This window comes from Grampus griseus (genome assembly GCF_964374135.1).
Source record: "Grampus griseus genome assembly, chromosome: 3".
Lineage (NCBI taxonomy): Eukaryota > Metazoa > Chordata > Mammalia > Artiodactyla > Delphinidae > Grampus > Grampus griseus.
The window spans coordinates 77,222,770-77,294,858 of NC_139019.1; the positions used below are offsets into that span (position 1 = coordinate 77,222,770).

Sequence of the window (72,089 nt, forward strand, 5' to 3'; positions counted from 1 at the left end):
GTGCTTCTGATTGGTCTGTTTATATTTTCTATTTCTTCCTGGTTCAGTCTCTGAACATTGTGCTTTTCTAAGAATTTGTCCATTTCTTCCTGGTTGTCCATTTTATTGACATAGAGTTGCTTTAGTAGTCTCTCATGATCCTTTGTATTTCTGCAGTGTCAGTTGTTACTTCTCCTTTTTCATTTCTAATTCTATTGATTTCAGTCTTCTCCCTTTTTTTCTTGATGAGTCTGGCTAATGGTTTATCAATTTTGTTTATCTTCTTAAAGAACCAACTTTTAGTTTTATTCATCTTTGCTATTGTTTCCTTCATTTCTTTTTCCTTTATTTCTGATCTGATCTTTATGATTTCTTTCCTTCTGCTAACATTGGGCATTTTTTTTTTGTTTTTGTTTTTCTTTCTCTAATTGCTTTAGGTGTAAGGTTAGGTTGTTTATTTGAGATGTTTCCTGTTTCTTGAGGTAGGATTTTATTGCTATAAACTTCCCTCTTAGAACTGCTTTTGCTGCATCCCATAGGTTTTGGGTCATCGTGTTTTCATTGTCATTTGGTAATAGGTACTTTTTGATTTCCTCTTGATTTCTTCAGTGATCTCTTGGTTTTTTAGCAGTGTATTGTTTAGCCTCCATGTGTTTGTATTTTTTACAGATATTTTCCTGTAATTGATACCTAGTCTCATAGCATTGTGGTCAGAAAAGATACTTGATATGATTTCAGTTTTCTTAAATTTACCAAGGCTTGATTTGTGAGCCAAGATATGATCTATCCTGGAGAATGTTCTATGTGCACTTCAGAAGAAAGTGTATTCTGTTGTTTTTGGATGGAATGTCCTATAAATATCAATTAAGTCCATCCTGTTTAATGTATCATTTAAAGCTTGTGTTTCCTTATTTAGTTTCATTTTGGATGATTTGTCCATTGGTGAAAGTGGGGTGTTAAAGTTCCCTACTATGATTGTGTTACTGTCGACTTCCCCTTTTATGGCTGTTAGCCTTTTCCTTATGTATTGAGGTCCTCTTATGTTGGATGCATAAGTATTTGCAATTGTTATATCTTCTTCTTCTATTGGTCCCTTATTCATTATGTAGTGTCCTTCTTTGTCTCTTATAATAGTCTTTATTTAAAAGTCTATTTTGTCTGGTATGAGAATTGCTACTCCAGCTTTCTTTTGGTTTCCATTTGCATGGAATATCTTTTTCCATTACCTTACTTTCAGTCTGTATGTGTCCCCAGGTCTGAAGTGGGTCGCTTGTAGACTGCATATATACGGATCTTGTTTTTGTATCCATTCAGCCAGTCTGTGTCTTTTGGTTGGAGCATTTAATCCATTTCCATTTAAGGTAGTTATCCATATCTATGTTCCTATTACCATTTTCTTAATTGTTTTGGGTTTGTTATTGTAGGTCTTTTCCTTCTCTTGTGTTTCCTGCCTAGAGAAGTTCCTTTAGAGTTTGTTTTAAAGTTGGTTTGGTGGTGCTGAATTCTCTTAGGTTTTGCCTGTCTGTAAACTTTTAATTTCTCTTTTGAATGTGAATGAGATCCTTGCTGTGTAGACGAATCTTGGTTGCAGGTTTTTTCCTTCATCACTTTAAATATGTCTTTCCAGTTCCTTCTGGCTTGCAGAGTTTCTGCTGCAAGATCAACTGTTCACCTTATGGGGATTCCCTTGTATGTTATTTTTTGGTTTTCCCTTGTTGCTTAAAAATTTTTTTTTGTATTTAATTTTTGATAGTTTGATTAGTATGTGTCTTGACGTGTTTCTCCTTGGATTTATCCTGTATTGGACTCTCTGCGCTTCCTGGACTTGACTGACACTTTAGTTCCCATATTAGGGACGTTTTCAACTATAATCTCTTCAAATATTTTCTCAGTCCCTTTCTTCTTCTCTTCTTCTTTTGTGTCCCATATAATTCGAATGTTGGTGTGTTTAATGTTGTCCCAGAGGTCTCTGAGACTGTCCTCAATTCTTTTCATTCTTTTTTTCTTTATTCTGGTCTTCAGTAATTATTTCCACTATTTTATCTTCTGGGTCACTTATCCGTTTTTCTGCCTTAGTTATTCTACTATTGATTCCTTTTAGAAAATTTTTAGTTTTATATATTGCATTGTTTATCATTGTTTGTTTGCTTTTTAGTTCTTCTAGGTCCTTGTTAAACATTTCTTGTATTATCTCCATTCTAAATCCAAGATTTTGGATCATTTTTACTGTCATTACTGTGAAGTCTTTTTCAGGTATACTGCCTGTTTCCTCTTCATTTGTTTGTTGGGTTTTTACCTTGCTTCTTCATGTGCTGTGTGTTTCTCTGTCCTCTCATTTTGCTTAACTTACTCTGTTTGGCACACTTTTCTCAGGCTGCATGTTCATATTTCCTCTTGTTTTGGGTGTCTGCCCCTAGTGGCTAAGGTTTGTTCAGTGGGCTGTGTAGGCTTCCTGGTGGAAGGGACTGGTGCCTGTGTTCTGGTGGATGAGGCTGGATCTTGTGTTTCTGGTGGGCAGCACCCCGTCAGCTTGTATGTTTTGGGGTGTCCCCTTCTTTTGATTTTAGGCAGCCTCTCTGCTAACGGATGGGGCTGTGTTCCTGTCTTGCTAGTTGTTTGGCATAGGGTGTCCAGCACTCTAGCTTGCTGGTCGTTGAGTGGAGCTGGGTCTTAGCGTTGGGATGGAGATCTCTGGGAGAGCTTTTGCCATTTGATATCATGTGGATCCAGGAGGTCTTTGGTGGACCAATGTCCTGAACTCAGCTCTCCCACCTCAGAGGCTCAGGCCTGACACCCAGCCGGAGCACCAAGACCCCATCAGCCACACGGATTTTGGGAGGTCTGAGGTGTTTTGCCAGTGTTTAGTATGTGTTCTGTAGGAGTTGTTCCACATGTAGATGTATTTCTGATGTATTTGTGGGGAGGAAGGTGATCTCCACTTCTAACCCCTCCACCATCTTGAAGGTCTCTACAACAGTCCATTTCTCTGTGTTTTGTACCCTGGAGTTTCCTCCTTCTGTACTTCAGGAACTTTCTGGTTCGGTCAGTTGACTGATCATAAGGTGCCCAAGGGAGGACTTTACAAAGCCCCTGTTCTTAAAAGCCTGGCTGGAGTCTCCAAGGTGTCCTGTGTTTTCCTTGACATTTGAAGCCACCAATTTCAGAAACAGGGCACATTTCTCAGTATAATTGCTTTACAGTGGTGTGTTAGTTTCTGCTTTATAACAAATTGAATCAGCTATGTATATACCTATATCCCCATATCTTAAGGAAGGAATTTTTAAATTAATCTCTGAAGGGCAAATAGAAAAGAATTAACTAGAAAATAAATTGAGAAAGAGCATTTCTGGCAGAATAGTGCATAGTCATGACTAACTCGGGGCATTGCAGTAAAAGAAAGAAGGCCAGTGTGCTACACCTAGAAAGCAAGTAAGGCAGTAAGTTGCATGAAGCTATAGAAACAGGTTAGGGCCAGATTTTTCAGAGCTTCAGAACCAGGTTAAGCATTTCGGTCTTATCCTAAATCCAGTAGGATTTAAAGAAGAGAGTGATGTGGTAAGATATACAATTCAGAAAAATCACAGTATGAAAGGACAAGAGGGAGAACTCTGTTGAAAGAAGATGGCAGTGTGGACCAGGATAGTGGGTAGGAGATGGAGAAAAGTGGGTAGATTTGAAAGATACCTGTGGTATAGACTTCATAGACTTGTTAACTTAGATCAGGGAGATGAGCAGGAGGCCAGTCCAGATTTTATGGGACCTGAAGCTTATGAAACTGCGGAGTTCCTCCAGAAATTGATTTCCTGTATAAAGGAAGGTCCAAAGATGGCTGGCAGAGGCCCGGAGACATTGCATGCAGAACACAATGAGGTCTGGACGAGGAAGAGGAGGGGCTTCCTTTCCTGCATCTCTCTTTATTGAGGGGCAACACTTTCCCCAGAATCCTTCACAGCATTTTTCTCAAGTGTAGGAGGTTGGATAGAAAAATAGACGATCCCTTCCAATTCTGAGACTCTCTGATTGTGGTGGGCAGAAAACAATTTAGGCAAGTGCATTATCATCTGTGAGCCAAGAAGGCAATGCACACCCATGCTCTAGTAACAAAATACAGTTATTGTCCAACAAGATACTGTTGAAATAATAATTTATGCTTGGACAACAGAGGTAAACTGAGCTGTACTCAACAAATTGGGAAAATGGCCACTCTATCTATTATGGACATGAGTGACTGAGTAGGTTCCCTCTTTTTTCTCACATCTCACTTGTCTCCCCTCATGAAGATGAGTTCCAGCTCTCCCCAGGGATCACTGTGGGTGGGCTCTGACTCATCTCCTCATTGATAACAGTTGGCACACGTTTTCTGTCAGCTGACGGGTGCTATAGCACTTTGTACTGAGGCAAGGAGAAGGCATGAGCTGTACAGTCTCAGAAAGAATCAAGCATGTGGTGATTGTAAGCCTTACCTCTGATAGAACCCAGAATCACGCTAGGAAAGTATTAACTGGAGGTAGTTTTCTGGCAGATCATATCTCACCAAGTGAGCTGAGAGAACACTGGTCCTGGAAGACGGTCCAGGAAAAAAGGATTCTGTCTGGAGAAGTACATCTGCCTCTTGAAGAGTTAGAATGCACAGCATTGTATTGAGAGGACTTCTGAGAACTCCTACAATAAAGGAATACAAAACACTCAGTTTTTCATTCACTGTTTCACAACTGTACATGACCAGGGAATCCCTTTTTAACACACACACACACACACACACACACACACACACACACACACCACTGATTAATATGCTAAAGAATACACTTTCAGGGAAAAAAGATACATCAGCATCAAGGCAGGAAGGGCAAATAAAATGGCCCAACATAGTAGAAAACTCCTAGAGATCATGCCCAGACTAATAACATCCATTTTCAATATGTTTTGGCAGCCCTTGGGCTGGACTACACATAAATTCATGTGGAGTTGATTCTTGATCCAAAGAATGCGTGAGTTATTGGATTGGACTGTTGCTCTCTTAAGAGAAGAGCTTTGGTTCCTTTCAAGATAGGTCATAGAGTGATTACTGATAAAGACAACTGCCTCTCCCAGTTTTAAATTTATTGAGATTTGAAAATTTGAAGTAAAGAAGCAGTATAAAATCTATCTAGTTGTTTCTGGAAGCATAAGATTGTCTATTGAGGCATCAGTTTGAAAGTTCGAAGTACAACCGAAAAGTCAAACAGGATGGCATAGTGAAAAGACGGGGTCAGATAGACCAGTTTTAAAATTTTGGCTTAGCTGTGTGACCTTGGGTCAGTGACTTAACCTCTCTGAATCTCAGTTTCAATAACTGTGAAAACATTTCCCTTGTAGCATAATGCAAGCATTAGAAATAGTACATCTATTCTCATGAATTATTATCTCATCATTGTGAAAATATAGAACCTATGTGCTTATCATGTAGTAAATGTTCACTTAAAGCTATTTCTATTAATTCTAATAGAAAAGAACTAAGACACATACTATTCATTTGATTCCCATACTATAAATATTTTCTCAAATCTATATCACCTTTTTGTCTTGCTAATATAAGGCATAGCCTGGGATGTGGAATTACTGCCAGGTTAAAATCTCAATTCTACTACTTGTTATCTATGTGACCTTGAACAAACCACAGTACCTCTCTCTGCTTCAATTCTCTAATCTACAAAATAAGGACACTCATATTATCTATCTCCTATTTCGTTTACAATTTTTGTGAGAATTCAACTAAACAATGCACCGTGCTGCAGATACAGTTAAGGACTCATTGTTTTCAATTGTTGTTAGTATCAACAATTCTCAATGCTTTAAAAAATGTTTGCATTTGAAAACTCTGACTCATTGCACACAGAAAAAGTGATTGGACATAAGACAAAATGTAGCAAATTGTTTCTTTATTTCTTCATCTCCTTTCTCTTCACATGTTACCTGTGGCTTTCCTTGGCCTTGGGTAACTGCTGTCGGAGTCTTAACTGTCACTTTGACACTGACTTCTCATTGCAGTCCAATCTTCATTGGCTACTTTCCAATCTTGCCTTAGGAGAAGAAGGTTCCCATTGCAATGACAATTTCCAAGGCAACATCACCTTGGCCAGTAATAATTTACAGTATTTCCATCTTTTTTTTTAACATCTTTATTTGAGTATAATTGCTTTACAATGGTGTGTTAGTTTCTGCTTTATAACAAAGTGAATCAGTTATATATATGTTCCCATATCTCTTCCCTCTTGCGTCTCCCTCCCTCCCACCCTCCTTATCCCACCCCTCTAGGTGGTCACAAAGCACCGAGCCGATCTCCCTGTGCTATGCAGCTGCTTCCCACTAGCTATCTATTTTACGTTTGCTAGTGTATATATGTCCATGCCACTCTATCACTTTGTCACAGCTTACCCTTCCCCCTCCCCATATCCTCAAGTCCATTCTCTAGTAGGTCTGTGTCTTTATTCCCATCTTATCCCTAGGTTCTTCATGACATTTTTTATTTCTTAGATTCAATATATATGTGTTAGCATACGGCATTTGTCTTTCTCTTTCTGACTTACTTCACTCTGTATGACAGACTCTAGGTCTATTCACCTCACTCCAAATAACTCAATTTCGTTTCTTTTTTTTTTTTTTTCCTTTTTTTTTTTTGCAGTACGCGGGCCTCTCACTGTTGTGGCCTCTCCCGTTGCGGAGCACAGGCTCCGGACGGGCAACCTCAGTGGCCATGGCTCACGGGCCCAGCCGCTCCGTGGCATGTGGGATCTTCCCGGACCAGGGCATGAACCCGTGTCCCCTGCATTGGCAGGCGGACTCTCAACCACTGCACCACCAGGGAAGCCCTCGTTTCTTTTTATGGCTGAGTAATATTCCATTGTATATATGTGCCACATCTTCTTTATCCATTCATCCTATGATGGACACTTAGGTTGCTTCCATCTCCTGGCTATTGTAAATAGAGCTGCAGTGAACATTTTGGTACATGACTCTTTTTGAATTATGATTTTCTCAGGGTATATGCCCAGTAGTGGAATTGTGGGTCATATGGTAGTTCTATTTGTAGTTTTTTAAGGAACCTCCATACTGTTCTCCAAAGTGGCTCTACGAATTCACATTCCCACCAGCAGTGCAAGAGTGTTCCCTTTTCTCCACACCCTGTCCAGAATTTATTGTTTCTAGATTTTTTGATGATGGCCATTCTGACTGGTGTGAGATGATATCTCATTGTAGTTTTGATTTGCATTTCTATAATGATTAATGATGTTGAGCATTATTTCATGTGTTTGTTGGCAATCTGTATATCTTCTTCAGAGAAATGTCTATTTAGATCTTCTGCCCATTTTTGCATTGGGTTGTTTGTTTTTTTGTTATTGAGCTACATGAGCGGCTTGTAAATTTTAGATATTAATCCTTTGTCCATTGCTTCATTTGCAAATATTTTCTCCCATTCTGAGGGTTGTCTTTTGGTCTTGTTTATGGTTTCCTTTGCTGTGCAAAAGCTTTGAAGTTTCATTAGGTCCCATTTGTTTATTTTTGTTTTTATTTTCATTTCTCTAGGGGGTGGGTCAAAAAGGATCCTGCGGTGATTTATGTCAAAGAGTGTTCTGCCTATGTTTTGCTCTAAGAGTTTGATAGTGTCTGGCCTTACATTTAGGTCTTTAATCCATTTTGAGCTTATTTTTGTGTATGGTGTTAGGGAGTGATCGAATCTCATACTTTTACATGTGCCTGTCCAGTTTTCCCAGCACCACTTATTGAAGAGACTGTCCTTTCTCCACTGTACATTCCTGCCTCCTTTATCAAAGATAAGGTGACCATATGTGTGTGGGTTTATCTCTGGGCTTTCTATCCTGTTCCATTGATCTATCTTTCTGTTTTTGTGCCAGTACCATCCTGTCTTGATTACTGTAGCTTTGTAGTATAGTCTGAAGTCAGGGAGCCTGATTCCTCCAGCTCCGTTTTTCGTTCTCAAGATTGCTTTGGCTATTCGGGGTCTTGTGTGTTTCCATACAAATTGTGAAATTCTTTGTTCTAGTTCTGTGACAAATGCCAGTGGTAGTTTGATAGGGATTGCATTGAATCTGTAGATTGCTTTGGGTTGTAGAGTCATTTTCACAATGTTAATTCTTCCAGTCCAAGAATATGGTATATCTCTTCATCTATTTGTATCATCTTTAATTTCTTTCATCAGTGTCTTATAATTTTCTACATACAGGTCTTTTGTCTCCTTAGGTAGGTTTATTCATAGATATTTTATTCTTTTTGTTGCAATTGTAAATGGGAGTGTTTTCTTAATTTCACTTTCAGATTTTTCATCATTAATGTATAGGAATGACAGAGATGTCTGTGCATTGATTTTTTATCCTGCTACTTTTCCAAATTCATTGATTAGCTCTAGTAGTTTTCTGGTAGCATCTTTAGGATTCTCTATGTATAGTATCATGTCATCTGCAAACAGTGACAGCTTTACTTCTTCTTTTCTGATTTGGATTCCTTTTATTTCCGTTTCTTCTCTGATTGCTGTGGCTAAAACTTCCAAAACTATGTTGAACAAGAGTGGTGAGAGTGGGCAACCTTGTCTTGTTCCTGATCTTAGTGGAAATGCTTTCAGTTTTTCACCATTGAGGATTATGTTGGCTGTGGGTTTGTCATATATGGCTTTTATTATGTTGAGGGAAGTTCCCTCTATGCCTACTTTCTGGAGGGTTTTTATCATAAATGGGTGTTGAATTTTGTCAAAAGCTTTCTCTGCATCTATTGAGATGATCATATGGTTTTTCTCCTTCAATTTGTTAATCTGGTGTATCACGTTGATTGATTTACGTATATTGAAGAATCCTTGAATTCCTGGGATAAACCCCACTTGATCATGGTGAATGATCCTTTTAATGTACTGTTGGAATCTGTTTGCTAGTATTTTGTTGAGGTTTTTGCATCTATGTTTATCAGTGATATTGGATTATAGTTTTCTTTCTTTGTGATATCCTTGTCTGGTTTTGGTATCAGGGTGATGGTGGCCCCGTAGAATGAGTTTGCAAGTGTTCCACCCTCTGCTATATTTTGGAAGAGTTTGAGAAGGATAGGTGTTAGCTCTTCTCTAAATGTTTGATAGAATTCGCCTGTGATACCATCTGGTCCTGGGCTTTTGCTAGTTTGAAGATTTTTAATCACAGTTTCAATTTCAGTGCTTGTGATTGGTCTGTGCATATTTTCTATTTCTTCCTGATTCAGTCTTGGCAGGTTGTGCATTTCTAAGAATTTGTCCATTTCTCCATTTCTTCTAGGTTGTCCATTTTATTGGCATAGAGTTGCTTGTAGGAATCTCTCATGATCTTTTGTATTTCTGCAGTGTCAGTTGTTACTTCTCCTTTTTCATTTCTACTTCTATTGATTTGAGTCTTCTCCCTTTTTTTCTTGATGAGTTTGGTTAATGGTTTATCAATTTTGTTTATCTTCCAAAGAACGAACTTTTAGTTTTATTGATCTTTGCTGTGGTTTCCTTTATTTCTTTTTCATTTATTTCTGATCTGATTTTTAGGATTTCTTGCTTCTGCTAACTTTGGGGGTTTTTTGTTCTTCTTTCTCTAATTGCTTTAGGTGAAAGCTTAGGTTTCTTAAGGTAGGATTTTATTGCTATAAACTTACCTCTTAGAACTGTTTTTGCTGCATTCCATAGGTTTTGGGTCATCGTGTCTGCACTGTCATTTGTTTCTAGGTACTTTTTGATTTCCTCTTTGATTTCTCCAGTGATCACTTTGTTATTAAGTAGTGTATTGTTCAGCCTCCATGTGTTTGTATTTTTTACAGATCTTTTCCATTAATTGATATCTAATCTCATAGCGTTGTGGTTGGAAAAGATACTTGTTACAATTTCAATTTTCTCTAATTTTACCAAGGCTTGATTTTTGAGCCAGGATATGATCTATCCTGGAGAATGTTCCATGAGCACTTGAGAAAAATGTGTATTCTGTTGTTGTTGGATGGAATGTCCTATAAATATCAATAAAGTCCATCTTGTTTAATATATCATTTAAAGCTTGTGTTTCCTTATTTATTTTCATTTTAGATGATCTGTCCATTGGTAAAATTGGGGTGTTAAAGTCCCCTAATATGAATGTGTTACTGTCGATTTCCCCTTTTATGGCTGTTAGTATTTGCCTTATGTATTGAGGTGCTCCTATGTTGGGTGCATAGAAATTTACAATTGTTATATCTTCTTCTTGGATCGATCCCTTGATCATTATGTAGTGTCCTTGTCTCTTGTAATACTCTTTATTTTAGTCTATGCTGTCTTATATGAGAATTGCTACTCCAGCTTTCTTTTGGTTTCCATTTGCATGGAATATCTTTTCCATCCCCTCACTTTCCGTCTGTATGTGTCCCTAGGTCTGAAGTGGGTCTCTTGTAGACAGCATATATATGGGCCTTGTTTTTGTATCCATTCAGCCAGTCTGTGCCTTTTTGTGGGAGCATTGAATCCATTTACATTTAAGGTAATTATCGATTTGTATGTTACTATTCCCATTTTCTTAATTGTTTTGTGTTCATTATTGTAGGTCTTTTCCTTCTCTTGTGTTTCTTGCCTAGAGAAGTTCCTTTAGCATTTGTTGTAACGCTGGTTTTGTGGTGCTGAACTCTCTCAGCTTTTCCTTGTCTGTAAAGGTTTTAATTTCTCCATCAAATCTGAATGAGATGCTTGCTGGGTAGAGTAATCTTGGTTTTAGTTGTTTCTCCTTCATCACTTTAAATATGTCATGCCAATCCCTTCTGGTTTGCAGAGTTTCTGCTGAAGGATCAGCTGCTAACCTTATGGGGATTCCCTTGTGTGTTATTTGTTGTCTTTCCCTTGCTGCTTTTAATATGTTTTCTTTGTTTTTAATTTTTTTTGTTTGTTTGTTTTTTGTTTTGCGGTATGCGGGCCTCTCACTGTTGTGGCCTCTCCTGTTGCAGAGCACAGGCTCCAGACGCGCAGGCTCAGTGGCCATGGCTCACGGGCCCAGCCGCTCCACGGCATGTGGGATCTTCCCAGACCGGGGCACGAACCCGTGTCCCCTGCATCGGCAGGCGGACTCTCAACCACTGCGCCACCAGGGAAGCCCTGTTTTTAATTTTTGACAGTTTGATTAAAATGTGTCTTGGCATGTTTCTCCTTGGATTTATCCTGTATGGGACTCTCTGTGCTTCCTGGACTTGATTAACTATTTCCTTTCCCATATTAGGGAAGTTTTTAACTATAATCTCTTCAAATAGTTTCTCAGTCTCTTTCTTTTTCTCTTCCCCTTCTGGGACCCCTATAATTCGAATGTCGGTGTGTTTAATGTTGTCCCAGAGGTCTCTGAGACTGTCCTCAGTTCTTTTCATTCTTTTGTCTTTATTCTGCTCTGCAGTAGTTACTTCCACTGTTTTATCTTCCAGGTCACTTACCCGTTCTTCTGCCTCAGTTATTCTGCTATTGATCCCTTCTAGAGTATTTTTAATTTCATTTATTGTGTTGTTCATCATTGCTTGTTTCCTCTTTAGTTCTTCTAGGTCCTTGTTAAATGTTTCTTGCATTTTGTCTATTCTATTTCCAAGATATTGGATCATATTTACTATCATTATTCTGAATTCTTTTTCAGGTAGACTGCCTATTTCCTCTTCATTTGTTAGGTCTGTTAGGTTTTTAATCTTGCTCCTTCATCTGCTGTGTGTTTTTCTGTCTTCTCATTTTGCTTATCTTACTGTGTTTGGGGTCTCATTTTTTCAGGCTGCAGGTTCGTAGTTCCCATTGTTTTTGGTGTCTGTCCCCAGTGGCTAAAGTTGGTTCAGTAGGTTGTGTAGGCTTCCTGGTGGAGGGGACCAGTGCCTGTGTTCTGGTGGATGAGGCTGGATCTTGTGTTTCTGGTGGGCAGGTCCACATCTGGTGGTGTGTTTTGGCATGTCTGTGGACTTATTATGATTTTAGGCAACCTCTCTGCTAATGGGTAGTGTTGTGTTTCTGTCTTGCTAGTTGTTTGGCATAAGGTGTCCAGCACTGTAGCTTACTGGTCGTTGAGTGGAGCTGGGTGTTCGTGTTGAGATGTAGGTCTCTGGGATATTTTTGCCGTTTGATATTTCATAGAGCTGGGAGGTCTCTTGTGGACCAGTGTCCTGAAGTTGGCTCTCCCACGTCAGAGGCACAGCACTGACTCCTGGCTGCAGTACCAAGAGCCTTTCATCCACACGGCTCAGAATAAAAGGGAGAAAAAGTAGAAAGAAAAAAGAAAGAGGATAAAATAAAATAAAGTAAGATAAAATAAAATAAAGTTATTAAAATAATTTTTAAGAAAAAAAATTTTTTTAAGTAAAAAAAAAATCGGACGGACAGAACCCTAGGACAAATGGTGAAAGCAAAGCTATACAGACAAAATCTCACACAGAAGTATACACATACATACTCAAAAAGAGGAAAAGGGGAAAAAGTCATAAATCTTGCTCTCAAAGTCCACCTCCCCAATTTGGGATGATTCATTGTCTATTCAGGTATTCCACAGGTTCACGGTACATCAGGTTGATTGTGGAGCTTTAATCCACTGCTTCTGAGGCTGCTGGGAGAGATTTCCCTTTCTCTTCTTTGTTCTCACAGCTCCCTGAGTTCAGCTTTGGATTTGGACCCGCCTCTGCATGTAGGTCGCCTGAGGGCGTCTGTTCTTTGCTCAGACAGGACGGGGTTAAAGGAGCAGCTGATTAGGGGACTCTGGCTCACTGAGGCCGAGGGGAGGGAGGGATGCGGATGCGGGGTGGGCCTGCAGAGGCAGAGGCCGGTGTGACGTTGCACCAGCCTGAGGCCAGCCGTGCGTTCTCCCGGGGAAGTTGTCCCTGGATCCCGGGACCCTGGCAGTGGCGGGCTGCACAGGCTCCCGGGAGGGGAGGTGTGTATAGTGACTTGTGCTCGCACACAGGCTTCTTGGTGGCGGCAGCAGCAGCCTTAGCGTCTCACGCCAGTCTCTGGGGTCTGCCCTGTTAGCCGCGGCTCCTGCCCGTCTCAGGAGCTCCTTTAAGCAGGGCTCTTAATCCCCTCTCCTCGTGCACCGGGAAACAAAGAGGGAAGAAAAAGTCTCTTGCCTCTTTGGCAGGTCCAGACTTCTCCCCGGACTCCCTCCCGGCTAGCCGTGGTGCACTAACCCCCTGCAGGCTGTGTTCACGCCGCCAACCCCAGTCCTCTCCCGGCGCTCTGACCGAAGCCTGAGACTCAGCTCCCAGCCCCGCCCGCCCGGCGGGTGAGCAGACAAGCCTCTCGGGCTGGTGAGTGCTGGTCGGCATTGATCCTCTGTGCGGGAATCTCTCTGCTTTGCCCTCTGCATCCCTGTTGCTGCGCTCTCCTCCGTGACTCCGAAGCTTTCTCCCTCCGCCACCCGCAGTCTCTGCCCACGAAGGGGCTTCTTAGTGTGTGGAAACCTTCACAGTTCCCTCCCACTCCTTCACAGTTCCCTCCCACTGGTGCAGGTCCCGTCCCTATCCTTTCGTCTCTATTTATTCTTTTTTCTTTTGCCCTACCCAGGTACGTGGGGGGGTTTCTTGCCTTTTGGGAGGTCTGATGTCTTCTGCCAGCGTTCAGTGGGTGTTCTGTAGGAGTTGTTCCACGTGTAGGTGTATTTCTGATGTATCTGTGGGGAGGAAGGTGATCTCTGCGTCTTACTCTTCCGCCGTCTTCCCGCTCTAGCCCATCTTCTTGATTGATTCTAATTTTTTCTCCTGTCTTGAATTTGTAGGTAAGAGCTGCATATTGAAATCTATTTGGCTTTAATGTCCATTTTGTTTTCACAGCACCATAGTAATAATAAGAGTAGCAGTCTCACTAATTATAAAAACTAAAATTTATTGAATATTTATTAGGTCAAGAACCATACTGAATTATTTATCTCCATTATCTTATTTAATTCTAACAGTGAACCTATGAGCAGTAGACTTCATTGTCATACATGAAGAAACAAGACCCAGAGAGGTGAAGTAACCTTCTCAAGGGCACACAGCTGGGACATTGTAGAGCCAGAATTCAAATTTACTTGTGGCTGACTCAAGAACCTATACCTTTAGCTGTTGCTGTTGCATTTTCAGACTTTTCTTGCCCTTTAATAATGATGATGCCAGTAGTAACTCTAAAGGATTTAAGGCAGAACCAGATATAGAGGCTACTCTCCTCACATCAAAGCAGCATCTAGAGTTATAAACCATCTGCTGTTAGGGCTACTAGGGCCAGGGATAAAGGAACTGACGATGGAAGGGAATAGTCATGACAGCCCTGTAGGAGCAGACCTGAGAATGTTTCCCCCTACCTTCTCCTATGAAGAAGACCCTTTTTGAGACTGTGGCCCCTTCCCCAGGTAAATATTCAGTGAAAATACCTACAATATGGGCTTCTATGGAGGTGGAGGGTATGTGGGTGTGGATGAGAGTGAATGTCCTTTATGGAGTTCCAAGCAAGTTGTCTGGAAGGAGCACACATGATAGAGGTCCCATATAGAAAGTGATTTTTGCCTCCCTTGCACATGCCCTGAGAATGGTGGACACATAATGACCATAGTCACCTCTTTGCGCATACACTGATGATAGATTAGTGCTTACCTAATATCTATATGTAGCAATATACAGGCAACACAAATTGTACAGATGTACAAATTGCAAGCCAAAACCCAAGTGAGCAAAAGTTACTTCATTATTTTTTTGTAACAGAACTTTGTTTATGTTGAAAGTTGCGTTTCTAATAAGTGGTGTCAACTTGATCTCAGCCAATCAAGTTTTCTTCCCTTATGCTGGGGTTGCTTCTGAGAGCGGCTGGTGGACCATGAAGGCATCGAATGGGGTAGGGACGGGGGAGAGAGGGGAGCATAGGTGTCTGCTCTGAGCTACCTTCTACCAATGCCATTGTCAGCTGAAATGTCCATTCTAGTCTTTGGGAAGTCTTGTGCTGATCAATGTTACTCCATGCTCCTTGAGAGTTATGTGAGAGTCATTTTTGCTCTTGGCTATTACCTCCTAAATGACTACCTGTATGCAGTTGTTTATTATCTGAGGCTCTGCTTCCAGGTAGAACTAAGCTTGGGCAGGGTTTTTGTTTATTGGATCAGCATTAAGAGGTGCATGGTTTAATACTGGCTCTTTTTTGTACTCTAGGCTCAAGAAGGCACAATTTGAAAGGGATGGTATTGGTAGTGGAATGAACAAATGGAACTTTTATGAGTTTTGTTGATATAGTAAGGCTGTGTAATCAACTACCTGAAGACTCAGTTGCTTACAACCAGCATTTATTCTCAATTCAACTTGCCAAGGTGACGAGTTCAGTTTATTTAGGCTGCACTCATCTGGACAGCTCTGGTTCATGCTGTGAGATGGCTGGGGTTTGTTCCAGAATGTGGATCTGCTCCATATATATCTGTTCCGGAAACAGGCTGAAGGGGCAATAGCTCCCAGGAACATACTCTTCTCATAGCACGGAACCACCGAAAAGTAAGCGCCAAGCCAAACCGCGAGCAGATTTAGGGCCCTTATTTGCACCACGTTCACTAATATTTCGTTGACCAAAGCAGATCAAGCTTAGCATCCGTAGGCCAGGAAAGTACACTCTGTCCACTGGGGCAGAAGGAGTAGAGTGAATAATCATCATCATCGTGTGTGTTAGTGCTACATAGCCTTGTAAAATTATGAGGCAGTTAGGAAAACATTGCTCTTCCTGCTTATGGGTTTAAATTTATATTTAAGAATTAATGTCTGTCCTTGAGTCATGTGTGTGTATTTGTGTTTGTACTCACAACCTGCACATGGTTAGTCCAATAGTTACCAAATGGGCATTCAAAAGAAAACAGAGATATATCTTCAACCCTCCTGGTGGGAAGACTTTGAAGGTGGCTGGATATGGAGGACAAAAGCCAGTTGAACAATCCTCTGGAATTCTTGAAAAATTATTTTAGTTTTACTGAGTATTTATAACTTAGGGGGAAGGAATGGGGTTTGGGGGAAAACCAACACTCCCCCTCCCACCTCCCAGTAGGAAGAGGTCAGATTCTGCAATGGTGGATGGAAATTCCTGGAATGAAGGTTTGAAGCAGGAGAGAAAAATGGGCCTGAGAATAGGAGATCAGAGTTAGGAATTGGGGGCTTCTAATGAGGGGCCCTCTGGGAGGGAGTTAATGCTTAGTTGCTGTAATCTGGCCTATAAACAATGTCATGATTAGTGAACTGTTGCAAATGACTTCTCTCACATGCAGTCCCTGTAGTTCGGGTTTTTTGTTTTCTGTTTTTCCCTCAACACTTTAGTTAACGCTCAATCATACAACTCACACAGTGAAAGACGGGGCTATAAAGGAAAATGAAATATACCTATTTAAGCAGATTCTTAAATTACCTTCAAGAAAGCCCATTTAGGGACTTCCCTGGTGGTCTAGTGGTTGAGACTCTATGCTTCCACTGCAGGGGGCTTGGGTTCAATCCCTGGTCGGGGAACTAAGATCCCACATGCCCTGTGGTGAAGCCAAAAAATAAAGAAGAATAATTAATAAAAAAGGAAAGAAAGCCCATTTAACTTCTTAATGTAAACCTTCACCTTTTCCTTTTTACGGTTCATTTGGGAAATATAATAAGTAAGAGAAGGAGGTCCTGTTTTTGTTGGAAACATAAGCTTTTTTTTTTTGACTTTGTGAGAAACCATTTATTCTTTTGATTTATAAGCATATTGTACATATTCTAGTTAATACATCAAATATATAATGTGGGAGTTCCTTTAAAAATGCTAAAACCATACATGTTAAACTCAGCTACACATTGTATTAGGCTACTAGACAAATGTCATTTTTAATACCACAACACATATATATTATACTTTTTGTTTTCACTGACAGAGGAACATGCCTTTCAAAAATATTTTATTGGATGAAACTCTCTTATTCTCAGGAAAATTTTGGTTTTTGATATAATTTATTATGCCTTTTAAAATTCTGTTTGATAAAAGCATTTGGTAAAGCATTATAAATACCTGTAAAGAAAATATAGTTTAAAATTCTGAGGGAAATATTATATAAGTTTCCTTTTCTACATTTTCACAAAAATCCACACAGGCACTAAGAAAGACTGACAAAAATATTTTATGTCTGAACAGTATATTCCAGGTTGGAAACATTCAAACATGACTTTATTTAAACATTAAAGCTTCTCTTGATTGAACCTTTGGCTACAATCCAATGGTTGGTTGGGGTTTTAACCAGGAAAAGATACTGTCAGAAGAATGAAAAAGAAAGCTTCATACAATTAGCACTAGGTTAGGAATGGGGATAGGATGAGTTTTCATTTTTTACTGTTTATTGGCCTCTCTGGGCCTTAGCTTTATTTTTTTAGTTGAAAATTGATCTAACAACTCTCTGGTACTTTTCAGCTTTATTTAATACTTTTTCTTGTGCAGAAATTTTCAAAATTCTATCTAACACTATGTATCAAACACGTGATACTTCCAAGGACAGAGTGATACTGCAGTTCTTTCAGGAGAACATCCTACATGCATCATGGGTATTGCTCTGGAAATACCCTCATTCTGCACAAATTCAAATGGTAGAATTGGGGGTGAAAGTTTGTCTTACCAAACACACTTTAAAGCAAGTGACAGACTCTAGGGTTCTTTTCCTGATCTAGTTCAATGTAGTTCTCTTCCTGGTCCAGTGCATGTGTGGCCTTATGAAGTTCAGACTTCATGGAAGAATTGCAAACAGCAAATTCAGTGGGAGAATGCCAGTATTGTAGGTGACAGGAAGCTTTGTGAGCATATAGGGAGTGGAAAGTGAGGGGATTGGCAGTTAATGAATTAGTATAAATGAGCATCTGGGTAAGGTGAGATTAAACACATAAGTCAAACAGGATTTCAGAGCTACTTTCAGGGGTCTCAAATACCATTTTTTTTTTTTTTTGGCCTATAAATTAGATCATGACAGATTCTTATAATTATGGATTATCATACAGAAAGAAGTTGGGGATATTTCTTTCCTAATGCATTTACACTTTGTACATGTTCATTAGTGCAGGAAAGGGTAAAATCAAATGCCTATTGAATGCTGACCTGTAAGGTGCCCGTGATAAGCAGCACGGAACAGGGTATCATGGGGGCATGTGTTCAAGTCTAGCTGGGCAGCTGCTACTCAGCTCCAGCCAACTGTTGCGATGAGGGAAGATGGGTCTGAGAATTAGGTTTTATGTGAAATCTCATATTTTCAATAATCACTCACATATTTAAAACATTTAACAGGCCAAACAAAATCTAGCCTTTGGGCTGCCAGCTTGTGTCCTCTGAGTTGAAGCTTGGAAACAGTTTGGTGAGAATTTGGATACTATCATCTATAAGACTGGAGAAGGGCCTTTAACGTCAAGGAATAAACACTCAGTTTCAAAGATCCAGAAAAATCTGCTCTAATGAACATAATTTAAAAAGCAAATGAAACCTCCCACTGGCTCTCCTTATTATGAATAATTTCCTGTTATTGGTTTTCCATGTTATGAGTGGTTTCCTATTATGACTATTAAAAACATTATGATTAGGAATTTGCCAAGTCCCGAGTATAAGTTTGTTCTAAGAAAGTGGTATCAGTAGCTCTCTCAGTATTTAGTTTGTGGCTGAGAAAGGAGAAGGTAATGAGGAAGAGAGGAAGGCCAGAGCTCACAGCACGAGTCACAGTCACCTTTAGATCCATGGAGGCCTCTCCATGGTACACCAAGCCAAGCAAAGAAAAATGCTCTAAAACTGCTCAACCCAGAAAATGCAGGGTTTGAGGCCTGTTTCTGGATCTAAATAACCCAGCCTTTCCCCAGGATGATCTAATGGCCACTTCCTGAATGAGCAGTACTTTGGAGTAGAAAGACCCAGGGTGTGAGTCTGATTGTGAACTCCTTCATTAGAGACTTTCCAAACCCTTCTTTGGCATCAAAAGTTGAATCACCACATGGCAAAGACAGAGGACAAGCTGTTAAGAATAGTTTTCCTTCTTCTCATTTTTTGCAGATTACTTTTTCAAATTAACTGTTGCCCAGGTGATGCCTTTTCTTTTCAGACATGAAATGGGAGGCTTGAGGAGGCATTCTCATGTGGTATGAGGACCACGTCTGAACCGTGGCTCCAGAAAGAACAAAACATTTGACTTGTGCAGGCAGGGAAGATGTGTTTTGAAAGAGCTATAATCAATTCAGGAAGTTGGATTTACTGCTTGAGCTCAGAGCTTTCAACTATCCAGGTTGGGGAGAAAAAGAAAAAGTACCGCAAAGGATATTACAAGCAGAAGAATCAATGACAAAACAACCACTTCAGACACAGGCAATATCTAACGGGAAGGAAAAAGCATGACTATTTCCAACTTAGGGCCACCACTCATTTTAATTTTCCTTCCTCAGAATGTCCACCAGAGCTTGCAGCAGCCGGTCATCCCTGTGCTTATAAGGTTTCGTGTTATAGAAAACATCAACATAGTCATTATACAGACTATCCTCAGAGTCTTTAAGCTGGGAAGGTTTGTTCAGCCTTTCCAGGGCTTCATAGAAATTTTCGTAAGGGATGTTGAGCTTTGCACTTGGAGACTTCTTTGGTGATTGCTTTGGGGGTGAGTTTTTGCTGAAAGCGCTTTGTAGGAGTTGTAGCATGGCCTCAGAAGGGGCTCCCTCTGCCAGCTCCTCCCTTCTGCCCCCCACACCGCTGCTGCTGGGGCTTTTGGATGCCAGAGGGTTCTCATTCAGGTTCTCTTGTGTGGGCTGCTCCTGAAACACAGAAAGCCACCGGCAAAGGGGAGAAGGCTCATTATTCAGGAGCAGGCAAGCCAGCTGCAGCACACGCCCACTGCCTGCCCCTCGAGAGGCAGTCTGGGGAGCAGAGAGAGCACAAGGCTTGGAATCACACTATCTCGGAGTTCAATCCTCATTTTCTCATTTACTGAGGCACCTTTGGCACCTTTTTAAACTCCGTGAACTTCTCCTGTAAGATGGCAATAAGAATCCCTCCATTTCTGGTGGTGTTGAAGACTGAACCAGATGATGTATGTAAGCGCTCATACCTATCGGTCTCCTTCACTTGTCAGCCTGCTGTAGTAGAATTCATGTTAGGGAATTTAACAATATTGAATTCATTAATTTTAATGTCTGAATTCTGGATGAAAAAATAAATTTTAAAAGATAGTAGGGGGCTTCCCTGGTGGCACAGTGGTTGAGAGTCCTCCTGCCGATGCAGGGGACACGGGTTCGTGCCCCGGTCCGGGAAGATCCCACATGCCGCGGAGCGGCTGGGCCCGTGAGCCGTGGACGCTGAGCCTGCGCGTCCGGAGCCTGTGCTCCACAACAGGAGAGGCCACAACAGTGAGAGGCCCGCGTACCGCAAAAAAAAGATAGTAGGGTTTCATCCTATGGAAAAGAAGCAGTTTACCACTCCCACTCCCTTTCCTCCCACCCATGTTTTGGGAAGGAGCTGATAATAATGTAGGTAATAACTCATACAGAGGCGCCAACAGTGCTGTCATGTGGGAATAGCTTTCTAGAGGCCTCTTGCTCTGTCAGGAGCTGCACTTTCAGCCTCTGAGTTGTCAGAAGGGGCCTGGGAAGAGATTGGGGTGGTGGGCGGGGAAGGGGGGAACTGGAGAAATCAGAGAAGCGGCTCTTTGTCAACGTTGTGGAAGCATTTCAGTATTTTAACAGCCAAATGGTCCTGTTAATACCCCTTAAGGAATCTTGGAGGAAGAAATACCCACAAGGTCCACCTGCCTCCAGAATTGGGAAGAGGAGGCCTCCAAGGTGGAGTCCCAGAGGAAAGCTATTCTGCAGAATGTAAACGGGCCATAATATGAGCTGAGGCCTTCTCACAGCTAGTTTATAAATTTCTTGAATAAATAATGTCTTTGTACCTTCCAAAACACCTGTCACAGAGCCAGACCTATTCAGGAAAGGACATTCTGGGAATTCTGATAACCTACCTACTACCTCTGAAGGCACTGTGCTAGAGGCCTGGGGGATACAGAGATAAAGAAAATGTGTTTTCTGCCCACCATCTGATAAGGGAGAAGCCAGCAGCCTCAGTAGGCTGAGACCTAGGAACGTAACTGACTGACTTGAGCTTTCCTTGGCAACTTTCTGAGAGAAACTGTGATTCTATAGCTCCCCTTGGAGTTGCCAAGAAGTGTCAGTTAAGGAATTAGTAAAGAGAAGCCTGCATGATTTGATCAGTTGAGCCTTGGTCTTCTTTCTGTAAAATGGATATAATGAGGTCTCTCCTTTCTAGGTTACAAGGATTATACGTTAAATGAGACAATGTGAAAAATGCTTACAAACTAGGTGCAATACAAATGTTAGCTATACGTGATCATACAAAAAGACAGCTCTCTTTAAAATTTGATATTGTTATAAATGGAGAAAATTCATGTTAGAGAACTGAATAATTTTGAATTCATTCATTTTAATTTCTAACTTTCGGATAAAAGAATAAATGAATGAAACAATTTCCTATGGAAACTAAACAGTTTACTCCTACTCCCTTTCCTCCCAACCCATGTTTTTTTGTGTTTTTTTTTTTTTTTGCGGTGCGCGGGCCTCTCACTGCTGTGGCCTCTCCCGTTGCGGAGCACAGGCTCCGGACGCGCAGGCTCAGCGGCCATGGCTCACGGGCCCAGCCGCTCCGCGGCATGTGGGATCTTCCCGGACCGGGGCACGAACCCGTGTCTCCTGTATCGGCAGGCGGACTCTCAACCACTGCGCCACCAGGGAAGCCCTGCCAACCCATGTTTGATTCACTTCCTGCCTAAAAGTTAGGGGCAGCTTCACCCACTACACTGTCTACTACAGTTCACAAAAGAACATGCCAGTAAGAACAGAGCCACACAGACCTCCCCCGAATCCACCATCTTCTCCACCCCTCTTCGGTCATTCTGAACGGTGTTGTAGGACGTGTACACTCGGGGCTGTTTCATGTGTTCTGGTTGAGAAGAGGTCCCATGCAGAATTAGCTTCCAGTTCACGATTCTTCCTTCATTTTGCATTCTTCCAGACTAATGAGTAAGCATACATAATTTTAGTGTATGTTCTGAGCAATATAAACTCCTTCAAAATAGCTAAATTTTATAGTTTAATTTTAAAATTCTGTGCATTTCATGTGTAGAGCTCTGGGTACAAAGACAAAAATCACTGGCCTCACTCTTCCTATGAAAATAGATAGTTGACAGGTTCAAAGATTTAAAAACTGATTAATTGCCTTCAATTAAAAAAGGAGAACTCTCTACGTGAACCTTCTTTTCTATACTGGGTGTGTCCTTGAAAAGTTGACTATATCTTATATAATGAGAATTATATTTATCAATTATCAACTTGTAGAAGCATTCCATTGGGGAAAAAAAAAGTCTGCAGAGTAATATAAATAGCCCTCAGCATTAAGCAGTCCTTAAGAGCTGTATATTTATGGGAAGAGTAATAATTTTCACAGGCTCAACAATTATGTTAAAAATAATGCTGAAATCTAAAATATCTTTTAAAAAAATCTAAAATATCTTTTAAAAAAATCTAAAATATCTTTAAAAATAATCTAAAATTATAGAATCAGATTTTGCAGACTTGGTATAAAATAGTCCCATCTTGGTAAACAGATTTTCTTAGTTTCCTTATGGTGAAACTGAGTAAAAGAATGGAAGCCAAGGTCAGGAACAGGACCATAAACTAAGAATGTTTTCTTGTTCTCCCTATGAGAGCAGAAATTTTTACAACTTCCATTGCTAAATCACAATTTTAGCAGTCTTTAGATGAAAGCTATTCTCAGAGAAAAAAAAAGTAACAATGACTGTAGAATTTTTATTAACTTAAGTAACATCTCCAGGAATTTAAAATCATTTATTTTAAAGAAGTTATCTAGACATTGAATCTGGTGCTACTGGTACTTATAACACTGCTATCTCAGAATAACTTGGACCTGAAAAACCACTCATTTATATGCTCACCTATAGAAAATGCTGGAGAAATGATATAAAAATAAATAATTCAAATGTATTTGGCTTTTTGCTCAGACACTTTATTTTTGGGACTGTGAGTTACAATTATAGAAGAAAATCAGTGTTAGCAAACAGAAAGAAAACTGAGAAATGCTTTTGTTTCATAACTGAAACAAAACCAAAAAAGTCGTATTAAATAAGATATGTTATCTAACAAGTAAGCTACTTTTAAATAGCCACTGCAGTAAATATTGCTAAGAGTTCTGGCATATGACCCCAGCAGAGTGTCATAGCAAAGTTGGTGTAGCATTTAACTATGGTTGTAAATACAGCTGATTCTGGTGGCTGAGTAGGTCATGTGGCTGGCTGTGTTTTGACATGACATGGGTATACTTGGATTTGCCCCACAGTCTGTCACATTGTGTATCAAAATATATTTTCTTCCTTCTTATATGGCTGGTGCCTAATTTTTTTAAATTTATTTTCTATATAGCCAAGTGGGGAGAGCTTGAAACACTAAACTTTCTCCTTACCTCTATAAGGAGTGATCAAATTTCCTTTGGGCCCTTTCTTATGCACTAACTTTAAAAGAGCTTCAGAGTGTTTAAAAGTGAGCTTGTGGTTCTGTATCCTTTCATTCATACTTACAATGTCTGTAATTCCCAAAGTCCAAGTGCCTATGGGATTCTCTCCCCATGTGTGAACAGACATGAAGTCCCAATTCTTAAAGCCATTAGGAGATGTATCCCGCTCTCTTTCAGCCAACAGTACGGTGCTGGTTCCTGTTTTCATGCAAGCATCACAAATTAACAAATGTCCTAACAGATCTGATAGTAGGACACACTTTAGCATTTGATAACTGAAAATAGAAGCCGGGTAAAACTAGCCCTCTTAATTTTCCCTTTGAGTATAATACTAGGATGGAGACATTCTCAGGAAATAAAAAAGTTTTTATTCACAGTACTTAGTGCATTGCCTGACATATAATAAGCTGTCAATAAATATTGTAGAAAAATAAATAATGGATGAATATATTGAGTAAGGTTTATCTGAATAAGGAGAATTCAGAGAACTATGTTTATGAACTACATTAAAGAAGAGCATCAAAGACCTAACATACATATTAATGGAACTATCATTTTGAAATTTAAGAGGAAGTTTTGAAAATTTAATAGGTGCCTGAGTCTATAATGTAGCATAGACATAATAAAATAAAGCCATATATAATTTAATCTCTTGTCATATAAAAGCTACTAGTAAAAGTAGTTTACTAGTAAGAGTAGTTACTCTAAATTTTCAAATCCAAGTTCTCTATAGATCAATAAATAATATTTTTAAAAGAAAGTGTCAAATGAACTATAGGGCCATTAATGAAAAAGCATTCTGCCAATATTTCAGGCCAATTCCAAGGTATTAAGGAAGCATAATTCCAGAATTAACAGAACTTACTCCAAACCTCTAGGAAGTTCATATCCTGGAAGGGCATTATAGAGATAGTTCATCTTTCTCATACATCACTTATGGGAATTAAATTTAGTCAGTTGAACCCTACTAAAACATGAAAAAGGATTAGGACAGCTTCTCCTGGTTGGATCATGGTTTATGTTTCACAAGCTCTTTACCATCTATGATCTTGTCTGACTTAGTAACCTTTCAGGAGAGGACAAATTGTCCATATATCGTATCATATGCCTTAATCATATAATTGTGGAAAATTTGTTAGTCTCCTCAACTCTCTTTCATGGATCAGAATTCTCAGTTTTTCCACTTAATTCCTTGGATGAGACTGATATATCTGTCAGCTTAATTATTAGAGTAATTTTCACTAATGTGTTACCTGAGAGAAATGAATGATAGATCAGTGACCTGGGATAATGAGCACAGTTTGAAAATGCATAACTCAGAAGGGTTTATTAATTGGTATTATTTGAATAGGCCTCATTCTTTGCTTATCTAAGGATCAGTTTGAATGAGCAGAGCAGAGTTCTGATGCAAAAAAAAAACCCAAACAAACATATTTTTTAAGACCTGAAAGTGTCTATGGGAAGACTTAGGTCTATATATAAACAAAAATCAATCATTGATTTGAAATCATTTAATTTATACTGAAAAATTTAAACACATAATTTAGAAGAAATTGAATTTTGTTTTGTTTTGTTGAAATTTACCAGCAGCAGAAGTGAGGGTGACATGAAGGTCTCCTCTGCGGGAATATTCAATTGTTGCTTCAAATTGCACATGTTCCAGTGACTTGATAGCATTTTCTTGTCCTTCACAAGCTCTTGTTGGAATTTCTATGATAACTTCTCCATTAGCTTTCAGGGCTCTAAATACATTAAAGAATCATCACTGAACAAAGTGTATCTCTTCTTCCTTGCATTTTATGGAAATATGTACACAACACTCTTAAGGAGATACTCAGCTAGGCTTGTTGTCTCTGTCTATTACGAGTAGAAACCAATTCAGGATTAGGTGTAAAGTAATTTTAATGCACAAGAAAATGATAAGGTTTTTCTGGAAATAGAAAAAACAATTCTACAATTTATATGGAACCACAAAAGACTATAAATAGCCAAATCAACCCCAAGAAAGAAGATCAAAGCTGGAGGAATCACACTTCTTAATTTCAAAATATAATACAAAGCTACAGCAATCAAAACAGTATGGTACTGAAGGAAAAAAAGCACTAATTCGAAAGGATACATGCATCCCAGTATTCATAGCACCATTATTTATAATTGCCAAGATATGGAAGCAGCTTAAGTGTCTATCAACAGATAAATGGATAAAGACGATGTGATACACACACACACATACGATGGAATACTAACCAGCCATAAAAACAAAATGAAATTTTGCCATTTGCAACAACATGGCTGGACTTGGTGAGTACTATACTAAGTGAAATAAGTCAGAGAAAGACAAATGCTGTATGATATCACTTATATGTGGAATCTAAAATACACAACAAACTAGTAAATATAACAAAAAAGAAACAGACTCACAGATATAGAGAACAAACTAGTGGTTACCAGTGTGGAGAGGGAAGTGGAGGGGCAATACAGGGGTAGGGGATTAAGAGGTATAAACTCTTAGGTATAAAATAAGCTATAAGGTATATTGTACAACACAGGGAATATAACCAATATTTTATAATAATTATAAATGGAGTATAAACTTTAAAAATTGTAAATCACTATATTTTACATCTGCAACTTATATAATATTGTACATCAACTATACTTCAAAAGAAAAAAGTATAGTACTGGCATAAAGACAGAAATACAAGCCAATAGAACAGAATAGAGATCCCAGACATAAACCCACCCATTAGACCTGAAACTGTAAAACTCCTAGAAGAAAACAGGGAAAAAGCTTCATGACATTGGTCTTGGCACTGATTTAATGGATATGACATTAAAAGCACAGGCAGCACACACACAAAAAATAAACGAGTAGGACTACATCAAACTAAAAAGCCTCTGCACAGCAAAGGAAACAATCAAACTGAAATGGCAACCTGCAGAATGGTAGACAATATCTGATAAAGGGTTAATCTCTAAAATATATAAGAACTCCTACAACTCAATAGCAAAAAAACCAACAACCTGATTCAAAAATGAACTAAGGACCTAAATTAACATTTCTCCAAAGAGGACATACAAATGACCAATAGGTATGTGAAAAAAAAATGTTTACCATCATTAATCATCAGGGAAATGCAAATCAAAACCCACATCAAAACACCTGTCAAGGGGCTTCCCTGGTGGAGCAGTGGTTGAGATTCCGCCTGCCGATGCAAGGGACATGGGTTCCATGCCCCGGTCTGGGAAGATCCCACATGCCACGGAGCAGCTGGGCCCGTGAGCTATGGCCGCTGAGCCTGCGTGTCCGGAGCCTGTGCTCCGCAACGGGAGAGGCCACAACAGTGAGAGGCCCCCGCGTACCGCAAAAAAAAAAAAAACACCTGTTAAGAGTCAGATGACTATTACTAAAAAAAAGAAAAAAGACAAAGTGTTGATGAGCATGTGGAGAAATTGGAGCCCTTGCACAATTGGTGGGAGTGCAAAATGGTACAGCCACTATGGAAAACAGTATGAAGTTTCCTAAAAAAAAATAAAACTGCCGTATGATACAGCAGTCTCACTTCTGGATATTTATCACAAGAATTGAAACCAGGATCTCAAAGAGATATTAGCACTCCCATGTTCATTGCAGTATTAGTCACAGTAGCCAAGATGTGGAAACAACCTAGATGTTCATCAACAGATGAATGGATAAAGAATGTGTAATATTCCATACATACAATGGAATATTAGCTTTAAAAAAGAAGGAAATTCTGCTTTATGTGACAATATGGATACAACTTGAGGACATTGTGCTGAGTGAATAAACCAGTCACAGGTAGATAAATATTGCATGATTCTACTTATATGAGGAATCTAAAATACTCATAGAATCAAAGAGTGGAATGTTGGTTGCCTGAGGCTTGTGGGGGGAATGGAGAGTTCCTAATCACTGGGCATAAACTTTAAGCAAGATAAATAAGTTCTAGAGATCAGTTGTACATTGTACCTATAGTTAACAATTACGTATTGTACACTTAAAATTTAAGAGGGTAGATCTCATGTTAAGACTTCTTAACACAATAAAATAAAAAGGGAAAAAAGGAAAAAAAATGTTAAGGAAGACACAGATACTTAAATACAATGCTATTTGCCATGGCATTGAATTCAAGCAGATTTGCCTTATAGCCTTCAAAAAGTGGTCCAATACTGAAATATACCCTCTTAAGAAATGATTTTCTCTCCCTAATGCAGGGCCTCCAAGCCTCCCACCCTTGGGTATTTTGTGTGAGTGGGTCTTCAGTATAATTGCAGTTGCCTTGATACGAGATTCTGCTTCCGTAGCTAGATGTAGTGGGAGAGGTGTAGTCTAATTGAAAGCCATATGATAAAAGATCCTTCACGGAAGGAAAGTCATGAATCACAAAGCACTGTGGCATGAAGCGAGGTTCTTTTGGAAGTAGGTTTGGGGTAACACTGGTTGGCAAGTACTGCATTTCATCATTTCTAAGATGCATTAAAAAAAACTTTAACATCTTTGAATTTGGAATGAATATTAAAGAACTGATGGTTGGTAATAGTTTAATTGGCAATGATTTTTCTTAGTGATATATAAAACAATTGTGCACATTAACTTACTGCTATCGGGTTGGTAGGCTATGAGAGGAAAATACAAATATGTTAACATGATTTGCAAATCTTTGATCTCTGTGATTCCTCATGGACACACAGGGAACACTGACAAATGCCATCTCCATCTACTTCAGAAGGGTAGGTGAGAAAAATTAGGCAGAGTGACAAATGTCATACTCAAATAGTGCCATGGGCGCACATTTGTTTAAAATTCCTGGAGACACTTACCTGGGCTCAAAGTCATTGTCCTTTACAACACATTCCTTCTTCTCAGGCACACTGCTCCAGGTCCTGGGATCAGCTAAATCCACCAGAGCTTTGGCATTTAGCAACCCGAATCCAAATCGACTATTCACCATCAAGCCTGCTCCATTCTTTTTCCATCCAGGGTTATTGGCCAGTGGGTCATACTCAGAGGTCCAGACAACCAAGTGCTGCATATCTCGCCAGGTGAGATTTGGACTGGAGAGGAAGTGACCCAAAGAATCTTTAAGGGACAAAAAGAAGTTTCCTTGCAAAAGCAAGTGCTAAAAACAATCATCTCCATTCAGAGATGATGAGGTATCTTTTGCAACTGTGCTTATGTAAATTTTGTGTGTATCACTATTGTTATGTCTTTCATTCATAATTTAAAATACAGTCTTGAAAACTTCTCCTCATACCACATAAGTTACAATCTTAGCATGAGTAAAATTGGTTTTCAGCATTGTAGAAAAGTAGAACTTGGCCCCTGATTCCTATGTACTTACATTTAACTGGAGCAAAAATTAAAAATGACAGCACTTCCTTTGTGCCCTCCAATCTTCTGCTGTTCATTAACAGCCTTAGTATTTTCAGCATTATGAACCCACAGTTGAGCTTTTGACTTCCTTCTTAGGAACACTCAGATTTAGACATGGGCTGGCTACCTACTCTTAAATATATATATATATATAATTTTTTTTTTTTTAATTTTTTTGCGGTACACAGGCCTCTCACTGTCACGGCCTCTCCCGATGCGGAGCACAGGCTCCGGACGCGCAGGCTCAGCGGCCATGGCTCACGGGCCCAGCCGCTCCGCGGCATGTGGGATCCTCCAGACCGGGGCACGAACCCACGTCCCCTGCATCGGCAGGCGGACTCTCAACCACTGCGCCACCAGGGAAGCCCAACTCTTAAATATTTTTTATCTCTTTTCTTTATATAGCAAAAGTGTCAAGAAGCTCTTAGCTACTTGAGATCATTCTTACAAGGCACCATGCTGAATAGTGTGGGGATATTCAAGGAGGTAGTTCATGTTTTTAAGAAGTGTACAATCAAGTAAATGAACTAAGTCTTTCAATAACTATAATATATCTGCTGAATGCTGTATTCATAGCATAATGTACTGTAGAACTTTGAAGAGAAAGAATTCTTTTGGGATGGAAAGATCTAGGATGGCTTTTCTAGGAGGAAATATTTGAGTTGATTTTTAAAGGGTGGGTAGAATGTCAAGAAGTTGAAAGAGAGAGAACAGGGGATGAGGCAATGGGTCAAAATCTCTGACAGGGGAAGGATAGGATGTGACCAGAGTACAGTGAATAGTCTTGTTTACTGAAGCAAGGAAGAGGTGAGCTGGAGTACTGAGCCGGATGGTGAGGGCCTTGAATGCCAGGAAAAGGAGCTTATACTTTATCGTTTGGGTAAAGGGGAGCCATTGAGGATTTTTGAGCAAGGGAATGGTATAATGAGGAGTCTTGGCAAAATTAATTTAGCAGCAATATAAAGATAAATCAGAGATGCATGGGATTGTCAGGTCTGTTATAATGAATATGAAACCTTCCCTGATCACCCTATTTAAGATTTCAATTCTCCCCAAATACTCCTGAGCTCCCTTGCCTTGCTATACTTTTTTTTTCTTTCATAGTGCTTATCATCTTCTAACATACTGAGCAACTCATTTGTTTTGTGTATTATTAATGTCTGTCTCCCCTGCTAGAATCAGCTGGGAGAAGGGCTGAGATTTTTATCCATCTTGTTCTCTGATGTGTACCAAGCACTCAGAAGTATGCCAGGCGCAGGGTATATATGCTTGGTAAATATCGGTTGGTTGGATGATTGAGTGTGTGCAAGTGTTTAACTAGCCTTAAATACAATTTTAAAACTTACTGCTATTAGTCATTAGAGTCTTTCATGATCTCAAGCTTTTCCTTAGCTTTGAGACCTGCATTGTTTCTACCAAGCCAATCAAGCATTATTTATTAAATAATAAATGCCTAAGTGTTGAGTCTTCAAGGTTTCTATCTTACCACTAGGTTGTGAAACAACCATCAGGGGAATCTGTCTCAACTTGCTATCTTCTCCCCAGAGCCCATCATGGACTGGTTTAACAAACCCCTGGTGACAAGCAAGAGGCAATACACATTCCTAAACACTGAGGAGTCTGTTGCTGACTAAGATCTAAGTCCTCATCATGAGCGCTGCAAAGGCTCTATCTGGTGGGCCTCATGGGGAAGCTGTCCTCTCCACCCCAGTTTGAGTGCACAGCCCGTGCATCACCATCTCTGAAGGGAGCTGCAGTCAAGGACTCAGGCCTTCCTCCCCCATCAAGCTTTTCCCATATTTACATTCCTAGGCCCTGCGCCTTCGTGCCTAGGTCTCCTTATCTGAGGCCTTGGGCAAAGCTCTTCTTCAGGCCCTCAGCCAAGGCCTCCTAATGGGGGAGGAGAAGGAACCTCGAAGATACTTCTCCCCACTCTGACTCAGTACCCAGTACTTCTCCACTCCGAGCCTTCCCCCTCACCCCACCCCACCCCAGAGTCCATAAAGCTACCAGAGCCTTCTGTTGGGGCTTCCTCAACAGTGAGACAACCCCCATGTCCATGCTTTCACCTGACCATCAGCTGGTGCACCTTTCCATGGGGGAAAATGGAATAGGGAGAGTCAGTGTTTTCTCTGGTTTTAGACTCTGGCCTTTACCATCACAGTAAGTGATGAAAGGCTTAACTCTTTCATTTTTGGTCTGTTGCTTTAAAGCTACCCTGACCCCTGGCAGCTCAATATGCTTTCTCTCTGCTCAGCTGAGCTCCTGACAAACAGCACAGAGAGTGACTGATAAAGGCCTGAACCTACTGAATCAAAATATCTGAGGGCAGGGCATGATTTTCTATGTATATTGGAAAAAAACTGTCTAGGCAGTTTTATGTTATACCTAAAATAATAGGAGTTGGAAGAAAGAATACAAGCATATAACTAATTAAGACAATTAGGGGTCAGAATAGGGAGTAATAGAAAGCACATTAAATTATATTCTACTGCCAAAGACCTGTGTGATCTTAAGCAAAGCACTTCATCTCCCTGGGCCTGAGTGGACTCATCTATAAGATGAGTGGTTGAGTATGACAATCTTGAAAATTCCATATTATTCAGAGCTCCAGTCTGCCCAATACCATACATACTTCATTGTAGATCTTGTTTCCACATTGGCCATCCCACACGGAGGAATAATTAACTAGCTGAGCAGAAGTGGCTTATTTTCTGAAAGTGGAAACTAGTTCTGGCCTATATGGCACTTTATTGAAATTCTTGCTTCCAGTCTTTTAAAGGGAGTTTTAGGTAAAAGCCTCTTATCAAGGGGGTCTCTGGGCAACACACCAATTTCCCACTTGGACTCTCAGTGCGGGCATATGTGTGTGTGTGTGTGTGTGTGTGTGTGTGTGTGTGTGTGTGTGTAGGTTGGGATGAGGATATGTAGTAAGGAGGCATGATCTTGATAATCATGATAATCGAACACAAAGCAGATTTTCTACATTTCTACAGTTAGAGAATTGTTTTTTATTTAGTTGCAGATTTTGTTTTTTAATTTTCTTTTACCTATTCTTTGCAAAATATTCAAAGAGGCTTCATTGTCATGCAATTAGGAAAATTAAGCCTATTTTTCATTTGAGTGAGTGCATTTGGTAAATGAAAAGGAGCTTCTAACAATAGTGCATCTCATTCCTGACAGTCTTCCTCTGTTAATTAGCAACTCACTCCTCAGTGGCATCCAGAATAATTAAATTTTTTAAAAATTACATTGGGTTGCTAATCAAGGCTGTGTTTATAGAAAATAAGGGCTTTGGAATTAAACACTGAAATTAAGCATTGCTTCTAATTAGAAGAGTGTAGGTAAAGTAATCTGGAGACAAAACTCTAAGGGGAAAAATCTTAAAGGCTACGTGGGTTAGCCTCTAATCACAATTAGATAAGCCTAGATGTTGAAGATTTTCTAACCTAGAGACTTTCCAACATTTCACAATCCAGAGTCAAGGATTTCTTTGATGTGATTTATCCAAAGGTTTCACGCAACTTTGAAAGTCCGTTTCCCATCCTCTAACCTTTAATGAAAACAGAAGATTGGTTCATCTGTTTGTTTAATACCTCCAAAGATGTGAAGGGATTCAATGTTTCACTTTTTGTTCTTTATTAAAAATTATTCTGATTCTTTGCTCTCCCCTCAAAAGACAGGTTACTGTCTGCCATCTTTCTTAAGTATAATAGTACCACAGGCATTTATCCAAGGAATTCCTGTCTCTTAGTGTGTGTGTGTGTGTGTGTGTGTGTGTGTGTGTGTGTGTGTGCGTGTGTGTATTATTTATAATATATATATATATATATTTCCAGGATATGCCTATTAAGTATCCTAATGGGCATCTTTACAGTCACAGCCCAGTGAGATTGTAGGAAAATACAGTTGTAAGGTAACCCTTCATAGCAGCTGTTTCTCAAATTTTGGCTAAGGTAACTACCAGCATAAACATTGCCTGGAATATCAGAAACTTCTGAATCTGAGTCACTGGCCATTGGACCCGGGAATCTGCAAACTAAATAAACACCCAAGGTGATGACTGTATGCTGGTGTTTGAGAAACACTCTTTTAGGGAAGGAAAGTATTCCTCTGTACATTTGCCCCAGAAACTATTCTTTGAGCCAGAAATCATTCTTTCTCCTTCCCTCTCCTCTTCCCTTTCCCCAGAGTCCCATATTTAATGCAGCATAGTAAGTAATATGCATGACAGGAGCCTTTTATTCAGAACTCATAAATATGAGTTAAGATGTTTATCAGTCTCAATCTTCTTAACTCCTCTTTCTTTGAGGGGATGAACTTTCCCGTCCCTCACAGGACTATAGGAGGCAGTGTCCCGTAGCTGCTGGTAGTACAGGCTTTGGGGTCAGACCGACCTAAGTTTGAATCTTTTGTGGGAACTTGGTTACATTTCTCAACCTCTCTAAGTCTCAGTTTCTTCCTTAGTAAAATGCAATTAATAATTTCTGTGTCACAAGACTGTTGTAAGGATTAGAGTTGGTCTTGTATATAAAGAGGTTAGCACAGTGTCCGGCCATGGTAAGAGGCTGATAAACACTGAATGTTATTATCCTTGATAAATTTAGCCCAGAGTTGTTCTTCAGTCTCCATAGTTGTTCCTTGAGGAGAAGCACATGGTTAAATGATTCTTCCAATCTTGATTGTCTAGGGACTCTTCTAGAAATTCTGGCATTCAGATTTTCTGAAATAGTCATTTGGGTATAGACAATTGAATGGAGCTAAGAAAACTGCCCAGTTGAGAACAGACATCCCAATAATCTGTATGTACTTTGGCAGGAAGTTTATGAATGTTAAGATAGATTATGGCCATCTTACTGATGATTGAATCAAAACGAAAAGAATTAAATTCTTATTACATGCACCAGGGAGATCATAGACTCTTAATGTCTCTTAAATCGTGAGCAGTGTGAGAATCTGATGGAACCTACAAACCATTCCCCCCAAAATGCCAGACACGCACTCCCAAACATTTCTGCATCTAGTTTCAAAGAAGTTCATGGACCCCACGTATTTCATAACAATCCATGGAGCCCCTGCTTTATACATAGTCCATTAGGAATTAACTGAGATTAATAAGGCTAGATCATTCTTAATCACTTTCTCCTTATACAGAAATAGAAGGTTTGAAATTTTAGAAGTCAGAGATTACACTTTTAAAATTTCAGTTCTTGGTCAAAATAACATTACATCTGTTCAGCTAGATGGGTGTTTCTACTATTCTGGTCACTAGACAAGGATGGGCTAGGTCTGGCTAGTTACATTTGCATGCGTCTGATAGGTGTTGGGTAGGGAAGACAAGATTTTAAGGATGGTTTTCTTTTAAAAGCTCCCTGGAGCTAAAAGCTTGTATCCTAAAATCATAAATATCATGATCTTGTTTCACTACGTGTGTATAACTACTTGCCTTTATAGGACCTTATTTCTTTCACTCTGGACCTCTTACCACCAACCTCAGCAATTCATGTTAGATGATCTCTATATGCTGATACCTTCAGTTTCAAGCTGGAGGATTTTGTAAAGGGAAAAGGTTCGAAAAAAAATGATCTGATCTGACCCTTCCATTCTACAGATGATAAATTGAGCCCTCTTAATTTGTCTAAGGTCACATAGCTAGTGATACGCCTAGAACTTGAAGCCAGGTGTTCCTTGCACTTTTCACTGCTTAGATTATCTTTCCTCAAATTTGGTTTGGGTCTGCTGATGCCAGTCAAAGCTTGTGTCTTTAGACTTTGCCCTCTGTCCATCCCCTTCCTGTTACAACTGGACTCAGATTCTGAACATAGCTTTTCTGTCGGATTCAAGAGCTTCAGGTTTCCCTGTTTCTGATCGGGCATCTGGATTTGCTCTTCCTTTATCAGTATCTTTCCAGCCCCTCCAAGTAGGTAGACTCTTGATACAAGCCTTACTAGGCCTATCTTTCTTAGCCGCTGTGGCCGTTTCATAACTGAGATACCAGGGACTAAACCACAACTCCACAGGTGGCTCCAGGGCTCCTGGAACAATGCTGGACTCTCCTCAGCAGCTGCAGGGCTTTTCCAGCTATGGCCCGGGCCAAGGAGTTCTGTTCTTCTACTACTGTGAACCTCACCTCATCTACTGAACCTGACATGAAGGAACTGCTTTGTCCTCTCTGTAGAGAGTATGGATGTTCTTCTAAGATAACTTCCTTATTAGGAAGGATAATAGTAATTTACAAGTTTTAACACGTCCTCTATCATGCAACCCTAGCACCTGACTTAACATTTAAAGATTTCTCACCACACAACATCGGAACATTTTTTCCTCTGTATTAAGTATTAGACTATTGAATAACTATTATGAAGGGAAAAATGTTGCTAAATCTCTTTTTGGTAACATATACTAAAATAAATTCCAGGGGGATTTAGAACATAAATATGGTAAAAGAACCATAATAAAAGACATATAAATAAATGTGTATATAATTTGGAGTTGTAAAGATTTTTCTGAGCATAAAAAGGAAAAAAACCTTAAAGAGACTAACAAAGATAACTGTATACATATTAACTTCATTACATTAAAAATTACATGTAAGTAAAATTAAAAGGTAAATGTCAAACTAACCAAGCATTAGTAGCTTTTCTAACTAAGGCCATAAAACAAAATCAAGGTCATAAACAGTCACAGATGATAAATGGCAAAAGAATATAAAATATTGAGTTTCATTAGTAATGAAATAAAAGCATATAGAGATGAGATGCCATTTTCACCTAACAAAGTAGCAAACATTTTAAAAGATAATAAAAGTAGGTTTGATCAGGGTTTAGGAAACTGGCACTCTCACACATATACTGCTGGTGGGAATACAAAATGGTGCCATCTTTATCAACAGTAACTTGTCAATATGGATCAAAATCATTAAAACATGCATGCCCTTTGACCCAAAAATTCCAATCGTAAGTGTTTATCTTAAGGAAATTATCAGAAATGATAACTGATATCTATGGACAAGGGTGTTTGAGCATGAAATGGCCTTAATAAAATTTGCATTTATATAATGGTATACTACAAAAAGATAAAAGTCCTGTTTTTAATTCTCATGTCCTCTGATGTGTTATATCAGCTCTAGGGTGGGGCTTATATAATCTAAAAAAAAAGGATGTTTTTTAAACTTATTATTCCTAACACTACCCACAGGAAATTATCTGGACAAAGTCTTTCTTGGTGGGAATAAACAGAAGTGAGAAGGCCTTATAGCTGAGTGGTAGGAGGACTGGAGAGGACTGAGTGGGAGGAGAGCATGAGTTTTTTTAAAGCCAAGGAAGATTGATTTAGATATGAGAAAGTGCTCTTAATATAGGTGGATTAAAAAATTTACAAAATAGGGCTTCCCTGGTGGCGCAGTGGTTGAGCGTCTGCCTGTCGATGCAGGGGATACGGGTTCATGCCCCAGTCCGGGAGGATCCCACATGCCGCGGAGCGGCTGGGCCCGTGAGCCATGGCCGCTGAGCCTGCGCGTCCGGAGCCTGTGCTCCGCAACGGGAGAGGCCACAACAGTGAGAGGCCCGGGTACCGCAAAAAAAAAAAGAAAAGAAAAAAAAAAATTACAAAACAGTGTGTGAATTAAGATTCCAATGTTGCAAGATAAGTGTGTGTATTAAATCTACATTGAGATGTTGACAGGACGAGAGCTTATTTTTTATTATTTTTTGTAGTTTTCCACTGTAACCATATATTCAGAAAAAATATATATGCTATGACAAAGAAGGAGAAACAGCTTTTTACAGGTGATTAGACGCATTCTGGGCCTTACTTTGCTTCCAGGGCCAGAGCGAAGATGCCAGCAGCCAGGGGTGCTGAGGCAGAGGTGCCTGTGTGGGTCTCTGTGCAGTCGTTGTGCAGGTCAGCACTCGTCTGAGGGGCACCAGGAAAGAAAGAAACATGGGAGAACATGTGAGGAGTGTGATCGTGTCCCCGGGGGTTAGCCCTACCGAGGGCTGCATCTGTTAGGATCAGGAAGCCCAGCTGAATCGATTCCCTACTTCCTCCTCTAAACTACAGGCGGATGTTTGCCATCTGCTGATGTTTTAGCTCACTCTCCTCTATATGCAACTTGTCTATAATTCTGGCATCAGAATGCCTTTTTCTGGGGATGAAGTCCTCCCACTATGAATTTTTTTTCTCTTCTGAGATTCCCAAATGAAATGCTGTCTGTAAGAAAGGGAGTGTTTCAAAATCACGGTGAATCATGCTGGCCCATTAATCATCAGGTCCATTGTGTTTGGCCTGGCATATTTAGAAGGTTTGCCTCAGGCACAATTCCCTTTTGCCTTCAGATTGACATTTGACTGCCTCTTCAGCACCAGGAGGTAAAGCCGTCCTGATCTGGGCCACTTGAACTATTTGCGCAAAACGTGTCTAGTGTGTGGTTTGCACTCACTGTTGACGTAATCTGATGGCCATGAGTTAGTGTCACATTTGTACTTTGATGAACATGGCGAGTTTTTCAAATGAAAGTGTGCTGGACTTAGATCTGGGCTCAAATTCTAAACCTGCCACTCAGTAGATGTGTCCCATGGGCAAGCCACTTGGTTTCCCCATCTGTCAAATGAGGTTGATATTTCTTGACTCCTATTCTGAGGCTGAAATGAGATCCTGTCTGTGAAAGCATTTTCACACAATGTGATTGCACATAAGGAATTACCCAGGCTAATTTTAGCTTAGTGAAGAGGTTGCTGAGATGAAGGGAAGAAACCAGAGAGACTTCCAATTAGTCTGCCTGAGGACCACAGTGGTGTTGGTTGAACAAGTACCTGGGCCAAAGGATTACTAACAAGACACCCACCCAGGCTCTCACACTATGATTTTTAGCTAGAGATTTCAAGGTGTGGGAGGGAGGTGCAAAAAAACCAGTTTGTTCTATTATCACCTCCTTTGGCTTCCCACTTGGAGTCGCTGAATATCTCAAGTTCTGGTAGCCCCGTTCCTCTGGGGGCTGCGGAAGCAAGGTTGCCCTTTTTACCTGTTGACGCAAGTAAGCCCCAGAGATGACTGTGCTGAGGAAGAGGTTTGCGTAAGACAAAGGCTATGTTAGTGCAACTGTCTCAAATAGAATCCACCAGCTGTCTCTTCTATGGCTCATTTACTTAAGGAGGGATCTTTACAAAGATGGAAATTCTTCCTCCTGCTTCACAGAGTGGCTCAGATGAGGGACCGTCTATGAAATGGTGACTCTGAAATGGACCACAGGCCATTTTTTGAAAAGCCACTCTGAACACCCACAGGGTCATCAAGAACCAGGGGCTGTGAATGCAAGTGGGGCACATGTCTGGTAGGCTCCTTTACAGCAGGGTATAAGATATACCTGCCGTAAAGAACCCCTAGGTAGAATGTTACTGTCTCTTTGAGTAATTGAAGATGTGGGCACGAGAGGTAGGCCAGGGCTTCTAAGTTGAGACCATAGTTTTACTGTCTAAACTAGAGTAGGTTGCAGAAACAGGGAGTTCCGGAAGAGTGATCCTGCGTGAAGATCGTAGTTCTGACAGTTTTGTTGAGATGCCATTAATATGAATTTTACACACATTCCAAAGGCTAATTATTAGGCAGGTTACCCACAATCTAATTGGATCATGACCTGGTTTTTTACTGAGATTAGGCTCTACATACTTTAGCTGGTTGGTTCTTTCTGTGTCAGGAGTTAAGTTTGAGGCTTTCAATTCTTAAATGAAAAGAAGTGCCTCTCTTTGTTCTCAGAGCCCCCGAATGGGCCTTCATCATCATGCCCTTGAAGGGAAATCCAATAATTGCCCTTGGCAGTCTGACTCATGGAAACGAAGGCACAGCCACGCGGGGGCTGGAGATGTTCTCTGAGCATATAACCTTCCTAAGCTCCTTATTTGGATGCTGAGAAGTTCACCTCAGGGGAAATTTAGACTGTTATTTTCCTGTAGGTCGTCCATCCTTAGGAGACATAGCCAGTGTATGCTCTGTATTTTTATCATCTGCTAAAGGGCAAGTCAGACATTTTCCCTGCTATTAAAGGATCAACAAGTACAAGGGTGATAAAGCTCCAACAGCCCTAAAATCTCCTTTAAGGCTGTTTTCAGGGAGGCATCACACAAGCTGAACAGACATTTGGAGTCTCGGCCATATGTAATGACAGATTGGTGGCTTCTCAGGGCTGAGTTTAAAAATGACTGAGAGGCGACATCATTTTGGCAGAAGCATCATTATGCCCGGGAGAGAAAACTTCCCAATATATACCCACCCTTCAAGTGAGCAAAGTGTGAGTCTCCCCAGCTGAGACATGAAGCTTAAGCAAATCGGTTTGACCAAAGGATCCTTCTGAAGGCGAGCCGTGTTCTCCTACCTAAGCAGAGAGAGTTAGACAAAAGCAACCTACGATTCGCTGGTCGGTGTAATCCCCGCTGCTGTACGAGGTGGCCAGCGTAGAGGAGCACTTCTCAGCGTACCAGGGGGATAGGCCTTGCTGCGAGGCACTGCTGATGGAGATGGTGTAGATACTGTCCGTGTACCCATCACAGTCACAGTTATCTCCCTGACGCCCCCCATTCCCAGAAGCCCAGACGAAGATAGAGCCCTTTCCTTGTCTCCCCTAAAGGAAAAGCCAAAACATATCACGTCTATTATCATCACTGGGGTCACTGTCACATCCCAATAAAATCCCCAACAAATATATAAATACATGCATGAAGTTCTCAGAAACAGTAATTTGGAGTCTGTTTCAACTCCAGGTCCTCCAGCATCGATACTGGAACTCTCGCGAGACTGTATGTTATAAGCCACTGAGCTCTGGTGCTGCCAGCCCTCCTCCATCTGGGCCCTCTCTGGGATGGCGCTGAGTGAGGACTTTTCTCTTTTTTCTTTATTATGTGGATTCATAATCTGGCCTTCAGCACTCACTCGAATTTCTTCACTGTTCCCTTGGCTTATGTCACTACGCTTGAATCTTTGAACTTCCTTTCTTTCTGCTTGAATCTTCTGGCTGACTGATAGAATGACAAAATCAGGCATTATTCAGATCTGCTTTGCAGCTGCATTAAAAGGGACTCTTCAATTGAATGGAACTCGTCAAGGCTACCCTTTCTATGAGTTTTCAATTTGTGCTCTCCAAAATTCCTACTTTTGTTTCATCCTGTGCAGAACGAGGCCTTAGAATCCTGGCAAGAATGCACTCAACCCCAGTGACAGAGAAACACAACCAAGGCACAAGTATTCATCAGGCACGTGCAGAGAGGGAGGTGGCACATTGCTATATTTAAGGATGCATTTTCAGAGTATTTGAAAGAAGTCTGGGTAGTAGTTTACCTCATGTAGAAATCCAAAAGCAGCAGGAAAATGAGAAAGGACATATCCAGAGTATTTTTGAAAGTAAATATTCTAAGACTAATGAATATCTGTTGAATGTCAGACCCAAATGGGGAAAACTTTCTTAACCCTTAACTTCCATCCCTTTTAAGGACGATTTGGCTCTCTAAATGCACTTCAAATCATAAACAATAACAAGAAGTTCACAACCATTTCTATGCATATAAACTAAGTGTCCTTCCCTTCTCCTCATATTCAAACAGTCAGGTTTCATTTCAAGTGGGTCTGTGTTAAGCATCTCACCTGTTTGACACCATATTCAAAAGCCTTCTGGGCTAGTCGGCCAGGCCCCTCCACAGTTTTCCCATCATCATTAGGGCCCCAGCTGGCACTGTAAATGTCCACATGTCCAGGATTAAATCCAATTGAGCTGGCTTCAATAGCATCCGTCACAATGCCATCGAGCATCCTTATCCCTGAACAGCAAAACAGACAAATACATATGCTGATGTCAGTGTGTACATGTAGAATGGCACGATGCTCTTAATATTCATTTTTTAAAGGACTCCCAAAAGAGTCAAAAATAGGTAACCAGTGTATGTCCCAAATGACTGTGACCCAGCTGCTAAAAGCACAGCAGGGAGATCAAGTCACCGCCTGCATAAGCTTCCTTATGTGCTGTGCTGTGCTGTGGCCATGGTTGTTGTCACTTACAAAATGTCTCCCCTCCCTCTGCTGCCCTGATAACCTGAAAATGACAGGATAGCTTTCAGAAAGAGGCATCAAACAGCTCTCTCTCAACATGGCTGCTCATGACTATACCATGAATGGCTGTGGCCTGGTCAGTGCCTTACAGAGGACTCTGTACGGGAAACCGTGCAGCTTGAAAAGATCTACTTACAATAGGAAACTCACAAATAGGGAACAAACTCTTGTTTCTAAGCACTGATTAAAAATAACCCAGAGGCCATTCTTTTATGTGTTTGCTAAGAAACATTTTCAGGGAACATGCTTCCTTTTCTTCTAAATAATCTCAAGGATGAAATCATTGCCATGGATTTTACTCCTGAGGGGGAATCAGTTTTCATCAGGAGAAGGCAGATGCAGTGGCTCTATGCTTTCCAACAGGCTGTCACCCATCATCAGACTCATGTATTCAAGAGCCAGGAAGGCAAAAGCAATTTAGACGGATCCAGGCAGCTACCTGGTTATTCCTGGCTTCAGGCTAATGATGCAATGGAGTGCACAGCTTTATATTTTCACACTATTATTTACTATGGAGCTTGGGTAAAAGAACAGGTAGTTGACATGACTAGTAGAAGTTATATTTATTTAAAAAAAATTGTTTAAAATGCATTTAGGAGAAAAATCCCAGCTCTGCTATTTACTAGCTCTGTGATCTTGGGCAAGCCACTTAACTTCTATGTGCCTCAGTTTCTTCAGCTGTAAAATGCGGATGATAACAGCTCGTGTGCATTGAGGATATACTATATGCGGCTACCATTGTACAGGCCTTAAACATATGAACTCATTTATCCTTATGACAACCATTTGAGGTGGGTGCTGTAATTCTCCCCATTTTACAGGGAGAGAGACTGTGGCCAGAGAGGGACAGGGACTTGCCCAAGGCCACACAACTTGCAGCTGGGAAGCTGGGACTTGAATCCCAGAAATCTGGCACTCAAATCCATCCTGTTAACTTCCAGGATGTGGATAATGTCTTGGAAGGTAAATGATGGACATACAGTAGGTGTGTTTTGGTTTCCCGGAGAATCTTGCCTTTGATTCCTCCTCTATAAAATGAAGGGATGAGATGATTCTCTCACAGACTATAGCTACTTAGTTCATCATTACTTAAAAGCGCATTCTTTTTCTAGGTGATTATGTAATTTGTGCTCCTGCCTCCATTTTCTTTAAATTAACATGGCATTTTGACGATGCTGGTATAAAGGAATCAAGAATGACCCTTAAAATCTAGGAGTGTGCTGTAATAGTGAGAGATGCATTCTATATGCTAGGATGTATATTTATTTGATTTCTGAAATGGAATACAAAGCCAGATTCAAGGTATACTCAGGTAGAGCTTAAAGGAGTTTTACTGTCATTGCCATGTTCTACAATGAATCGTTTTGTTGTGGTTTTAGAAAACAAACTAAATGCAAAATTCATAGTATAAACATGAAAGCCTGAGGCAGGGCTAGTGTGAAGAGGAGAGACAAGTGTTTTATTCTCTGTGAGCCCCTGCAGATCCACCCTGCACCCTTCTTCACAGGAACGTGGATGGCAGCAGTGGGTTCTTTTGTCTTCCCATTGGTTTCAGCCAACTGAAACAGCAGCAGGAGGTTTGGGGGTGAGGGGAGAGTGAGGTACTCATTCCTGGATCCCCCCTGCTTAGAAGCAACTCCATTGTTGTACTCATGGCCACAGCTCCTGTCCAGTGGCTGTCTCATGTGGTCACAGCTTTCTCTCTCCAGTTTCCATGACTACTCCCTCCCCTTGCTCCATTAAGTCTAAAGGTGGTAACATCTGCTTACATCAGTTAGTCTCTTGTTGGTTTCTTTTAGCTCTTGTAAATGGTTCCTTTATTAAATTGCCCTGATGGAACTTACCATATGCTTACCTATAAAGACACTGACTGAAACAACCAGAGATTCTAAATTTTTGCTACCACAGATAACCTTTGGCTCCTTACTATAAGAAGTATGTATTCTTTTTATTGTTTTTAACTGTTCTTTGCTATGAACTAAAGGACTACAGAATTGACAGGCAGGGAAAATCTTCGCCTAAATTTACCTCCTCCTCCTGTTCTCTTAGCAAGCACTCAATAACAAACTCTTCTAAATCAGAACACAGAGAAAATTAGATTTGCTTCAAAAGCTATTCAACATTTCCTTTTCCCACCCAACAAAGACGTATGGGCTATATTCAGCTATCATTTTCTAAGAATCCAGGTCAATTGATTTGCTTGCAAATCACATTCAAGTCGTGTAGCAAATTTTGCATGGAGTTCATTTCTTCCTCTGGTTGTTGCAAAGTCCCCCCACACCACCCCATTTACACCAGGTAATGCAAGACTCAAATTAAGGTGCAAAACTACAGGAACAACCCTTTGCTTTACCTCCAACTTTGGAATTGTATGCAACTCCGACCCCACACTTGTGATTATTTGCTTGCATGGCAATTTCTCCTGCACATCTGGTCCCATGTCTGAGGATTAGAAAATAGGATTTATAAAACGTAAATGAGGACAGGCATTGGTGTTGCATATGAATCCATGGTACATGGATATGTTAACTTTTTGTCAGGCTTGTTGCTGGTTTTCTTCCCATCGGTATTAGATGAAGTGTAGGTATCAGATGAAGGGAACACGTACTGGAGCCCAAGTATATGAGTTCAAGTTCTAGCTTCCGCCACAAACTAGTGATGTGACCTTGGGTAAGTTACTTGTCCTCAAAGAATTGTGACATCCCATAAAATATTGTATGCAGAACACTTAGGAAAGTGGCTGGTATATAGTAAGAACACAGGAACTGTTAGCTATTGATACCATCTCAAAGAAATGGTTTCTGTACCAGAATTTTGGTGTTAAAGTGACTCCTCACTTCCCCTCACTAGTGACTTCCTTGGATTAGTTTAACCTGTACAAGTCCTAGTAGGATGTGTAAAACAGAGCCCCCTCTCAAGCCCTCCTCTCCTCCTCTAACCATATACCAGACTAAAACATCTGAAGGTTTCCTGGTACCAAGAGGATTTTGAAATTTTAACAAGACACTACAGGCTATTTGGGAAACCAGGGTGCTCCTGCAACTCTGACTGGGACCAGAAACCTGAACAAGACTAGTTTTGCAACTAGGGACAATGAGGGTAATTTATGATTTCAGAGTGTTTGGGGAAAAAAAAAAATCCATCTCTAAAACAGACCAAAGTCCACCATTAAAGTATCAATTCTGAAATTCTGGGGATAGTGATTGTCTTTTCCCATCACTTCCCTGACCTCAGGAGGGTCAATAAGTTGAGAGAAACTTTAATGTGAATTTGTTTACTTCATGACTTTATTCCATTGTGGAAGCTCCTGGGAGCAGCATGAAGGCTGTTAGTGCCTTGGAGGAGCCACTGACCAGATATGCTGACACAGAGGAAAAAAGAGGAAGGGTTAGCTCTGAGCAACTCTGTCAGCCAGCTCCCTTTGAACACTACTGTACTAGACATCAATTAATTTAGCCCAGCATGAAATATAAAAATCCTAAATTGACTGGGTCATTTAAAATAAGCCTGTTTCAATCCCTGGTCTGGGAAGATCCCACATGCCACAGAGCAACTAAGCCCGTGCACCATGACTACTGAGCCTGCACTCTAGAGCCCGTGAGCCACAACTACTGAGTCTGCATGCCTAGAGCCTGTGCTCTGCAACAAGAGAAACCACTGCAATGAGGAGCCTGCACCTTGCAACGAAGAGTAGCCTCCGCTCGCTGCAACTTGAGAAAGCCTGCGCGCAGCAACAAAGATCCAATGCAGCCAAAAATCAATACATTAATTAATTAATTTTTAAAAATTGCCATCTCTCAAACCACTAAAAAGAGTTAAAAAAAATTCTAAATATTGATACTTGATTTATTTAATACTTGTATTATGAATTAAAGAAAGAATAATTCCTAAGGAAAAAAATAAAATAAGCCTGTTTCACTTATCTTTTTTTCCTAAAATACCAAAGATGATTTCCTGTTCTCCTTCCACTAAATGATGTTCCTCCTTTATGTTACTACTGGATAGGAGTCCTAAGTCAGAACAATGTAATTATCTTTAATTCACAGTCTTCCCTAATGTAGCAGGCACCCACTTCTTTTTGGTCTTCTAGCATTTCCCCCTTTTGGGAAGTGGCCCTCGCTCACTTCTTGTGATTCTCTATCATGAGGCTTGTCCTCCCAGAGAGCATTTCAAGAATTGATGCAGATTCTGGGGGAAAGAATTATATTCTTTCTCAAGAATCTTCAGCTTTAAGTTCCACGTGAGCCATGTGGATCTTGCTACCAGGCAGTGTTCTATTGAGAATGAAGCTAAGTGGAGGTGAGCAGCACTAGGAGATGGATACAGAGTAATTGGTGTCCTGATGGCATACTATTTGAGTTTCTGGATCTTGCAATGCTTGAAGCTGAACATCTCTTGGGGAAAAATATTTTCATATCTCCATTTTACTTAATCTTTGTGTTAGGATTCTCTCACTTGCAACTGAAGCTCTCCTGACCAACACACCCATTCTCTGAGAAATGCATGCATATTGAACACATAGAAGGCACCTTATGCCTGTGGATTAGACTTCTTTCCTTTTGTGGAAGGGAAAATTCAGTTGCCATCATCGGGGAAATATGCTACCAGAAGTCACCACCACCTGTATTTCCATTTACACAAGATGGAGGACAGCGCCCAAGATAGCGAAGTCTCCAGGTAGAGCCTACAGAATCAACCTGTTGGCAAACATCTCCAGCATTGTACCTCTGTCCTAAAAATGATGCAGTATGACACTACCTATTATTTGTCTCTCTTTATATAGTGTTTATCTCTCTTTACATAGTACTATTTTCTTAAAATGTGTAGGATCGTGGTACAAATAGGGGTTGATATCTTTGCCTCCTCTTATCCTCACTTCTCACCTGCACACCTTGAGAAAAAAAGACTTTATTAAAGTGGTTCTATATCATTCTTCCTAGACCTGCAGTTTTCTTTCCTTAAATCAGGCTCTGAGATAAAAGAACACTCTATTATCTTAGAACAATGGTTATAACTGGCATTTAAACAAATTGATTTTTAAAAAATTATTCCAGAAGATAATGTAAAGACTACTATTGTACTAGTTAAAATATCCTTGCCACACATGTTATAAAATAGATGAATAATCTGTAATTGGTGTTGAAATACTGATCACAAATTCATGCCAGATTAGTAGTAAGAGTTACCTGCACTTTTAAGATTTTGTTATTTAGTGATTCCTCATTTGATTTGCAGAGGAGAATTCAAATGTAGCTTTTATTAACCTCATTTACATAGTAATAAAGAACAGCAGCAACACAGATAGTTTGGAGAGATAATGCCCTTGGAATTGGGAGATAATAGGTCTCTAACTGCTATAAAGGCCAAGACAAAATGGGGCCATTCATTTTCTAAACCTAAGGGATTTATTTCTGACAATATGCTAGAAGGGTAACTCTACTTTTATTATACATTTTGATAAATGATGGGGATGCTAGCTTTTTGGTTGATAGTCAAGAGGACCCTGAGAGATAGTTGCTTATTGTGTAATTTTCAAATAGCAGATTCTGAATTGGCTTAGAAAATTGTCTCTGCTTCTGCTCTTATCAGATGATACTATTCTTGTCAAGCTTTTTTTCTCAGTGAAAGGAGGTCTACCTTAGTTGCTAAATGAAAAACCTTGATCATTATCATCATCATAGCACACATTTAACTTTTTCTATATACAAGGCACTATCCAAGCCAATTACATATATAAACTTATTTAATCCCCCTAAGAACCCAATGAAGTAGGTACTATTATTACCTCTTTAGTAGATGATAAAACTAGTCACAAAGAAGTTAAATAATTTGCTCAAGGTCACTCACCTATTAAGTGGAAGATCTAAGATTTGATCTAAATCTAGCTGCAAAGTCTGTGCTCTCTTGTTTGGCCATGCTACACTAACTCTATGCTATGTGCAAGGTCCACGGTCTGCTATTCTCTGGAAGCTCAGAGTTTTCAGGCACAAAATACATACAATTATGTGTTACTTCCTTGGGGCCTTTGGAACTCTGTGAATTGGGGGAAATGTGGCTATTATCAGTACCATAAGTTGAGAGTCCCTTTTCTGGGGGGGAAGGGAAGAGGGACATCTGAATTTCCCTTCTCATGAGTACAAAACTCTAGAGAATGTCATTTCACCAGGTATTCACCTATCATGCATCTACCACACAAGTTATCACCCACTTTGGATCCTGGGCCAGACCCAGTACACACTGCCTAAGAAGGAGGCTGACACCTTCAGCTAACAGTCTCCTCAGCTGTGCCCATGTGGTCGGGAGCAGATTTCCCTCTTAGTCTTGATCAAGGGGATGGATTGAGAGTTGTCATTTTTACTTCATTCTAGGAAGAGTGTCCTTTTCTTCCAAGCACTTACTGCCCATTTCCTTAGGAAGCTTCTTTTAGGAGGGTAGGGAACAGATACCTTGTCACCATTTTAGGAGACGAAATAAAAAATAAAGGCAGAGTGAGATGAGTGATTTCCTCAAGGTCATCCTCCCTCCTGGTAATTGGCAAAGCCATCACTACCAGGCAGGCTAACATTACAAGGTCATGCTCTAAAAGAACATGTGTTCCTCCTAGTCTTGCACTGCCCTCACTCAGAAATATGGCTGAACGTTTGTCTCGGGGGGTCCTGCTCTAAGTTCCTGAGATATCCCACTTTCCTCCAAGGGTGCCCTCTCATGGTTCCTTTTGTATTGTTACTGGAATGTTCTAACCTCAAGGGCTGTTTGCTGTTAACCCCTTTAAGAGATAAACCCTAAAAGAAGTAAATGGTACTGAAAGAACCCTCCCCAAGCCTCCCCTTCCCCTCAAGGAAGAAATATACACTCGGAAGTTGAGGCCAAGTCCTGGAGCCCCAGCCTCCCTTCCTGGGGTTTGTTGGCCTCCTGGAGGACAATCCAAAGTCACAACTTTAGGTCAACATTACTACACCAGCCACATGGGAATTCTGAGAAAATAAGGGAGAAGGAGAGAGGGAAACTGAGAGCAAGAGAGAGAGAACTCTATTGACCCTAATTGGTTAATAATCTGAGAGAGGAAGAAAGAAAAGGGAAGCACTTTATGTGGCATCCACGAAGAGCTTTTCCCTACTTGCTCTTTCCATCCCCACTTGTAGCAGCACTCATTTTGCCTTGGCTTTCATCTGCTTTGGTGCAAGTTTCTTTTGGGTGGAGCAAATGAAGAGGAAAGTGTGAATGTCTCCTTGAAGTCTGTGAGAGACATCATTATGCACAAAGATGAGTTTTCACACGGGCATGGACACTTGAGGCTGTGTGCCTAGAGGGTGAAGTTCCTTTGGAGCTAAGAAAAGAAAGGTTAAAATGTCTCTTGCCTTTGGGTCTTTATTTGGCCTCTTGCTTCGGTGGGTCTGGCTCTTGGCCTCACTCGTCACCTTGTGGCTGCTATGGAGAGTTAATTTAGGGGTCAGAAGATATCCTTTTTCTCTTCCCTTTAGCTTTAGAATACCCAGCAGAAATTCTGGAACAGGCTACTAATTAGCCCAATGCCCCGGAGACTGTGTTGGATTTGAGGGCCAAGCCCATGGTATATTTCTCGTCTGGTGCCTTGTCATATTCTTCTGAGGGAACTAGTGAGCATGGTTGTGGCCGACATAGGAAGTCGTAGGGATTTGTTACCTTGGTCATCTATATTTCTCTTCATGACTGACATCAAGCATGTTGCTAGTAATAAACGATTCATAGAGGAATTGGGGGCGGGGAGGTGGACTCAGATTTTTATTCTTTATGTCTCAAACAATTTTTTTAAAGCCATAACTATTCAGTAACATTTGAGGGGAACATTTCATAATGTAAGAAGAAAGTTTAATTGAAATATGGTTCTATAAGCCCAAAGGAATATATAAATAGAAACTTTTGTTTCTGTTTTAAAAGCAACAAAATATTGTGGTATGGATGGTGTACACGAACATTTTCTGAGAGCTCAAATGTGGATTATATTTATAGTGTAATTTTCTCAAGTAAGATAAAAGCATTTTAAAGCACTTACCCCCACCCCCAAATCCACATTTACTCACTTGTTCTCATTTGTGGGATCATATCGGGGAAATGGATCATGGTCATTATCGTTAAAATCATAGCTAGCCTCTGGATCCTAAAGAGAAAACAAAAATAACATGGTAGCATCATAAAAAAAGCAGTACTTTCCGAGCCTTCTATCCCTATCCTATTCCCATCCTGGCTGATAGCTCGAAAGTCTGCATTTTAGAGTTTCTGGCCCCGTTTCTGATCATTTATCATCCCCATAAACCAGGCAGAGGTGATATACACAGAAAAGTGAGTCATCATCCAATTCTCAGTGAATGTTTCCAAACCTCTAGCTCATAGACTCTCATAGGATATTAGAACAGAAGGAGTCAAAGTTCACTTAGTTCAACCACCTCATTTTCCAAATGAGAAAATTGAGGCCCAGAGAATTTGAATGGCTTAATTAAGCTAGAGCCCTAGTTAGTGACACTTTGATGCTCATCTTTCTTAAGAATATAGGTGCAAAGAGCTGGCTGTGGGCTGGGGCTCAGGTCTGCAGTGATCTCCTTCAGCCTCCTCAGTTAAAATAAACATGTAATTTAATTAAAGAGGCTGTGCTTGAAATTCAAGACAAGCTTCCAGGTCCCACCCCCCTTTGCAATCAGATTGCTACACTTAAACATCTTCCACGTAGGAATTGTATCACTACTACTGCTACTTCTCTATGTTTTCCATATCTTTTAATAATTCCTAATCTTTTTCATCTCTTCTTTTCCTTCCTGTTTCCTTTGCTCTTTAGCTGGGGAATGTTGGTTGAGTAGAAAGGATGAGACAAAGACAAGGGGCAATATTCAAGATGAAACACTGATTTAAAGACCTAAAATATTATGGAGAACTTCATAACCAATTAAGTAAATAACTTTCATTTACTTATTTCCCATTTTTAGTAAACTTTTCTCAGCTTGCCATTTTTGTATTGTGTAGTGCACGCTTTGATTTGCATGGAAGGAATCACATTCACATAACTTCACAATGTGAGAGATATTGACCCATAAGGGATGTCAGCAGGAAGACTGTGAACATGGTCTCAGGCATCAGGCTTGATTTGATTGCTTTCATGTCCCCAAATACTGAGTGGCATAGAGTTTGAATGGCTTTTAATAATCTAGCTGATGTTAAGTGCCTCCCCCTACCCCAACACACATGCTTTCGTACAATCCTTGGCTCCAGCAAATTCTTTCGATGCCCAGTGATACCAAAAAAACAAATTTATGTGCACTGGCAGAAGGGTGAGGGAAGTGGCAAAACCGTGGCCCGTCATTACCAGGGCTGACATCAGAGTAGCCTCCTGCTTGAGGGAAGCAAAGTCCTAACTGTGTGTCAGTGTAGACAACTCCCTAAGTTGCAGCAATGGGAGGGCTTAGACTCACATAGTTGGCATAGATGTCTGTGTGATTCCACTCCAAGCCATCATCCAGTACAGTGATAACAACTCCTTTGCCTGTGATGCCTTTTTGCCAAACAGGTATCACGTGGAGGTCCAGCTTGGGCAGGGCTGCAGTCATCCTAGTATCTTGCTGATAAAGAAAAACCAAGAAGCATTGATAAAACCATGACTTGTTTGCTGCAAAATAAGAACTGAAGCTCCAGTCTGGAGACCCATCTTTCTTCTTCCTGGGGTCACTCTATTCGTTAGAAGCGGGCAATTAGGTGAAATAAAAAAACAAAGTTAAGGGTGAGACCAAGTGAATCATCAGAGTGCTGCTCTTTTTCCAGTTGTTCCAATGGAAAATCACTCAAAAGGATGAATCACCCTGTGCCCCTTGTCTTTGAGCTGCGTGGCTTTGAAGAAGTTCATCCCTAAGTTGCTTTCATTTATAATTACGTGCTCAAGCTTTTCATCTACCAAAGCTTTATTTGATGTCCCATGTTTCCATCTCCCCCCAAATCCTGAGCCTCCACTGCCACACTGAATGTACTTTATATTGTCTGGTTCACAGCTCTTCATGGATGTTTTTATAAATTTTCTAAAAGAAAAGACAGAACCTGGAATGCCCAGGAGGCTGTGGTCTTACCAAGACTTGCAATCTAACTGCCTATGTCCAAGTATTAGTGATTTAGGGAGTAAGTACCTGTGAGAGAAGATTTGGGATTTGTTTTCAGATAATTTTTCTGTTAGTTACTGTATGTGGGACTGTAAGGAAGAAGAGCTAGACAGCAAGGGAACACAGATATGAGCACATCACCAAGCATTCAAGAGAGATGCACTAGAAGAATGCCTGCTTTTTAGTGAAGAGGTCAACAAGATATTTATAAATAACAACAATCAAAAGTATCAGTGAATGCATTGGCCCCTGGCTGATGCTCCTCAGAAAGAGGTGGGGGCAAAACAAGAATTTACTAGGCCAACATGAAGCTGAATCACAGGAGGCTGGAAATACACACAGATTGTTGGCCAACGCCAGAGAAGAAGGACTCTCTGTCAGTCAGAAGAACAATCATAGAGTGTGGTTGTTAAGAATATGGCCTCTGGAGCCATGAATTATGCCCCCTCCACTATAATTACGTGATTTTGGCAAGTTATTCAACTTGCCAATGTCTCTGTCTCTTCATCTGTTAAATGGGGATACTTACTATACCTACAACAAAATGTTGTGTGAGAACTAGATGAGTTAACTCATGTCAAACATTTAGAATAGTATTTGACACATAGCAAATGCACCAGTGTTAGCTAATGAGTCTCTTCTGCTGCAAGGAGTAGGTATTGCCTAGGTTAAGAGAGTTTCAAGAGGAATTGATCTCCTTTCCCATCCATTATGCAACAAGGATGTCTAAGCGTTAGCTTATGGTTGTCATGAAAATTCATCTTTTATAATATTCTCAACAATAAACACTTCTATTAACATGTATTACTACGATAGAGGCTTAACATTAAAACAGAGGAGAGCACTCCGTAGGCAAGCAGGAACACTTACAGTTTCTCCACTAGGTGCCTACATTCCAACAAGCATTTGATAACTATCTTAAAGGTAGAACTGGTTCGCAAGTCTGGACCTCTGCAGATAGATGCCTTTTGTCTTTCCTTGTGTTCCTTCCTTTAGCCCTAGTTCAGAAATTCTCACCTGTAAGCATGTGCAAATTGCCTCTCAGGGCTATATATACTGAATCATGTTCACTGTACTCTTTGGGTGATTAAAAGGGTTCTCAAGAGTAACTTTGATCAAATATGTTTTTTTGCCATGAGTACTGTTTTGGAACCCCTAACTTGCAAGACATGATTCTTCTGTACTTATTCCAGATGAACTTAAGAAGACAAAAGGCAACAACCCTTCCTCTCATAGTAGCTAAAGATCTGTGTTTCAGACATCCTCACATAGTAAAACAGAAGATCCAGATCATGGAAGGTCCCGTCAACCCTAATCTCTAGGTAACACAGCCCTCTGCTGAATTATCTATCATTAAAAAAATCTGTTGTGCAGATATAACAAATAACCCAGGTCCTACACAGTCCTCCTGTAGGTACTTACCAAGTACCACTGCTGATTCCACATCGGATCATTGAAGAGATCTAGTGCTGAGTCTCTTAGAACTGAACGTTTACTTCTCTCTTTTTCATACTGTTGTTCAGCCCATAGCACCTACAAGGAGTTTTAGAGCAAAAAAATCAACAAATAGCCACCTCTGGTGTAATCATCTTCCCTCTAACTAGCTCTAGTACTCTCTCCATCAGAGTTCAGGCAGCTCCACAGTGTTTTCGTTTGACTATAGATCAAACTGGCAGCTCAGTGAGAAGAAGGGATTGCCCACTGGTGAGATGAACATTTCCTCTATTACAGTAAAATGTACCTTTAGGGGGAGGAGAAGCAGTCAGTGAAGTGATGATTCCCTCAAATTATTTACACTGTGATTACAGTGGAAGTAAAAGTTCAGCCTGCTTTCATCAGCAAATGGACCATATTACTCACTTTTATATTGAGGTTCCAGGGTTCTGTGGCAGAAAATTTGTGCATTTTCGTGGAATGAGTCAACAAGCTAAGAGATCCTAGAGACTGCTGTTATGTTGCTCTTACAGCTTAATTTCTCTTTCTTTATATACAAAAATAGAAATTGCAAATGTGACAAAAGACAAGAAAGGCGCTATGTCTTGGCAGATTTGAAATTCTGCCTCCTCTATTCTTCAACCTTCTGTTTAAGTGTATTTAATATGAGAAGCAGATCCAGGGTGATGAATGGGCACTACTGACCATGCACACTTACCATTGATTTAGTTTCATGTATTATGCAAAGACACCTGACAATACAAAATTACCTTCCCCACATTTATAGCATAATCCTATTATACGTGAGGCCCTGAGAGGGTGAGGGGCTGCCTTGTGGTTATATTCATTATGAGATAACACCATGCTCTAATTTTGCTGAGCAACATGACTCTTTCCTACCCAAAACATATCCTCTCTTCTGTACTCATAATGATAGTCCATGGTGTGATAGGATATTTTTAATGTGAGAATACTAATGAGTCAGATCCAAAAATAAAAACTGAAAAATAATTTGCAACTAAAGGATAAAACCATCCACTAAGACTGTCCTGAATTTCCAATTAGAAAATGTACTGCAAACCTATTATAAACATTGGGAGGGACTTGAGAGTTGGAAATCAGTCACTATAATTTATTTTTAAAGTGCCTGTATTTTCAAGCGTAAGTGTTTTGGCTTAAAATACCTCAATGCTTGGAATATACTGCCTGTCTTCTGAGTTGGTCTTTGGGAACTGGCTGCTAGGGAACAAGTACTAATCTTTGAGGGAGAGAGTCACTTACAGTTGGAGATTTCATTAACAGACTTATAAAGATAGCTTATTGCTGCATTTCAGAGTGCTAATTTGAAAGAATATCATCCCTATCAAAAAAAAGGAGCAATAAAATGAAAATCAAAAGCAATTTTTAAAAACTGGAATATAAGAGGAGGCACTCTGTCATCTGATCAGATAAACATCCAATTGTTGGAAACAGTGTTATGATTAATGTCATTAACTCCAAATGCCATATTAATCTCTGTAAGAGCAGACCAAGTGGAACAGAGCAAATTAATGGTGTCCTTCTATTATGTATATAATAAGTATCATGTGCTTAATTGTAAATAATCCTTTTGATTTGAAAAGGGAATTAAAAATCATCTAGTCTAACCTCCTACTGCAAGCTTCAGTGTGTTCTAGGGTTTTTCCTGAACTAAAGTTATTCTGGGTATAACTTTTCATAGGATTATATAGACTCCTTTTTTATGAAGTTATGCTGAAGAGTAAATTCTCAGCTCTTCTTCCTTATGCTTTGAGATTTCTCCCCCAAATCAATTATTAAGGAAATATCTAAAGAATAGAACTGGGCCATCTGTTCATTTTAGTGAGATATTGAGTAATAGTAACAGTTAGGTCTGCTCCACTCTATCCAATTTCCTCCTATTAAGATGAGAAGGAAGGTCAGTTTTACTTTCTTGTGCATTAATGTCAGGCATGTATTTAGGCAGACAAGGAAATCTCTCTCTTGTTTTGCCCAAGGACTAAGCCTAGCCAGAGTGCTAGAAGTTACCCTACTTTCAAAGCCCACATACAATTAGCCATCTGCCTTGGACAGCGAAGAGAAGATTTCGCTGGACAAGAAACGTTTAAAGTAATGTTCAGGGCCTCTGATTAGGTCTCTCACTTCTAGCCATTAACTTGGGTAAAAGCCAGCAATGGTTGTTTGTGAGCTGTGGTGTTGCTGTCTGTGGTCCTGATACAGCATTCTTGGTCTGGGTTTGGTTGCTTCTTTCATGTTTGAACACTGGTAACCCAGGCCCAGTCATTTCCTACTCTCTTAATCTGTCTTCCTTTTCTTCTTCTTTTTTTTTTTTTTAAAATTCTATCAGTTGCATAACAAATAAAATAGCAAATTATTTTACAGGGTTCACGAATTCCTGTACTTTAAACCGTTCTAGCACCTTTCTGTCACTTATACTTTTCTTTATGGGAAGTTGAAAGTATGTGTTGTATCTCTCACAAAGCTTCCAAAATTCTTTAGAATGTCCTAGACAACAGAAATCATGTACACAGATATCAGGCCAGCCAGGATAAGTGTTCACCAGTATGGCACATTCTTGTGAAACGGCAACGTTGTGTATGCAGATTCCAATACTTCAAATTTCTATTTCATTTCAACATTCTATTGGTGTGTTTGCTGACCCTGAAAACAGACTTCAAAATCAAAAGGTACATTAGATATACATGAAATTGGCTCCACACTTTACCTATATCCATTCTGGACATTTCCTGCTGTTGCCTAATCATTGACTATGTATACAGACCAGGATAAAAAGAGATCAAATGCTTTGGATCAGACTATACAATACTTATAGAAACATTTGCCTCATGAAGACATGGATTTAAAGCTCCTTCAAAAGCACTAGTTCCCTACATAACCAAACCAGACAGAATGGCAGAATGTTTTTTCAGTTACACTGAAATGTTATTAAGAACAGGGTTTATGTATTATATTTCTTTGGCATCATCACATCGGATATCAAAGTGCTTGGTACATAATAGGCATATAATAAAAGTTTGTTGATCGATTGTATTGTCAAACAGTTCATCAGTGCTGCCACTTGATTCTCATATTCATTTTCATGCTCTTAGACTGGATTTGTGAGCTAGTGTTTATATATATAGTGCGTGTGTGTGTGTGTGTGTGTGTGTGTGTATATATATATATATATGTATAAAATTTAGTCAACCAATTCAATCTGATCCAGTTATTATTATGTGCAATTATAACACTATGAAGATAATAAGAAACACTACAGATTTTGTGAACACAATAAAAAAAAATCATATTTGCTTTTGCTCTTGTTAGCAATCACAAAGAAGGCAGATAAGTCAGGTTACTGGTTTGAAGACAAATGCACAACACTTACACGATCATCATCAGATAATCTCTTAGTGATATGAAGGGCACTCCTTCGAGACCTCCGAGGATGGTTTTTATGTTTGAATAAGTAGTGATTTTCAAGTGACCCAATCTATAAAAGAAAAAATTAAAATAAAAATCCTCTTTCCAAAGTAAGTATCTATAGGTTAGGTTGAAACACAGCTAACTTGGAGACAGGCAGCTTTTGTTAAATCCATTTCTTGTATTGAGGTTAACTTTTTTCTTCATGAGGAAGACACTGATAGAAGCCTTTCCTCTCAGTGTGTTGAGTGAGACGAGCTTCATGACATTATCACTTGGGCTTACAGCATACTTGGGAGCTGTTAATGCTTCTGTTCCATGTATTTCAGAGGAACTACATTTGCTTTTCTAGGTGATGTTATTGTGTAGATAGACATTTCTTAAAAAATATTCATTTTGTCAAATTTATTCTGTCAGAGAACAATAATTTGTGGAAGGCAGGCAAACCCTTTGGTACGATATATAGGCAGTGCCACATTCAGCTAGAATAATTTGTTACGAAATATAGCCATTGAATCCATAGTGATAATTATTATAAGCTACTAGTAGTGACCATCTGACTTTCCAATAGTTCAAGGCTTTGAGGAAGAAACCAGCATGCCACATTTAGGACAGGTGTTCCACCTTGGAGTGTGTAAACTTCTCTGGGTGACTGTCAATACATTTGGTCCATTTAGAACTAAGTTCATTATTCTTTTAAGCTAGTTTCCCTTTATTCAAAATAGTACTTAATTTGAACCTACCAAATTCTCTAGATGCCCTGTATGTTTTTAAACCGAGACAAACAATTGACAATGGGTTATTTCAGAAGAACTACATTCTTTAAATTGGTGTTTCTTATCACCTAGAGAATTTTTTAATAGAGATGCTTAGGGCCTGCTCCAAGCCTGAACCTCAGGGGCTGAATCTGCTATAAGCTTTACATGGAGTTGGGGAGAGAGAATATTAGCCATAAGAAAAGATCACCAGTGCTTAGCTCTGTTTCTGCTATCAACTGGTTTTGCTTCTTGTCACCCCTGCCCCCAATCCTAGCTTTTGAGGCCTTAAGGAGCTCAAGATAGTGATGCTAAGTTAAGTGTAAACAAAGGAAGAAACAAGCAGAGCCAGGAAAGCACTATCAGTCTTTTACAAAGAATTATTATTTTAAAAGCATTTACTAGTAATGCCATTTAACTGGAAATATGCATATGCAAATCACATGCAAGTATAGATAGGTTTTCCCACTATTTTCTAAAGCCTCTTGTACTCTGCCACCCCTTCCTCAAAGATCCTACCAAGAGTACTGATTTATTGTTATTTATTTATTTATTGAGACTTGTGATTTTGAAAGACAGTCCACATAATGAATGGTCCGGGTTTGGATGTATGTCTGGGGCTAATAAGGTGAGAAAATGAAGAGGGAGTTATTTTTTGCTCTCTCCTCCAATCTCCTTTCACACAATTGCCAATGCTATTTAGCTGCCCAAAAGATTAAGTTCCCAGGTTTTTTTTTCCCTCATAGGACACACAAGATTTCCATGATGCCCACAGTACCCACCCATACAGTTCTGCCCACTACTCACTCTCTTTTTAGATCCCAACAATGTCTTGTGGTTTCCAGGCTTATAAGTAAGTCACTTTCTTTTTTAGCTCCCTGGTTTCCCACAAGCTGTTTTCTATGCCTGGAGTGCCTTCTCCAATGTCCTCATGTTCTCCAGGGCAACCTTTGATTCTTCTTCCTGAACCTGTGCAAGTGTTTCCTCCTTGGGCTGTCTTCTTTCACCCCTCCCCAATTCCCTTCCATCCTCAATCCTTCAATCAACAAGTATTGAGACTCCAGGAACAGCTTCTTTTGTTATACCAATTGCTTGCAATTGCAGTCATTTGTTTCTAAACCAGTCTCTAGACCCTTGATTCCTTGAAAGTTTATTTTCCTCCTATTATTCCTCAGCCCCTAACACGGAGCCTAGCACAGAACAAGGACTGGACAAAAGCAGAAGTATGGGTCTGCTACTGGGACACGGAGAAGAGAATTCAATATGCGTATTGACTTCCCTGCTGGGGATTTCAGACGGTTTGGCTCATGAAGTTGGAGAATGAAGCCTATGGGAAGGAAAGGCACATTCCCAGTGGATCTGGATTTATGGAATTGCCAACACCCACATCCCATTACTCATCCATGACTTCAGCTGCATCTCTACCACCACCTCTAGAAAAAACGCGCCAAAATGTTTTACAACTCCTTCCTCCCTCCCAACCACCCGCCCCCCCCCCCCCCGTTTCCATGCACAGCAACTCACAAGGCAAGGAATGAGGGCTTGATTCTGAGCCAAGGGAAAGGAAAGCTCAGATTAGAACTCACACCCCCTGCGGTGCACAGCTAAGGAGCCCCCTACATAATGCCTTAACGGCCCCCCACCCCCCAGCTGTCTATTAAGCCAGGCCTTGCTTGGACGGGCAACAGCTTTTTTCACTGGATGAAACCCCTGGAAAGCGAATACGCATTTGGCTGGGGAACAAGAAAGATGTCATTTCCCCAGTCACTTCGGCAGCTTGACCCTTCAGGGGAACTGACCGAGCAAAGTTGTGAAGCTCGGACTTTGCAAGTTTCCATTGAGAATCCAGAGCTCGCGGTAGAGGCCCGGAGAGTTGGTCCCATGTCTTTCACCCACCTCATTCTGCCACTCCATAGCCCCCGAGCCCCCGGGTCGCGAGGCCCCGCCACTGACACTCTCCCATTGCCCTGGGTGTATCCTCGAAGGCTGCCGGCGAACATCTCCAAGCCTGCTTGGCCCCTTGAATCAGGACTTGGATCTGCTGCTGCCATATTGAAAAGAATGAAACAGCCAGCTCCTGACGCAGACCTGCGGAGTCTCAGGGGACAGAGCGCACTGCCTCTCCTCTGGGCACTGGTTAGTAAGAGCCTGCGTGCATCTCAAGTTCCGTGAACAAGCGTGGAGGGATTTTTCTTCCAAACCGCGCGGGAACGGATTTCAATTCCAGAGCGGACAGCAGCAAGACTAAGCTGTACCCAGCTGCAGCGGCTTGGTTCTGCCTGGCTGCGCCCAGCCCAAACAATAAATAAGGCAAGCCTTCTCCAAGCGCGCCAGGGCCGAGAGCTGGAGAAGCTCCCGCTCCTTGCCACTGTGCTCAGGAGAGTGCAACCTGGGACTCCCACATGGGAGATTACGCTCCAGTCCCGCCAGTCCCCTCGAGCCCCAGAAAGTTTTTTGAAAGTGCAAACTCTTACCTGACCCAAAAGGTCATAGCCCAGCTCCTCGGCTATCGCGGAGGCTGCCTCCGGTCCCCCGGGGATCTCCGCCGCCCATTCATTCACAAACTGCCTCTTCGCTTTTACATTATTCAATGCACACCAAGCGCAAAAGAGAGCGAAAGCAGTACACTGCAGAGTCCAGGCTCTTGGCTCCATGGCTCTCCCACTCGCTCGCACACGAGTGGGAAGGAGAGGGGGAATGAGAAGCAAGATAGAAAAGCCAGAAAGGATCGCCCCTTCCACCCTCCGGCTCTGGACCACTTCTCGCTCCCGGTTGTTCTGCGACAAGACAGAGACGCGCAGGAGAGGCTGGGCGGCGGCGAGCGCTCAGTGCAGCGCTTCGGTCTCCCGGTCTCCCGGTCTCCCGGCAGAGTGGAGCCCCAGCCCTTCCGAGTCGGAATGGAAATCAGTGTTTACACGTCAAATCTACGAAAGCCATCTCTTGACGTCAGATCTACCTGGACTAAGATCTGGATGGTATTCCCAGCGGGATGGAGAAGCGGCTAAAATAAGCAGCAGAGAAGAAAAGGAAGGAAACCTTTGCTCGTATCGGTTAAGTCTGCTCCCGTTCTGATTGTAAATTCTGTAGCCGTGAGGAACACCTTCACTTCTCAAAGAGAAGTGCCCCATTTGAATATAACTACCACGAATCAAAGATCTGGCGTGCAGCACATTTTCCTTCCCTTCTGTCCGTTTTCTTTATCTTTACTTGATTATCTTGTGTAAGAGGAGAAGGGAGGGAGGAGGATTCTTATAACGGCCCTGTGGATATCGGCACCTGCTATGAAGAAGAGGGCTTTTCAGTCTTTCAGATCGGACAGAGGCTGGGAGGGCAGAGAGAAGGGAAGCTTCTACTGCCCGGATTCTAACCTAAATCGCCTGGGATAAACGAGCAATTCTGGAAGACAATGCTAAAACAATACTTTTAAAAACGTATTTTTAGCCGTTCAAACCACCTTAGTTAACAAGTTTACATCCTTCTCTCCTCCGTTTCTCAACCTCAGTAAAACAATATCTAAAATTCTATTCCAGATATTGCAGGACCCACTACCACCCACTTTACAGTCCTTATCAGAAAAAAAATGATTAATCTCGTGATTTTAAAATTTTATTTATTTTTATTCACATGATTTTTAAAAACAGAAAATTATTTCCTTTATTTATAAACAAGGGAGTGTAGGGACCCAAGTGCTGTTGTGTTGACTCAGGGAGAGAAAGAGCAGGTTTCATTAACTCTGAACTTTCCATTCTTCCTTCAGTAGAGCTCTTCACTTTGGTGTTGAACTGAAGCTATGCCATTACTTTCCCATAAAATGCACAATTTCTTTTTGTGGAAGGGTGTTTTCCCGTGGAAAGAGAATAAGCAGACGTCTAAATGGTTCTCCCCGCCACCCACCCCTCCCCCCCATCCCAGAACAGGGAAATGGGTACAGTGCACTGTGGCTGAACCTATTCTGATCCTGAGGGGTTGAACCTGGCGGGAAATGCCAGGATCTCCATTCAGCACCGAGGAATGGACAGCGCCACAAGCGCTGGTTGCTGGAGCTGCCCTTCTGAGCTCCAAAAACTGTCGTCCTCCCGCAACCGCCTAGAACCAAACTGTTTCTCTTTTGACTGGTGCCTTTCCTCTCTTTAAAATGGAAAAATAAGAAATTGACCTCAAGGGAGAAGGACGGTTAGGTAATGATCGTGACTACCTCCGTCGGAGTTCGCGGGAAAGCGACGGTCTCAGCCCAAAAGTAAAATTGCAGGGGATTCAAAGTCTTGCCTTCGAAAGGTCTTTTTCTTTTTTTAAGCTCACAGCCGCCGGGGGGCGCAGCCTATTCTAAAAGAAGAAAAGAGATAAGAGTGGAAGAAAGCATATGAGCTTGTGGAGAAAGGAAGCAAGAGATAACTTTTTACCGGAAGCAAGTGAGATGGAGGCTTGGTGGAGGATAAGGTTGAGAAATGCATTTGCCTCCATGTTTGCAGAAATGTGGAGTAGATTGATAATTTCTTTAAACATAAAGCTTCTTAACAAAAACAAATTCCAACGTTAATAAGCCATGTGATGCAGTTAAGTCTATTACTATAATGTAACTCTCACATGAGGTGCTGTAGAATGGGCTCAGATTGACAGTTCTTCTGTCAGCTCCGTAAATTCACGTGTGTGAATGTTGATGGCTAGGTGAACTGTCTTCTTTTCTCTTCGTGCCTCAGCCTGAGTTGTGGCCTCAAGCTCTCTAGGGTGTTTCATTCTCACAACAGACAGATGCTAACTGTGTGCTAGCAAAGCAAAGGAAACTTGTGGCAAATATTTAATAATGGTGTTTCATTATTAAATATTTTTAAATATTTAATATTATTTATTTAATAAATATTTAATATTATTTAATAAATATTATTAAATATTTACTGTGAATTTGACAGTTCAAGTAAATCGTTAGCGAGGCCAGTGTCTCAGTAATGAAGAATTTGTCTTAAACGGAGCACCCTACACACCTGGAGTAAACATTTGGTTGATATATTTAATAGGGCAAACTAAATTCTCACAGTAAAACGATAATCTCCCCATCCAAACTATATACTATATATATATATATATATATATATATATATATATCAGTAATTTATTTTGAAATTCTGTGAATCTTATCTGATGGACCTTATTTGCCACAGTTTCTGGGATGCAGAAGAAATGAATGTTTACCGAGGCTGGAGGGTGCAAATAGATGTAGAATTCATCTTAACTTTGTCATATCAAGGGCTAGTCTTATCCTGCTATGTGGATCATAGCAGGCCCATCACTGTCATATTTTATATCATGAATTAGAAGAGCCAATTATCACCCTTAAGTTGGTTTTAACAGCATTTGATTCATCTGATTAATTTATGTAGAAAACAGGATAATTCAGAAACTGAGGAGGACCATGTTTCTATTATGAATTATTAAGTAAGTGTCATGCCTTTCATGACTGCTCCCAACTGCCCAGTGATACAGTTAATCATTTATTAGGTTTTCTTGGAAAGTAATAAGAGCAAGGCTATTATGAACAGGAAGTAAGAATATGTTCAGAGGTGACCGTATCTCTTTAGTCTTAGAAAACAAAATGTTTAAACCTTTTGTTACAGTGAAATAAACTGTGTACACTAAAGTGCACAAAGCCAGGTGCTCAATGATTTATCACAGCGTGAACACTATATAACCATTCAGGTCAAGAAAAAGAGCATTGCTAGCCCTCCAGACTAATATTCCAGGTTTTTTTTCAAGAGGCATGGGAGAAGGAGTGAGGAAATAACTTAGGTTTAACATTTTCCAATTGTTATGTAGACTTACCTGTTTTCTTTGGGTAATAGTAGCTATATATTAAGACAAATATATAATTAATTAGTCCGTATACTAGAAGATATTTGGTAACAGAACATATTATAGAGGGAAATCTGCCTATAGCAGTGTTTCCCCCAAATAGAAAATTAACAATATTTGTATGACACACTGGGGTAAAACTGGAGGAAATTTGGGAATATCTGTATGGTACTTAGTAAAGGTATTCATTACATTTTTTTATATGATACAGTTTTGACAAGAAAATAAAATACAATATTTGGAGCAATATATTAAAATTGAATATAGATAACATTAAATTGAGAACTGTGAATATACTTCCATCAATATAACTTTTTATCTCAGGTTTTATGCTTGAAAGCCTATATACCATTTCTAATCAAAACAGTAAGTCTTTTTGAATTGTTGATGGTTGCTGTCAATGAAAAAAAAATTTTGTACAAGAGAATAAAAATTTTGAAACAAGTTTTACAACCATTAAACAATTTGCAACATTTGATTTTAAATATAGCAACTCTTCCTTTTAGCTCCTTGTGAGATTTACCATTGGAATTTCATAAGAGGATGCTATAGATTTAGAATTTACCTAAACTTTATATGTCAAGTATTACAAAATCATTTTTCTAAATTGAAAAATACACATACCTTTTAGAGATGTTACCATGCACCTACTTTGCCACAAATGGATAAAAGTATTTAATGTGTGGGAAGACTGATATCGGGATCATCACCTAAAGACACACCTGCCAAAAACCTCTTTCTTTCTCATTGTCTATCCTCCCATGGCCAGATTTTGGTGGACATGCTATGCTAGTGAAGCACTTAAGACCTGAACTTCTCCAACAGATCCACAGAGCCTTCTCCTAAGATAAAAACAGACATGCTTGCAGCAAGTTGCTGAAGTTGATATCAAGATGATAGACACCTGGCTTGGTTGAGCTCAATGTCTTGAGGCCAGACTAATGAGTGCTAGGTGTCACTCACTAATCGTGATTGACTAATTGTCAATCTGGTTGGGTCTTCTTCCCAGGAGCCCAGGATCAAGCTACTTGGCTGGTCTTCCCAAAGGATAAGAAGACCGAATATCTTGAGGGACATCTATAGTTCTACCAGCTGGAAAGCCCTAATCTATAGAAATGAAGGTAAGAGAATAATAAAGCAAAGTCAGTACACTGAAAGGCTCTGAAGTGGATGGATAATTATAAAGGACTTCTGTTGAGTGAACTAGACAAACGCTTAAAGTCTTGAATTTAATATAGATTTGGATTATTAAAATTGAAGAAATGAGTGCTATTAATTCTGATTACTGAACATGACTCGTCACTTCTAATGAAAGTGGATAATTAAATGTAGTCATGTACAAGTATTTATTAACAATTTTTCTTACCTTAGAACAGGTTCCTTAAAAATATGCATTTACTGTTTTGTAGTTTTGTAGTATGGCTGCTTCTGTCTCCAGGCAATGCTCCTGCTTCCTCTATGTGCTCAAACACTGCCATTTTCATATGGAAAACACAGTACATAACTGCTTTCTTTGTTCCTGAAGTGTATTTTTTTTAATGAAAATTATAGACTCTCAGTATCAAAAAGTAACCTTAACAAGTTATCTGGTTCCTTGCTTCTCAAAGTGTGGTCCATATACCACATGACAGGCATCACTTTGGAGCTTGTTAGAAATTTAGTCTCTCAGCCCCACCCCAAAACTACTGAATCAGAATCAGTTTTTCTAATTAGTCCATGTCGATTCACATGCAATTTAAGTTTGAGAAGCATTGGTCTAGTTAACACGTCCCTAAATACATAACACTCCTCAGGAATCGTCCTTTTCACCATTGAGAATGATGTTAGCTGTGGGTTTGACATTTATGGCCTTTATTATGTTGAGGTAAGTTCCCTCTATTCCCACTTCTGGAGAGCTTTTATCATAAATGGGTGTTGAATTTTGTCAGCAGCTTTTTCTGCATCTATTGAGATGATCATATGGTATTTATTCTTCAGTTTGTTAATGTGGTGTATCACACTGATTGATTTGCATATATTGAAGAATCCTTGCATCCCTGGGATAAATCCCACTTGATCATGGTGTATGATCCTTTTAATGTATTTCTGGATTCGTTTTGCTAGTATTTCATTGAGTATTTTTGCGTCTATGTTCATCAGTGATATTGGCCTGTAATTTTTGTGTGTGTGTGGTATCTTTGTCTGGTTTTGGTGTCACAGTGATGGTGGCCTCATAGAATGAGCTTGGGAGTGTTCCTTCCTCTGCAATTTTTGGGAAGAGTTTCAGAAGGATAGGAGTTAACTTTTCTCTAAATGTTTGATAGAATTGGCCTGTGAAGCCATCTGGTCCTGGACTTTTGTTTGTTGTAAGTTTTTTAATCACTGTTTCAGTTTCAGTACTTGTGATTGGTCTGTTCATATTTTCTCTTTCTTCCTGGTTCAGTCTTGGAAGATGGTATCTTTCTAAGAATTTGTCCATTTCTTCTAGGTGGTCCTTTTGTTTTGGCATATAGTTGCTTGTAGTAGTCTCTTATGATCCTTTGTATTTCTGTGGTGTCAGTCGTAACTTCTTTTTCATTTATAATTTTATTGATTTGAGCAGATAAAGGAGATGTTGTACATATATATGATGAAATATTACTCAGCTATAAAAAGGAATGAAATAATGCCATTTGCAGCAACATGGATAGACCTAGAGATTATCATACTAAGTGAAGTAAGTCAGACACAGAAAGACAAATATCATATGATATCACTTATATGTGGAGTCTAATAAAAAATTAAAGATCCAAATGAACTTATTTACAAAACAGAAACAGACTACAGATATTGAGAACAATCTTATAGTTACCAAAGTGGAAACGTCGAAGGGGGGAGGGATAAATCAAGAACTTTGGTGAACACACACACACTACTATGTATAAGATAGATAACCAACAAGGGCCTACTGTATAGCACAGGGAACTCTACTCAGTATTATGTGATAACCTATATGAGAAAATAATCTAAAAAAGAATGAATGTATGTATATGTATAACTGAATCACTTTGCTGTATACCTGAAACTAACACAACATTGTAAGTCAACTCTACTCCAATAAAATTGAAATTTTTAGAAAAAGGAGTATTTCTATCAAGTGGTTAAGTAATTCAAGGTCTCCCAAAACAGCCCATTCTTTGGTTTGGGTTGGCTCAAATAGTTACAAAGCCCTTCCTTATAATGACATAAATCTTCCCTCATTACCTGCCTCTAGTCATGCTAACTTTGCCCTATAGTACCACACTGATAGGTCTCAAGCTCTTTTCTTTATGACAGCTCTTCTGACCTGGAAGACAGATTATTTTGCTTCTAAGTTTTTTCTACTCCAGGTTAAACATCCCCAATCTTTTTAATGATTTTGCATCCTGGTTACTCTTGTCTGAACAGGGTCTTTTTACCACACTTTTAAAAATATGGTACCCAGAATTAAATGTAATATAGTTGGCCAAACCTTGATTAGAGCAAGAATTTTACCTCTTTTTGGAAACTATCCTTTTGCCACTATAGCCTAAAACTGAGTTAGCTTTACTTTTTTCTTATTGAACAAATAATTTACTAGAATCTCTATTTGTAGTCACATGTGCTGCTATTAAGTTACATTTCCACCCTGATTTGCACAGTTTTTATGTTTTTGTTATCTGTGTATATAGAGGCAGGGGGTTAAGCATTTTCCTTGTTGAGTTTCAGCCTCTCAGGATTTTTGGAATCTTGATTTTTTCATCCATTGATTTGCTCCTAGCTTTATGCTATATACAAATGTAGTCAACTTTCCATTAGTATCTTCATTCAAGTTATTAATAAAAAGATTTAAATTAATAAAAGACAGGAGAAAAGATAGAACCATTAGAAACTTCCCTACAAGTTAATTGATTTAATAATCATTATGCTTTAGAATCAGTCACAAATTTATCTTGCCGGTGACTGTTCAAAAGGAAAGCAAAAAGACCTTGTCACATGATATGCAGAAGTCCAGATATATAGTGGCTATAGGACTGACTCTATGTCATGCTGGGTGTCAGTGATCAAAATTTATTTTGTGAGTAATAAAAAACAAAACTTTAATAATTTGTTCTGAAATTGATGGTAGTCCACTGATCTAGTTCATAGAACTTACTTCTTTTTCGTTCTTGGAACTGAGAATTTTTGACTCTCTCGTCTTTCAGTATGAATCTTTATTCTGCTTTCTAATATTCCTCAGTGATCTTTGACACTGGTTCAGGTGTCTCACGTTTAGAATAAATTTATTCTTAATTGAAGTTTACCCATATTATCTCTCCCCGCCCCTTGAATTAGTCCCAAGTAGTAGTGGTATAAACAAAATCATTTGATACATGTAACATTTTTGTCTATCAAAACAAAAGTAATCTTGGATGAATCAAAATTATTTTGGTTTCAAAAGACAAAGAGCTGTATCCTAACTAAAACTAGCTTAAACAAGAAAAAGGAAATACATTGGCTTATGTTATTAAAGCTTGAAAAAAGAAAGATAGAACTGGCCCAGGAGACTGGAATCAGAGACTTAAACAGCATTATCGAGTGCCCTCCCCACCCCCTCTCTCCTCACTTCTCAGCTTCTACATCTTCTTAGCTCTTGTTTCTCAGGCTTTTCCAAAGGGTGAAGTACACAACTGTTGGTACTTCTGGGATCGCAGCTTTCCAGTTCATAATCCAAGGAGAAAAAGAGGACCTCCTTTCCATCCTCAACATGAAAATCCCAGAACAAAACTCTGGGTGCTAGGTAGGTTTGGGTGATATGTTCGCCCTGGGCCAATCACTGTGGCCAGGAAGTTTTAATGTTGTGATAGACCAGACGTAGGCCATGTGGCCAACGTTGTATTTGAAAGTGGGAGGAGGGTATTAGCTTTACTACGACTTGTAGCCGCATCATTATTTCAGTGTTTTCAGTAAGGAAAGAGCAATTCCCCAAAGGAAGGGTGAAGTGGAGGTCCCTATAATAAAGGAAGAAAAAGTGTTTAGAAACAAAAGGAAGTTCCCATAATAAAAGGAGAAAAAGTGTTTAGAAACATAAGCAATCACCATGCCCTTCAGTAGGCAGAAAGCAAGTAAAGAATAGTCATTGACAATTCATATTTTCCCATTCTGCATATTATCTGTCCTGTGTTTGATGCATTTAAGCATCATTTAACATTTAAAAGCAAATATCAATGTTGAATTAGTTAATTTAGACAAAATAATATAAATATAGCATGTGATAAATTTAAATCCTTAAAAATTGTTTAAAGAAGACTTAGGGGTAAGGTTATAAAAACAAGATAATATCTTTTCTAACTTTTCATCTTGAAAGTTTAGATTTACAAAAGGTTACAAAAACAGTACATAGAACTCTTATGTACCCTTCACTCAGCTTTCCCACCTTATGTATCTATAGTACAATTAGCTAAACCAAGACATTAACATTGATACAATACTATTAACTATTCTACAGAACTTCTTCAAATTTTCTCATGATTAGATTGGAATTATGCATTTTTTAGTAGGAAGTGATGTTATGTCATTTTCATTCCTGGTATCAGGAGGTACGGATATCCATATGTCTAATTACTAGTGATGCAATCTCTGATCACTTGAGTAAAGTGGCATTGGCCATGTTATCCTCCACTATAAAGTTACTATTTGAGAAAGACTATTTCCATGCAAAAATAATTGTTGAGAAAATAAAAGAAAATAAAAATAATTTCACTTCCACGGACACTTGTACTTATGATCCTCATTATTTATTTTCCCATGTTCCAGGAGATTGCTTTTCAGCCTTACTGATTGTATTTTTTGCTTGTCATGTCTGAGATCAGGATTGGCCCACTCTTATAACCACAATTAGAGACAATTGTTTGAGGCCTGCTTTTCCTCACCTGTTTACAGCAGCTTCAGTGCAATCCTTCCTGGATTACATTTGTTTAAACAATAAACAGATTAATTCCAGCATTCACTGGTGGGACATGAGAAGCAAAGGAAAAGTTAGGTTCAGTCCATTGTTGTTTATCCCTCACTGAGGATGACCAATCCTAAAGCTGATGCTGGGGGATGGCACAGATGACTCAGTTCTCAGCTGCTCTCCTGGGCCTCTTTGACCACTGCTCTCTGACTGGAAAGAGAAAGCAAATTTGTGAAAGCAGAATCGGTCCATAGCACATTACTTTAAAATTCTGAACTGGTTTCTGACGCTCAAGCTCAGGAGATATCTAATGCAAATAGGGTTTTCTGGCTTCTTTTAAAAACTAGAAAATATGGGTCTGAATTCCCACCATTCTCAGACACTGAGACAACAAGTGTCAATTTCTGCCATTACGTTTACCCCCGCTTTTGTTTTCTTATGATAGAGTTCAGGTATCCTTAACTGTACCGAGAGTGGGAAAACAAAGCACAGCAGAAGGAATCAAGTTTTTAAAGACAACTTTCTCTTATGCCTGACTTACTCGTTCAGCTATGGTATCTGCCTGTCTCCTCTGAGTATTTGTGTCTGCAACCTTTTCCCTGGAGCTTCCTGAAGACTCTTTCCTGTATTGTCCAGAACTGGCCACACTGCAGCCATAGCTCTTTACTCACAAGAAGAAAGAGGCAAAGGACAGCAGGTCCAGTAGCTTAAGAAAACATGTAATTGGCCAGGTCTGGGTTGTTACATCCCAGGAAGAAACTAATAGGTGGCAAGAGTTCATTCCCAGCCCATGAACTTGGGGAAGAGATGGACTTGTGAGTGGGTGTGTTGGTGGGGATGGAGGTGGAAGGTATGTTAGCAAGGTGAAGGGGTCAATTCAAGGATGCTCATGGTTTTCTGACTCTCCAGTCCAGGTTAATCAGGATTCTAGGGTGGCGTCACACCTACACATGGGGAAATGTGGGGTTTGGCACTGGGAAAGCTGGGGAAAAATGGGCATGAGAAAGTGTTTTGTGGTGTGTCGTGGCTGGTGATCCATTTTCTCCTTCCTGGTACTCTATCGCTAGACCAAGCAGAAGCACGGCCTTTAATTTTATTTGCAAGGTTAGTTGAGAGTTGACTGGAAAACTGACACCATTTGACAGACTGGCCCCAAACTCTACATGGACACTGTTTTGAAAAGTAATAAGTACAGAGGTAAGAACAGGCTCTGAAGCAGACTGCCTGGGTTTGAATCCCAGTTCTGCCACTTATTAGCTGGTGATGTTTGGACATGTTTCTGACCCTTCTGTGCTTTAGTTTCTTCATTTGTAAAAAGGTCTATAATAGTAACTTACCTGATGCAGGTATATAATATACCTAGTGCAAGTAAATGATAGTTATTTTTATTGAGAAAAGAGCACATTGGATATACCACAGTTTGCTATAGAAGTGTCTTTTCAATGCGGAGGAGGTTGTGGGGCTGGGGAAGCACACTGGTTGTGTGATTGCAGTGCTTAAACCTGCCTGGCTCTGGCACCCAGTTCGCACATCACTCTCTCTTCTGTTCCTACTCACTGTTTTCCAGTGCGCTTCCCTCCCTCTTTTCTCTCTTTCTATCATAGTCTTGCATATTCTCAGTAGTTTTTTCCCATAATCCTGTTGAGAGGAGCAAGACAGATTTGATTAACTCTACTCCACTGAGATGGAGAAGAGTGAGGTAATTTACCTTGGGCTCATGCAGCTGACATCACACATTTGACTTTGGGTACCAGCTCCTTCCTCTTTGAGCACTTGGCGTTTGATTTCATGGTGGAGAATAAACAGTCACTGAGTTAAGGGTATTGGGAAGAACTAGAAAGTTACTCCTCTAAACACAGTCTCTAAAAATGGCACTTTAAAAAAAATGAGGTACTATGTTGACTTGATATGTTAAGTATGATGAAAATGTATTATGTGGGGCTTCCCTGGAGGCGCAGTGGTTGAGAGTCCGCCTGCCGATGCAGGGGACACGGGCTCGTGCCCCGGTCCGGGAAGATCCCACATGCCGCGGCTGGGCCCGTGAGCCATGGCCGCTGAGCCTGCACGTCCGGAGCCTGTGCTCTGCAACGGGAGAGGCCACAACAGTGAGAGGCCCGTGTACAAAAAAAAAAAAAAAAAAAAATATTGTGTGAAAGCTTGAGCCAGTGTATTCTACAGTCAGTATCAGGAGTAGTGGTCAGAGTTTGAGGCACACAGAGAAAACAGTCAAAAGGGCACCTTTTTAAAAACTTTACTTCACCCCTCCGCCTTGTCCTCCTGCTGTTAGAACCAACCTATGATTCTACCTGTGTGATTGAATAGTAACAAAATTACTTCATTTCTATTTTCTAACTTCATGTGGGAGGATTTAGATCTGGCCCACGTGTACCATGATTACAGGAGTATAATGATAACTGACATGGTATGGTACCTTATACTCTTGATAAAGAGTTAACATCTACTAGCTTCTCACTACACCAATACCACCAATCCCATTTTACAGACAAGTAACCTAAGTCATAGGCAGGTGAGGCCACCAGAGTTTGCATAATTAATCTGGTAGAGCTAAAATGAGAACGCAGGCCTGCAGTACTTCTATCTTCCTTTGCATGGAATATTTTGATGTTTAATAGTTTGAGCAGTTGAGGATATGAGTCCTCTTGCTTAAACTGAAACTTCAGCTTCCTCATCTGTGCAGTAGGGGAAATAATACTGACTACTCTTTATAAGAACTGAAGGTTCTCAGTCATGTAAATCGCTTAGAACAGGGCTTGGGGCGGCATGGTAAGTGCTCAGTAAAGGCTACCTGTCATGACTGCTGGTCTGTCCTCTCTGGTCATTTTCTTGGCCTTGAATCAAAGAGAACTGCCCATGGTTTGAGAGTAATCCTGGAAACACTATGTCCCTAGGTTTATATTATCTTAAAATATTATTACCCTTTGTTGCTTTTGCAAGAATGGGAGCTCGCAAAATAAATGAGTTAAATTGGACGGCATCCCTGGCATTAGTACCAGGCATATTTTAGGCCAGTAATTTTCAAACTGTTTATTGTACATAAAGCTCACCTGGGGTGCTTGTTTAAAATGCAAATTGCTAAGCATCCCTCCTCCCATTCTGATTCTTGGATAGTGTGGGGTGTAGGCATCTGCAAACTTTAACAAATACCGTTGGAGGTCGTAAGAAACTCTGAAAGGCCCATAACCAGTGTTGACTCCTACTCTGCTGTTGCTTCTCCTGCTTCTCTTTCTTCTGTTCCTTTTTTGTTTTTGTCACTGTGACCATCATCCTCTTCATCCCCTTGTCTTCTCTATCTTCTCATTTCTTTCTTCTTTTTTTTAGCCTTTCAAACAGACTTCCTGAGGTTATTTTCCACTGTTAAGCTAGCTATATTATTGTCTCTTTAGAGAAAATGCCACTGAACCTGGGGGAAAAATACAGAGTAATTACTCAAAGGGAAAAAATATATATATATATAACTTCCCTGGAGCCAATTAGGAAGACAATTATTTAGTTGAAGTGATCATTTTGCTCTTACATGGCTGCTGGGCTCTGGCCCTGTCACAAAGAGTAAAATAGCCCATGTTTGTTT

The 72,089-nt window shown here is 40.1% G+C and overlaps 1 protein-coding gene across 2 annotated transcripts; it reads right to left on the bottom strand.

Annotated features, from left to right (window-relative positions):
• Nucleotides 1–19,350: 19,350 nt before the first annotated feature.
• On the bottom strand, nucleotides 19,351–59,399 carry PCSK1 (proprotein convertase subtilisin/kexin type 1; the record flags this gene model as incomplete). Of its 2 annotated transcripts, none has more annotated exons than XM_082652204.1 (14): nucleotides 19,351–19,728; nucleotides 21,837–21,998; nucleotides 23,577–23,710; nucleotides 25,097–25,254; nucleotides 28,355–28,588; nucleotides 36,721–36,821; nucleotides 39,310–39,522; nucleotides 40,539–40,711; nucleotides 43,354–43,442; nucleotides 49,061–49,137; nucleotides 50,441–50,587; nucleotides 52,538–52,648; nucleotides 55,956–56,060; nucleotides 59,220–59,399. In XM_082652204.1, 14 exons carry the CDS (start codon nucleotides 59,397–59,399, stop codon nucleotides 19,351–19,353), a joined length of 2,262 nt encoding a protein of 753 aa, XP_082508330.1. The 2 variants fall into 2 exon arrangements, with proteins under 2 accessions (XP_082508330.1, XP_082508331.1); XM_082652205.1 differs by having other exon boundaries at nucleotides 19,351–19,722; nucleotides 21,831–21,998.
• Nucleotides 59,400–72,089: the final 12,690 nt, after the last annotated feature.